Source organism: Leptosomus discolor, chromosome 1 (assembly GCF_034619465.1).
Source record: "Leptosomus discolor isolate bLepDis1 chromosome 1, bLepDis1.hap2, whole genome shotgun sequence".
NCBI lineage: Eukaryota > Metazoa > Chordata > Aves > Leptosomiformes > Leptosomidae > Leptosomus > Leptosomus discolor.
The window spans coordinates 144,982,320-145,054,408 of record NC_141391.1 but is presented as its reverse complement, the minus strand read 5'-3'; the positions used below and the strand labels follow the sequence as shown (position 1 = coordinate 145,054,408).

The 72,089-nt window shown below is 39.3% G+C and overlaps 1 protein-coding gene across 1 annotated transcript; it reads right to left on the bottom strand.

The window, feature by feature from the left end:
* Positions 1 to 26,105: 26,105 nt before the first annotated feature.
* ETNK1 (ethanolamine kinase 1) lies at positions 26,106 to 54,339 on the bottom strand. Its single transcript, XM_086479289.1, has 8 exons — positions 54,184 to 54,339; positions 42,052 to 42,311; positions 41,066 to 41,206; positions 39,377 to 39,519; positions 32,545 to 32,628; positions 30,672 to 30,832; positions 28,071 to 28,144; positions 26,106 to 26,721 (listed from the first exon to the last, which is right to left on the bottom strand). The coding sequence occupies exons 1-8, from the start codon at positions 54,337 to 54,339 to the stop codon at positions 26,649 to 26,651; spliced, it is 1,092 nt and encodes a 363-aa protein (XP_086335415.1). The 3' UTR covers positions 26,106 to 26,648.
* Between the last annotated feature and the right edge of the window lie 17,750 nt (positions 54,340 to 72,089).

Genomic DNA, 72,089 nt, shown 5'->3' with positions numbered 1-72,089 from the left:
AAGCAAATACAAAACAAACAGCCATGCTTTTTTGAAGGGGACAATACAGAAGTCTGTGAAAGAGTCTTCTTACTAGAGCAGGAGGAGAGCAGGGAGGGAGGAAGCAGCAGGGAGGCACACACAAGAGCTCACTTGGTATCGAAGAGTTTTAAGAAACATTTGAGAATCATTTCAAAACTAAGAGGGAAAACAGAGCAGAAACTTCTTGTAGGGCAGTGGTAGCCAAGTTGAGCTCCCAAATATCTCAAGTGCAGCTCCCACGCTGGGACTGTGACACAAGCCAGCAGCACAACTATTTGGCACGGGCAGTGTCTCGGAAATCCAAAGGACCATCTGTGGGAGAAAGTTATTGGGTGAGTAGGTGATAAAGTAGCCAGGAAAAGCACATAAACACCAAGAAAAGCAAAGAGCTGCACTCAGGCATGGAGTCACTAATTATCACTCAGGAAAGAGCTTGGCGTCACTGCGGATAGTGCTGTAAGAACGTCGAGCCCATGCTTCATGATGATCGAAAAGGCAAATAGGATAGTGGGAACAGTGAGGGAAGGAAGAGCAAACAGAACAGAAAGGAGAATCGCACACTGTGCCTGAGTCTGCTTCAACTCCCTGTTGTTCCTCTCAAAAATGATACAAGGGATATAGAAATGACAGGGCAACAGCCCTGATCACAGTTACAGAGAACTATCTGTGTGGGGAGCAGTGAGGTACCCTGGGATCCTCCAGCCTGGAGAAGGTGTAACTGGGTCTTCAACGTGCTGGTGACTGCAGCGAAGGGCAGGAGGGGAAGATTTGTGGCTCCTTCTCAGCATCTAAGACCTAAGAACATGAAACAAATTATCTGCACCAGAACTGGAATGAGTGGAGGAAGCACTTTTCCACATGGCACATAATTAAGCTCAAGTACAGACAACTCTGGAAACCAAAAGCATAAATTGGTTTAAAACACGATTTGACAAATTCATGGGGGAAAATCTATCAAGGGCTGTTGAACACAAAGCCACAAGTCTCCAGCTCAGAAAGTCCCTGAGCAACGGAGGAGAGGAAAGTTTCACGACACACTAGAGCCCTTCCTGCACTCCCTTTTTAAACTTCCACAGGAGGCAGAAAGCATCATCTGGTCTGACACCGTACTGCTATCCCAGTGTTCCTAGATTAGCCTGCCCAGGCTGCTGACAGTGGACTGTCCTAAGACCCAGCTGTATGGCTGGCTGTACCCTGCAGGACTTGTTGGGAAAAACTTCCTATCTCCTATTTGCAACCCACTCCCAAAACTACCTCTCCCCATTGCTCTTTAGGGTATGCTGTCTGTCTTATGTCTCAGCTATACAAAGATTTTTTTATTTCATGAGGAGGGCTGCTCACACTGTTACAGGGAATAGCAAACAAGAAATTACTGTGAGAAAAAGAGGTGCTTTGCAATAAAAACAAATTAAAATTCCTATTGAAAACTCTGACTCATGGTCTGAAGTAACACAAGGGAAAACACAGGAAAAATCATGTCTGTAAAGCCCATAAACGTAGTCACATGAAGTTCAAGAGTAAAGGCTACTGGGAATGTGCCTGTCAGAGCAAAGGAACTGGGGAGATTGATCAAACAATGCTGAGTGAGTTGCACTTCTTAAGACCTGAGTCCAAAGAAAAAGCATCACAGCAGAGCTGATGGTTACATAGAATGAATACATCCAAGAAAATTCCAGTAGTTTTATATGTCTTCAGAAACAAATCATAGTTGTTCTGGTATTCTCCAAATCAATTGTTTCATTTCAATGTGTTAAGCTGATTTATAACGTGTCATTCTGAAACAGATCAAGGTATTCAGTACTTGCCTTCTTTGGCACAGTGTTTCCACAAGAGTCTTTCAGCAGCCCAGTCCCTCCGTTTTCCTTGTGGGATTTACCTGCTTGTCGTGCACCAGCTGGCTTGGTCACAGGAAAGTGTTCATTATGTTGTGGGAGATGGGGTCCTCTAGGGAGCCTTGCTCACAGAATAGAAAAGAGCCCAAACATCTTAATAAAAAAATGCTGAAAGAGAAATGTAGTTTAGTGTTTTATTGCAGGATAAAAAACTAAATGTTCTTTGTAATGTTATGCATTAACTGTTTCCACTTGGATCAAATCAGCTAAAATCATATTTTGATTTTTTCAAACTCTTTTGCAATATTAATATTTTCCGAGTGTTTTAAGGTTGTATTTTTCATCAGAAAATAATTTTTCAGAAACTTCGCAATAAACTTTAATAATCAGACTTAGGCAGTTAATTTTTAATTTACCAATCTGAATAAATAGATTTTTGCCATAGATACCTAAAGGACTTAGGTAGACTAGGTCTAAAGGTTTTAGATTTAGAAAAGCAAACTTCAGCTTGCTCAGGGCTCAATTGGAAGGAATTGCATGGCAAGTTTCCATGGAGGATAAAGGAGTTAGTGCTGAGAGTCTTTCAAGAACTCTTTGCTAGATGTACAAAACCAGTTCATCCCCTCTAAAGGCAAGGGAAGTAGGCAGAGCAAGAGGCTCCCTTGGCTTAACCGTGAGCTTCTGGGTCTGCTCAGAACCAAAAGGGAAAAGTATCAGAGGCGGAAAAGTGGAACGTTACCTGTTGAAAATTACAAGGGCACTGCCAGGGTATGCAGAGATGCAGCTAGGAAAGCAAAAGCTCAGCTTGAACTGAAATTGGCCAGAGATGTCAGAAACTTCAAGAAAGGGTTCTTCAGATTGGGTAACAACAAGCAGAAACAAGAGAGTATTGGCCGACTATTAAACAGGAAAGGTGAACTAGTCACCAACAATGCTGAAAAGGCAGAGGTCCTCAACATCTTCTTCACCTCTGTGTTTACCAGTGCTGTTGGGTCCCAGGCCACGGGAACAAATATCCAGATTGATGCAGACACAGACCCACCATCAGTGAAGGAAGAGTTGGTGTGTCAACAGTTACAGGATCTTGACCTGTACAAATCAATGGGCCTGGATGCCATCCACTCGACACTGTTGGGAGAGCTGGCTGACGTTGCTGTGAGGCCGCTCTCCATAATCTTTGAGAAGTCGTGGAGATCGGGAGATGTGCCTGAAGACTGGAGGAGAGCTAAAGTCACCCCTATCTATAAGGGGTTCCAAGGAGGACCCAAGTAATTATAGACCCATTAGCCTCACATCAATCTGTGTGAAAGTTATGGAGCAAATCCTCCTAGGGACTATCACAAGTAAACCAAATCATGTGTTTGGGAAAAGCCAACATGATTCATCAGGGGCAAATCGTGCTTAACAAACCTAATCGCTTTCTATGACAAAGTAACCTGCTTGGTTGATGCAGGGCAAGTAGTGGACATTGTCTACCTGGACTTCTCCAAGACTTTCAACATGGTCCCCCACAGCCCCCTCCCTGAAAAACTGACATGTTGCGACCTAGACAAGTGGTCTGTGTGGTGGGTGGGGAACTGGCTAACAGGCCATACCCAGAGGGTGGCGGTAAATAGTTCATTCTCAAACTGGTGACCAGTCACAAGTGCGATCCCCCAGGGATCAATATTGGGCCCAGTGCTGTTTAATATCTTCATAAGTGATTTGGATGTTGGGATCAAGAGCACCCTGATGAAGTTTGCAGATGACACCAAAATGAGTGGGGTAGTTGACACTCCGGAAGGGAGAGCCACCTTCCAGGAAGACCTGAAGGCTGGAGGAGTGCGCTAGCAGGAACCTTATGAAGTTCAACGTGGACAAGTGTAAGGTCTTCCACCTGGGAATACATAACCCAGGAATGCAGCTCAGACTGGTATCCACCTGGCTGGAGAGCAGCCCTGTGGAAAGGGACCTGAAGGTCTTGGTGGACGACAAGCTCAACATGAGTGAACAGTGCGCTGCAGCGGCAAAGAAAGCCAACAGGACGCTGGGTTGCATTAACAACCAGCAGAGATAGTGAAGTCATTATCCCACTCTACTCAGCGCTGGTCAGACCACACCTTGAGTACTGTGTTCAGTTCTGGTCCCCGCTATATAAAAAAGATGAGGACAAGCTGGAAAGGGTCCAGAGAAGGGCCACAAAGATGATCTGAGGACTGCAAGACCTACTATATGAAGAAAGGCTAAGAAAACTGGGTTTGTTCAGCCTTGAGAAGAGAAGGCTTAGGGGAGAACTTATTAACATGTACCAATACATAAAGGGTGGCTACCAAGAAGACGGAGACTCCGTTTTTACGAGGAGTCACATGGAAAAGACAAGGGGTACAGGACACAAGTTACTCCTGAGGAGATTCTGATTGGACTCCAGAAGAAACTTTTCCACCATGAGGACAATTAGACATTGGAATAATCTCCCAAGGAAAGTGGTGGATTCCCCTACACTGGACAGTTTTAAGACTCAACTTGACAGGGTGCTGGGCCATATCATTTAAACTATATTTTTACCCTGAAAGGTTGGACTAGATGATCCTTGAGGTCCCTTCCAACCTCGTATTCTATGATTCTATGACTTTCTAAAAAAAAAAAAAAAATAATTGGCCCCACTCTGAAGCAATCTAGCACAGACCTTGGTACCTCTGAAGAAGAACAAAGTCTATTAAAAAACAAAGTAATCAAAGAGGAGGGGCTACACATTTGACACCTGTGTCATGAGCAAATCTGCTATCAATATTGTGACATCGGTCAAAAAGCCACTGAGGAGGCTGCAGTCAAACTCACAGAGAAAATGGACTTACCAAAAAAAGCATATGTGACAAGAGCATCTAGTTAACACTTAGCACAAGGTACTATGGAAAGACATCAGACCATTATATTTCTGGTTGTGTTTGCATATAACTTTCAACCACAATGGCTAAGATGCAAAAGAATAATTGGAAAGGGACCTCGCTGTGCAGCTTGCTATACATACATAAGGTCAGCCCGCCCTGGAGGCTTCCATTTAAAAGGTATGAGGATGATAGGTAAGAAATGCAAATAAGCCACATGAGGAAATGAAGACGGTGGAGTATTAGCCCGGCACAGTCCTCCTACATGCTGTTCAAGACACATTATCAGATTACATGTAGAGCAGAATCCAAGATTAGTTTGAAAAGTACGTTCAGGGTCACATCCTAAATTAGTTAGAAAGATTCCTTTCTAAATATTGCAGAAGTTTGGGGGTGGCAGCCAGTCTGCCTCAGGTTTTAGTCCTATTTTCTCCTAGAGCACATTGAACTCATCGTCTCATTGAACAAGCTCTAGCAGAGAGCAACTGTGATAAACCTAACTCTGGAAAAGTCTGTATGGAGAGGAGGGAAAACACAGTGTTCTCCTCCAGTAAGCAGAGCTATCCACTCAAAAAGTAAAAGTTATCTAATCTCTCTAAAAAAACCCCCGCAACAACAACAAAACAAACAACAAACAAACAAAAAACAAACAGGAAAATCTCCTACTTTCTTTGATTCTAGCAGTCTCTATATAATCACCTTTGAATGCAGAGCTGGCGTGGAAAATGCCAGTCCAAATGGTGAAAGTTTGAGAAAATTAGAAACATTTGAAACAAGGGGGGTTATAGATGAAACCAGGTTTGCAACCCTACCTCAGGCAGATGCAACCAGTCTTCTCATTCAAGGGTGGCAAACACATTTTCTCTGGTGGACACCAAGCAGCATGTCGCCAAGCCATGTTTGGTGGAGGCTAACAAGAGAGGTGGACGTACTGTGTACTGTACAGTAAATTAATATTTCCTTTGTTGAGATTGCTGCTCACTGATCTCTCTCATACCTGGCAAGTATTGCTGGAACCAGGTGAGGTCAGCACAATGTTAGTAATGCAGCATAAAACACATCGTACCCAAGCTGAAAAGCCCCAATTCTTGTGTGCAGCCCTTGGTGAATGCAAGCACACTGTTTCTGAAATGGGCTGCTGTGTTCACCCACCTCCCCATGCGTATTCATGTCTCACACAATCACAGGGTTCTGTGTACGGACGTAGTCAACAGTTCAGATTGATTAAACTGAAAACATCTTCTGATTTGCAACTCCTCTCTTCTGTGTTCATCTGAAAATACTGGTTCCGCTCTTAAACTGCCCAGAGACCTTAGGGAACATCTGGCAGAGTTTCTGTTTAGAATTAATTTTTATTACTGTTTCACACTTTTTGCTTTCCTAGGACAGACTCAACAGGCTTAAAGGCTGCAGAAGCACTGTTTCTAAAAATAGAACTGGTAGATAACAGCGGTCACCACAGGCTGCCTGTTGGGTCTTCTCTAATGGAGTAATGAACTGAATAGTATTACGGGCACCCGTGAAGGCCTCACTATAGAACAACATCCTCTTTGGATGCTTTTCCTGGGTAAAAGAATAAAATTGTATCTACACGCTCTTGTTATAGTGAGGATTAAGCACAAACAGAGTAATGCACATGAGGTTCATATGTGTCATGCTTCCAGATATTAATGTTGCCTTGCTGTTTGTATTACTTTCCTTACTTCAGTATCTATTGTTACCTGAGTGGCTTGTTTTGTTTAGGTTGGATTTTTTTTTAATTCTCTGTCATTCTTTAGTTTTTTTAAATTTATACTAGGCATTGCTTTGTAGGACACAAATTAAGTAGAAAGTATTGTGAGGTATCTTTTTGTCTGTTTCTGTAAAATGTATCTTGAAAAGTAGAGATCGTGTCCTCTTCTGATATAGGATCTACTTGATAAAAAAATCCAAAATCCAGAGAATTCTGGGTACAAACTTCATTTGATCAGAGGAATGAAAAACTCACGGTCAACATTTTATTGAACCTGAATAAAAGCCAGAAAAATACTTCCAGACAGGACATAAAATACCAGAAAAATAAAAAATAACCAAAGATAAGTTGTGAAGATTTTATAGAGACTAATAATCTTATGGTTATACATACAAATTGTGGGAGAAGAGGCTGGAGAGCAGCAGGGTTGATAGCAAGTTGAATACGAGTCAACAATGTGCCCTGGCAGCCAAAAGGGCCAATCGTGTCCCGGGATGCATCAAGCACAGCAGAGCTAGCCAGTCGAGGGAGGTAATTGTCCCACTGTACACTGCACTGGTGCAGCCCCACCTCGAGAACTGTCTGAAGTTCTGGGCACCTCGGTATAAGAAGGACACCAAAGTACTATAGTGTGTCTAAAGGAGGGCAATCAAGACAGTGAAAGCCCTTGAGGGCAAGACTTAGGAGGAGAGGCTGAGGTCATTTGGCTTGTTCAGCTTGGAGAACAGAAGGCTGAGGAGTGACCTCAGCACAGCCTACAACTTCCTCAAGGTGAGCAGTGGAGGAGGAGCTGCTGATCTCCTCTTTCTGGTGACCAGCAATAGGAGGATATGGAATGAAGCTGCATCAGGGGAAGTTCAGATTAGATGTTATGAAAAGGTTCTTCACTGAGAGGGTGGTCAGTCACTGGAACAGGGTCCCCAGGGAAGTGGTCACAGCACCAAGCCTGTCAGAGTTCAAGGAGTGTCTGGACGACGGTCTTAGCCATGTGGTTTAGTTGTAGATAGTCATATGAGGAGCAGGGAGTTGGACTCAGTGATCCTTATGGGTCCCTTCCAACTCGACATATTCTATGATTCCATTTGAATATCATCCATTCTGTACATACTATAGCATACAAACATGAAAGTATATGTATACTACTTTTTCCATACATCCTGTATCTTTTTCTACATATGTACTGCACAAGAACATTTTAGCAAAATATTTTTCGCCTTTGTCTTTTTTATAATCTCTGCTAAAAATATATCTCTTATGTAAAGCAATCAAAGAAAGAAATAGTATTGTGTATTTATAAACTGTGCTAAGTTTGTCATTAAGCTCACATGTACTGCTAGCAGCCCTAAAGATGTTCACTTAAGTGCAAAGGACCAAGAATTTAGACACCTAGGTAAGCCAGGATCCCAGTCTGACTACTTATCCTCTCCTATCAGTGTTCTTTACTGTCCAGGTGCTGTAAGCAAAGCATCTTCCTTATGCATCACTAGCATTAAAGGTTCTTCAAGCAAAATTAGATTCTCTATTAAAAAATGTGCTTTACTGAATTTGCATGGGAGAAATAAAATTCAGTTTAGTAAAATTCTCTTCCTGTTGCAAAAGAGCATCTAGGTCAGTCATCGTTACTATTTCTCTGCAGTGTTAATGAGAGAAAAAGCAATACATTTTGCCACTCGGAATATGACTCAGAATAAGAGACTGAAGATCTAATGATTAGGAAAGGGGGTTTTTGTTCATTTAATTAAGTAGTTACTTAATGAAGTAAAATGGCACTTTAAATCTAAATATCTAAGCCTGCAAAGAGTTTAGGAACACTCTAAGCATTTGTCTTTCAAAAGTAGCCTGGGTTAAGATCATTTCTCCTTAAGAGGTGACATCTTGCTTTTACAGATGGAGAAAGGACTTTGAGTTCTAGCAAGATTAGTCATTGCCAGTAACATCACCACTGTACAGTAAGGAAAGTATATTTTTGGGTATAATGTTACTTCCTGCTAGACGAGGACTGCAGTTGCATAGATGCGGTAAAAGTGTTGGGGTTTTTTAATGAAAAATGTTGACAGGGAAGACAATCTTGTTTCATCATTTTTTATTAAGTTTTCTTTTGTCCAAAATCTCAAACCATAAAGGTTTGGACATGTGCAAAATGAAACATTGAAGCTGAAAATAGCATGTGTAATTTTGTGGCCACCAAACATTTCACCAGCTTGGATACTTAATGGCTATTATTAAAAAGCTTTAAAGTTTAGCTGTACTTTTTAAAAAAAATTCTCTCCAAAGCACTTTCTTATGAAAATATTTTTTATTGAGAAAACCAAAACAGTATCAGATTTAAGTCTTTGTGCATGATACAGAATTGAAAACAGACATTTCCCCTAGGAATGTCCGTTTCATCAAATTTTCCATTTTGACCAAGCAGTTGTTTTTCTATGCACAAGGTGGGGGAGGAGTTTTATGACCATTTTTCTATTAGCTCTATTATCTTTTCTTACTCTTTACATTATAGCCATCTCAGGCTGGGCTTACAGTGCTCCTAGCTGCCCCCACCCCACTGGGTTTAGGCACCTGCCTGCTAGTTGCTGGGATCAAAGAGGCTTCACTCGAAGCTTATTTATGACTCACTGGCTTAAAAACAAGCTCTCTCGCACTGCAGCTCCATAAAAACAATTGCTTCCTTCACACATTTATTAGTGAGCAGATGCCTTCAGCTCCTCTGCACAAGCAAAATCTTCATTCAATTCCTAATGCCACTCGGTCATTTAAAATGCTTTTGTCCAGAAAGACAAGTACTGGACTGCCTCTCCTCTCCTCCCTGTGCTTTTCCACAGCACTGGGGCCTTATGTGTAAAGCCAGCTATTCCGCAAGAGGCTTAACCTGATTTTTTCCAGTCATCCCTTGCAACATTGCATAGTGGCAGGAGAAGGGGCAGCTTGGGCTCCTTGGGCACCAACTGCACTGGGGAGGCTGTGGGATGGCTCCCTGCCAGCACCAGCTGCGTGGGGATGGATTCGGATTCAGATGCCGCTCTCCTACACGAACTGAACAATGGGATTATTCGCTTGCACACGCCATGCGGCAGCAGGGACAGGAGGAGGGGATCCAAAGAGAAAAGTCAGGGGGAAAGAGAGGTTGAAATATAGAACCTACACGCAAGCCAGAAACTGCAGGAAAAGGCAGGATTGTGCCTGACTGTCTATTTTTAAATTGGCTGAGAAGAATCCAATGTGTTGTTTGGGTAAGGATACTGTGCCGGCTTATAAGCGGAGCCAGTCATGGGATGGGGAGAACAGTGCAAATCCCCATTTTTTGCATCTGCTTGTCTGTTCTGCTTAGGCTCCCAACCAGCAGCACTGGTCTCCAGCTGCCGTAAGGAGCCCAGAGCACTGGGCCTGAAATGACAGGTACTGGAGATTCAGCTGGTATAAAGCCTGCCAGTCTCCAGTGATTTCCCCACAGCCTGGTGGCTGAACACAAGCCGAAGATCTGGCCCTTCATTATAAAAATTATTGTGCTCTGTTAGTTCTAAGAGAAGGGAAGACATCCAAAGAGGAGGGAGGGCTGCAAGGCAATGTCAGGCAAGCCAGACTGCCTAACGTCGTGTGGAGTCTTGCCATGGGCTCTCCATTGCACCAGAATTTGTCTTTTAATTTGTGTTCCTTCATGGAGTGAGCTTTGGCAAGCCACCTACCTTTTGTGACTTCCTTTGCCCGTGTATGAACTACAAAATGATAAATGCTATCTAACCTTCAGGTGAAGGGAAGCCCATAGCTTTTGGCATCCCGATTGATCTGGAAGACTTCCATTTGTTCCTTTGACACATACGCAGACATTTAGATAGGTGAGGTACTTTGAGATGTTGATGGCACTTCAGGATTTCTGTACCCTGCCCATGATGTGTGTGCAGTGGATCAGCCATAGCTACACACCTGGTTAGATGGACAGAGAGACAGCATCATCTTGGTTCTAGGTATTGATATCTACTATGCAAACAGAGGCTTTACTTGGAATATTTAAATATTTTTCAAAATAAGCCTCAGTAGTTCCCAGGAATATTGTCAACTTAAATGACTATCTACACTCCTTTCCATGGGACTTTCACTGAAAATTAGGTCCCTCTTGCTGACCTGAGCAAAGTGGGATAAATTGCAATGGGAATTTCTTCCATGGATGTCTTTGGCCCACTGTTTCACTACCTGTGTCCTAATCAGAAATTACCATCTATTTTTGAAGCCTGTAAAAATGAAAGATCTTCAACCTTTTTTGGAATATTTCTACCAATATCATTCAGACCAGCTTCATTTTGTCATGCCCAAAATGGAAATACACCTTGGAAGAGCTGGCAGATGGACAGAAGAGGAGCATAATGCACAACTTTATCGTGGCTCTCACCACATAAGCACCTCCCCAGAAGGCCAAGGGCTGCATCTTTGCTTACATAAACATACCTGATGGTCAGGTTCAATGCAAATCTCTGGCCTGCTTTCGCAATAAGTCTCAAATTAATTGTTTCTCTGCAAAGGAAAATACTAGCACTTTCTTATACTTTTATTCATATACATTTTTTCTGTCAGGTTTTTTTTTCTTTTTCTTGATGCCTTCACCTTTAATTTTTTTACTACTATTCCTTCCACTCACAACCCTATTTCAAACTCCACTTCCCAGCCATTCAATTTATTATCTCTTTTTCATTCTTCTCCTCCACTCCAGCCATGGGCAACTTGGAAAAGTCATTCTTGGATAAGTCATTCTTACACCGTGCCCTTCCTGTGTGTTCACTCCCACAGCCACACCACAAGCTGGGTCAAGAAAATGCCCTGGCTGAAAATTAAGCACTTCCAAAAGTTGACTTTTGGGGGTCAGGCTGCTCCTGCCCAGGCTCCTTCCTCAGGCACCCAGCTGCACGCTTGGGGCTGAATCGAGACTGGGATCTCCCCCCTTTTCTCTGCAAACAGCTTTTTGCTGTTGGGCTCCTGTTGGTGCAGAAATTGTGAATGGCACAGCTCTAGCCTTTGCTGCGTGTTGTTCATACACTAGCCAGGAGAGAACTCCCTGGTCTTATCACTGTGTTTCATTGAAATGGCTCCAAATTTGCAACATTTCATCTACAGTACTACTGTGTGAGGCCGCAGCTCCAACCTCTTAAACCATGACCCTCACAGACCAAGAACTGTAAGAAGACATCTTGCATAGCTAAAACTCAAAAAAAAACCCTTTAAAATACATATTTTTCCATTTAGAAAGTGACAAAATGGGCTCACATTAGCAGGTGGAACAATGATACTACCATTATAATTAAAACACTGTTACGGTTTATAATTTGTAAAGTGGATGTTAAATGGACCCAGAATGCAAACTTACCTTGCAGAAAATTCAAAGCTATGGAGAGGGGTTGAAAAGGTTTCCAAATCAGAGCAAAATTTTGTGACTTCAAAATCGACAATGGATTAAAAATCACCTCCAATTTGGTTTAGAACAACCAACGTATTTCCAATAAATACTTTGGACAATGTTTATCCATCTCATTTGAGCTTCTCTTATGTTAAATTTGATATTTTAGCATGTTAAAGATATTTTAATATAGAAAGAAAATGAAAACACGATAAAGTCAAAACAATTTTATCTTATATCAAAACAAAATGGTTTGATATTATTAAAATAAATCAAGAAAGTAAAAATGAAATGTTTTGACTTTTTCTTGTTAAAAATATTTGTCAGAATTGACAAGTTCTTGCAAAACATTTGGATTTTGACAAACAGAATTCTTTTTTACGGAAGAATTGTTTCACTGAGCTCTAATTAAAAACTGGCTAACTCAAAGATTTGAAAAAATAGTTGTCAGTGGTGAATTATTACTGTGCATCAGATATATGGTGAAAGGGATCAGTTCATGGCCCAGTGCTATTTAATATTACCATCTGTGATCCTGAAATTAATATAAAAACACTTTTGACAAATTTTGAGGTAATAAGGAGTTTGGCAGAGTGGCCAGGGCCATCATAGTGTGATGGGGATCATCCTCAGAGACTGGTGACTCAAACATCACCTGTTTCAAATCAGGAAAATATAGACCTTGCCCCCATGAACGAAGATGTTGACTCTGCTGCCTGACGGCAACTCTGCCTTGGCAGGAAGGGATCAATGAGTTTTAATTGATAAATAACTAATCAGTAAATGAAAGCTGGGCAGAAACAAGAAAGGTGGTGAGAGGGGACCAATAGTGGAATATGGTGTCCTGCTCTGGTATCAGCAGCATAAAACTGTAAGCATGGAAGTGTGCAATGAGGAAAGTATTTACAACCTGAGTTAGTGTGCTTCATTCGGTTTTGCCCGTCAGAGAGAAAACTGAAAGGTGACGAGAGGAAAATGAGATATAAAGGTTGCTTCTTTTTTAGGCGGAGTTATAAAAAGTATTTTAAGGCAGACAAATTCAGAAGAAAAATTAAGCAACTGTTTTCACTGGTGAGTCTGACTGACCATAGGAATATGGTACCTGTCAAAGCTGCAAACTCAGCATTTCAGGCTCTCCTTAAATCAAGATTGGCTGGTTTACTGAAAGCAGAAGTTATTTTGGTTCAGCCTACAAGTAGGGGGGAAATATTTATATGACCTGAGTTACAGAAAATATCAGAGTAAGTATTCTATTAATATACAGTACATTAAAAATAGAAGTGAATTTACACCTTAGTTATTTTCACATGGTAGATAATCTGAAGATAGCTGGGAAATGGTCAGTGAATCTGAAATTATGCTGAAATTCATTAATTTATCATCAACGTTGTCAACAGTTGTTGAAGGTGGATGTTTGGATTTAAAATGCTGTCTTAGACATCATTTCACAAAAGCGTTTCCAACTTCCAAAATCTTGGTACTAACTCCAACAAGATTGAGTCTTCAATCTTCATTTTAAGGAAGGAAGGAAGACAGCCGACATAGAATCACTGCCCTGATGGCAGGGAGACTTACACAGACGGAAGAGAGATACCTGTTTTCCTTCACAATTCAAAGCTTCATCAGTGCCTCATACATTGCCCAAGATCTCAGGAAATTTTCAGCAAACACAACGTAATTGTAGAAACATTTCAGTCTCAGTGAGCACCATTTTCTCACAAAAAAAAAAAAAAAGATGTATTTGAAAAGCTTGATCAATTTAGTATCTGTATTTAATTCCTGTTCATGCTACAAAACTCACTGTGTGAAGCTAGGTTTGTAATTTATATTTCTATTATGTTCTTCTCTACTTGTGAAATAGGAATATGACCTTCTTCTGCTTTTATTTCTATTGTAAGGTCCTTGGGCAGAGGACTGTCTGTTTCCCTGTGTATGTGTATTTACACACAAAGTAAAAAGCAAAACAGCTTTGGGTATCTAAGCTCATTTGTAGCATACATAATGTTTGTTCTTCTACTGCTCTATTTAAAAAATATAGTCAACAGTTAGGAAGTGCAACTCAGAGGTATTATCTGCCATCCATGACTTGAATATTATATATTTAAATAAATATTGAATTATCTGTAGTAATGGAGTTATTTTATGCCATGTGTTTCTTTGCAGAACAATATGACAGTAAGATAACATTTTGCAATTTCAGATCATTTCCCAGGGCAAGGAAACAATATTTGCCAGCCAGATGGGTTTTTTTGCTCCATTTAATGTACGTATGATAGAGATTGGTTAGGAGCGATGTTTTTAGTAGAACATTATTCACAACTAAGTCTAATAACTGATACAATGATAGAAAACTTCTGGTATTTTCAGCTCTCAAAATCTAATCACGCTTTTCAGTTTTAGAAGTGTTTGATCATTGGGGTTTTAGAGTAGGATGGCTTTTAATGAATTTATTTAATTACATGCTATTATAATACACATCATTATACAATATATAATGCATAGTAATAGTGTAACATACAGAATAATATATATTCTATGCTATATATTAATAGGTTTAATATTTAATAATTTATAGGTCTATTATGTTTACATTGTTCATATTAATTTTATGTGTCATATTTGTATACAGAATTACATATTAAAAAGGGATTTGCTTGTTTTAATTGTGACAGTAGTAGCTGTTTGTATCTCTGACACAGGGGACTCTAGCCGCTGTTTATCAGTATGTAGGACAAATCTAGGACTTTGGCAATCTAAATACGTAAAATACAGCAGGAAAAGAGAAATAGAGAAAACAAGATTGGCCCAAATCAGGTTAGTTAACAGGTTAGGAGGAGAGCAAGGTATTAAACTGAATCAGTTGCTCAGACAGGTACACATTCCTGCTAGTAAACCCCACTGTTAATATGTATACTTATTCACTGCCCAAAGGAAGATTCGAAGCAGCAGTAATACCCTATTTGGTCCAGCATTATGAAAGATAACATAGCAACAATAACATTACTCAGTAGCAAAATTTAAAATATCATTTATTTTTGCCACTCAAAGTAATTCTCCACCTGCTATATCTTAACATAAGCATGTACTTAAGCGAAGCAGCCATAAATCAGGATGCTGAATGGCACCACTTACAAGGCCTTGGCATGAAGAAGCAATCTCAGTAGCCTCCATCTCCACTAGTTCATTGATGCACAATCCACGTATTATTTCTTATAAGCTGAATTTCCCAGCCATCTCCCCCTGCCAGTTTTCTCCGGCCTCCCTTGCTGAGGGCCAGGTTATACAAAGCAAGAGGTAATATTTACAGCTTTTTCACCGTGCGCACATACATTAGAACAGGTATTAACCAACAATTTATTAAAATCTCAGTCTTTCTGATTCACAACACATAAATCCAACCGCAGCAGGTTTTGCAAATCTCAGCCATAGAAACAGGCTAAGAGGAATTCTGCAATGCTAGCACTTCAAGCCAAAACCGGCTAAACATTGAGAGAAACACTTTAATCCCAAATAGTTTTATCTGTGGTGACCTACAAGGTTACTTTTTGGCTTTCTATTTCCTCCTCAAACTTTTACATAATCTGCTGGGCTAGGTAAAGGTTGGGCACAGATCTTCAGATTCATGTTAGCACAACATAAATAGCAGCTGTTAAATTTTATTCAAAGACTAGTTCTGAGACTAAATGCATACTCACACTGGAAAATTATCTCCTGCATGCATTTCTATTTTTTTCTCTGAATTTTTTGGCCTATAGACTCCTAAGCAGTTGAAATGAACCCTACGTCTAATGAATAAATACACTTCCAAAACAAGAAGCTCAAAACTTCCAAGTAGACCTGGTGGTGGGACACAGCAAGCTGCCCTGAACACTGCTGGATTTTTTTAGACAAATATCCAAAATCACTACTGCTTTTGATGACATATGACACCTTCATAAGGACATCTCCATTTTTTTCTCAGCTCCAAACTGATTATTTGCAGCAAACCTGATTTATTCTTGCTGCTCTATTCAATAGCTTCTCCTCACCTTGGGTGCTCACTTTATTTCATGTCCCTGTTTTTTACCCTCCACTGTCCCGTATATCAGTACACCTTTTCATTAATCACTCTTTTTTCCATTCTCTTTTCCCATAATCCTTTCTTCATTGTTCTCCTCAATGGTGCTAGCTCCTCCTCCTCTTCCTCCTCCTCCCCTCATCATAAGGCATACTCTTCTTTCTGACCCTTGCAAATGAAGATCACTTCTGTACTCTTCCCCCTATGTACCACCACCTTAGATAACTCCCCTATTTTAACCATATCCATTAGTATTCACATAGGTTAAGACTAGAGTAAAACATTTTCTTGGTCTAGTGCATAAGATACAGAAAATAACTTTTTCATCATTGTGCTTTATTATTAGACAAAATTTGATTAGTTTGTTTTAACCTGCTTCTGAAATCTTGGTACTAATCAGCACCTGCAGTGAGAGACTGCACTCTTTGGGCCAGAGTTACAAGTAGTCATGCACCTCACACACAAAACAGGGAAAAACTTTTGTTTGTTGTAAAGCTCTACCAGTCTGACACCTGCATTACAAATTAATTCCCCCACCTCTCCACTTTATATAGAGGAAGTATGAACGAGCTGCAAGACAGTTTGATGCAGATGAAACATCACCAATGACTTGTTACCAGAACTGCTAAATCTGGACCAGTGCACTGGGACAGTTGGGAACTTGACACCCCTCTAGCTTTTAGACACATCCAGTTGCACAATCCAAAGGAGTAAAGACTACCTGGTAGATCACTAGTCATAATTTTTCCAAGCCTGAAAATAAGTTTTCCCTTAAAAGCTTAACTAAATTTTGTAACGAGATCCAGAGGAGGCCCAGGGAGTCCGTCTTAAGAGGCCAGATGAACACCGTAGCTTGGAGAGACCCGGGTTTGGTAGGTGAGAGCAGTTTCAGTCCCCACCAGCTCTCACAGTATTAGCACAGCCCAGAGAAAAGTGGGACAGCAGCTGCTAACATGCTGAAGCTTCAGACCAGCTTTCAGAGAGCATCTTAAGTATTTAAAAGGTCAAACAAATGAGGTTTTTTGTCTCACTCCCTCCATGACCTTTTCTTGTTGTTATTTTACTGATAAAATCTGGGGAAAATATGCTGCTGTTTTTGTAGTGCAACACAACTGGCAAACCCCCACTTCAGAGAAGTGTAGGTTGTAGCACGCGTGACTAACGATTAACGATGCTCATTAAAAATGAAGTTCTGATGAAATTCATTAATGCTTGGCTTGAGTCTTGCTAACAGTTACGCAACATTAAGAGCAAGGCAATTACAGATCTTGGCTGCAACTCATTGAGAGATAAAAGAATACCCTTTTTCCTGTTTAACTCAATGTATGACATGCTGTACTACAAAAATAAGCTGTCTTGAAAAAGCTTCTTCAACAATGAGACACAGTCTGCAGCTCCATTGCCACCTGCGGGTAAGTGCTGGATCTGTCATCCCACTCTATTTCCCAGGGCACAGAGAAATAAAGGTATCAACAGCAATTAACTGCAATAAAGAGCCGTGCTTCTGACTTGCCTCAGTCAGTCATAGTCATTTGAAGTAGACATCACCTTTGGCCTCTCAGGTGACTGCTATTATTTGACCAATTTTATGTGTTGCTCCTTTCACGCTCCTAAAAATTTAAAAACCAGATGAGCAGCTTTGTTCCAAATAGCATGGCAAGAGACCAGGATGAGGATGAACTGCAGATTAATTGTAGGGAATATTAGCACGGAACGGGAAAGAAACAAGTCATGGTTAACAGCTTAAGTCTGGAGCCTGAAGGAAGGCTTCCAAGAGCGTGCAACAAGAGGTTCGCACTCCTGTCTCAAAGCCAGTTCCTGATGAAAGCATGTTTTTGCTGCTACATGTCAGCAATCAAAGCACACTGTGAGGCTTTAAAAGAAAAGCCTTCTCTACCTGTTCAGTAGTAACAAGTGTCGATTCTGAAAGGGGACTGTCAGCAGTGCACACCCGTGGATGTGCATAAGGCAGATTCCAGTGCACTCTTGCACAGCTTGACTCTGCAGTGTTAATGGGAACAAAGCCTTCTGTTTAATATATTTATTAACATTTAAAGCTATATACATCCTATACAACGCAAAACAGCTTTCCATTGTCAGTAAGCCTAAATGAGGTATTTTGAATTCACTCAGGGAAACTCCTAGGAACGCACATTTTATATAGTTGACATTTAAATACATTACATATCGGAGTCCACTACACATGCCATTGATTTCCCCTCCTATTTTATGCCTGTAGTTTGGTCTTGAGGAAAATAAATAACATACTCAGGACTGTATTTTTTGTGGTGGCCTCAAAAAAAGCCTCTTCATTACTTTCCCAGAGACAACTTGTAGCTCAACAAGAGCTTACTCTGCATTTTCTGGTCAAGTTGTGAATGAAGGATTTTTACCTGGGAAACAAAAGAAAGGTTCCATGTTGGAATGGATTTGTTCATCAGCACAGGAGATCTTTTCACTGCAATTATGACAGTGAACAAAGACTAGCCACAACTTAGCCCTGTGGAAAGTTTTGAGGATTTGGGCAGCAGATGCCAGAGAAACACCTCTCTTGGCTCTAAGCAGCAATTCAGTAGGGACAAGTAACCCTAGATACCCAGTCATAGTCTGAGTATTTTCTATCAAATTGGAAAAACAATTCAACTCACCCATTCTATAGCAGTACTTCAGCAGCAAAAAAACCAATGGAAACAGGCCACATGTCAGGTCAGTGAGAGCCAGCAACGCTTGGAGTGTTTGAGAATCCTAGGCTGCATAAGTTGTGCTTATAGACTATTACACTGTGACCATTACATTTCCAGAGAACAGAGTTAAAAGGTGGAGGCCTCATAAAGGAAGAATTGTTACATACAAAAACCTACTTAAGAAAAGACACATGGGGCTGAAGTCCCCTATAATCCTGGGTCAATGCTTTTTCATAGCCTAAAGGTTATTTTTTTGCACTCAGCAGAACTTGGGGGGGGGGGGGTGTTTTTTGTTTTGTTTTGTTTGTTTGTTTTGTTGTGGGTTTTTTAAGGTTTTGCTTTACTTCCTTGTTCTCTCTGATAACACCCTAATCAAGCCCACTACATAACACCACCAAAATTTTGTATTCAGTGTATGCAGGAAATGCCCATTCTCAGTGACAAGGACAGCAAGAACATAACAGAGCACAAACTTTGCCCCAAGGAATGTTTTCCTTCATAAATCACTGCAGGCAACTCAACTCCCAAGTAAAATCTGTATCTTGGTGAAATCGCAGAATCACTCTCTTTAGGGCGCACAACCAAGATGGAGGAAGCAGAGGTTTGTTGTTGTACACTAAAACATCCCAGCTAACCCCCAAGCAAGTATCTAACATTGTGGCACTAGCACAGGATGCAGAGCCTTTCTTCAGCATCATGGATCAGTCCGTAAAATGGGTTCCCTGTAGTTAACACTACCCTTGCGTTGCATAAATTAAACTTCAGAGCAGCCCAAACTTTGCGTGCTCTCCTCCATTTCCTCAATGGTAGCAATCTCTCCTGACAGCCATGTTCCACCTAATTCCTGCCTCACAGATTGTGAGGTTTTAGTGGTCAATGACCAAGCCTATTTAATATGTAAAACTGTCAGAAGAATTAACTTTGTGCAAGCCGAATATTGGTGCAAAGTATTTATTTTTAGCTGGGTCGTTAATCCCAGAAAGAGGTATGCATTTGAATACAAGTCAAAAGCCTTTAAGAACTCCTAAGTATTCCGTATCAAGTGCTTTCAAAGCTGGGAAAAGCTAAATCATCACAATATATGCTAACAGTGCAGTTAGAAACAAACTTTATTGTCGCAGTTTGAAATTATTTACACAATATAAATCTCTTTGAAAGGTACATTACTTCATTTAATCAGTGGTAGAAGGCCTTATAATAGTTTCAATAACACTTAGTTCAAAAGAAATACAATTCACTCCAATGGATAAATGATGCATCTAAACTCCACAACATACAAGAAGGGTCATGGGGACTTTTGGGGGGATGACAGTGCTGGAAGGTGACAAAGGCTTATTTGTAAATTGAGCTTATTCACAGGACATAAGTGGACTCATGTTTAAAAGAACACTGAAAAATATGCAGTAACAAAAAATGACACGAAATGGAATATATCCCTAATATGCTATGGCCCTGTTTCTGCAAGTATTTAAAGGGTTTTAGATAGCTGGATTAAGAGGCTTCAGACAGAACCAAAGAATCTAACTTTAAGTAATATTTAAGAAAGATTGGATACATTCTCAGTGCTGAGACTATTCAAAGCACTTGTGTACAAAGCAGCATTATTAACTACCACAGACTGCATCTGAGATACAAAATGTTAAAAGGAACATTTCTACCAAAAAAAAAGCTTCACACACTTAAGACTTGACACCTATCATTTTTTGCTAACACTTAAGAATAACTACTACCAAAAGCTTAGAATCATATACTTTTTCCAGTTCACACTGCATTTTATGGCATTGTATACAACATTTTTCATGTTTTTCTTCCATGGTCTCTTTCACCTTATGTTTTGAATAGATCTTGGGGGGCAGGGGGGAGACAGACACTTAACATAGGAAAAATGCAGTTGCAACACCACAAAAAACAGGCTGGTGTGACACCTGAAGCTATTTCAGCATTTATTTATTTTAGTAGTTCATTAGATGTCAAATAACTTGTTTGCTTTCCAAAAGCTCACACAACTTTTCTTTCCACCAAGTTTTCTCTGTGTCAACTCTCTACAAACATCAAGTCACACATATTTGGGAAGCCTATGACTTAAGTTCCACACTACAGGGAACCTGAGACAGCAGCTCAACAATTTGAGAAATCTATAGAAACAGTCAATGTAAAGTCGTGAACCAGAAGTTTGGTAATCTGGAGAAGTCTGACCACCTGTTCTAAGATCACAATGGGCTTCAGGGCCATTTCAGTCTGTTTTCTGACATTTCACAACAATAAAACAGTTTAAAGAACCTGGTGCAGACCACCACCTGTATTATTAAATACACAGAAAGGCCAGCACACACTTAAGTGTTGCAAATTAATCAACTGCATAGGTGCTGTTGTTTTGTTGGGTTGTTTTTTTTTTTTTAATAATCTTTTGAAATGTTTCTTCCCCCTCTCCCCAGGTTGACTGGTTCCCTAACCACAGGAACTTAATCTCTACAGATCAGGCAACTAGAAAAGTCACTTAAAAAAAAAAAATGCCTTTTCCAGGGTCTCACCGCATCACTTAGATGGAGCACCTCCACACAACTGGCACGTGCCAACGTCTTGCACGTTTTCCTTTCCAGTCCAGAGGTCTACAAGACACAAAGTTTGGTTTCTTCTGACACATCCCATCTGGATTTTCTCACTGCTGAGGGCCCCTTTCTTAAAAGTTGTGTGGTTGGGCTAACAGAATACCTACCTTGCACAAGACCACAGCTTGTGGCTTTGTATCTTTCACAACTAATGAAAACCAGCAGCTTGCAGCCCACAGTAATAAAAAGGGGAGAAAGAATCAGCTCAACATCAGCCTTGCATTACCTCAAGGTCTGATCAAATGCTTTCTGTTCTACCACTATAATTGCAACCTGCCTGGTGTGGAAGAGATGGTAGGAGACAGTAGCTAATTCCAGAAGTTTAGTAATCTAGCACACCTTTGAAGGCATCCAAGAACACAGTAAACAATACCAAAAAAAACATTAAATCAAGAATAAACAACCACCTCAAACACAGACAGGTAAGATGCGGTCAACCTCCTCTGCAAACTACATGAAGGACCACCCCAAGCAAGAGATTATATTCCACTGGGTTATAGAACAAAGTTTTGTTTAAATCAGAAAGTTACTCAAATTTTTCTTTAAGATTTCTTTTGGTAGGAGTAACAAAAGAATATTTTGCAAGCTTTAGTTAGCTACCAGAGGCTTTAAAAAAAAAATCTGAACTTCACTTTGAAACAAACTTTACCCTTTACAATTAGCTCATGTCCTTAAACCATGCAAGTAAATAAGCATATCCAATACCTCGCTACAGCAAAAGCTTCAGCTTGAGTTTCCATGTGAATTATTTCCTTTTACTTATTTACTGAGCCCATCCCTCCTCTTGACTTATTCGATAAACTCACTTCCCAGGACCCTAGTAACTTAAAGTGTCAACACTGATAAGCATGCATGCCTTTCATCCGGTGCAGGTAAAGCTGACGGGACGTACAAACTGCATCAAGATCCATTTGTCAGACGGACGATGAGATTTGCACACCAGTGTTCCCCAGCAGAGGTATTAAATGCAGTAGTGACAAGAATAAAGTAACAGCTTGAAGGACACTATGGAGCTCAGACAGTGAAAGGCAAGAGTAACAAAATATAGTTGGGCATTTAGGGAAAACTATGCTTCATTATGTAGATGCTTCCAAGATTAAAGGCCTCTTCAGAAAGGGACTTCCTACACAAAGAAATCCTGATGAGAAGCCACATACTGACAAAACAGAACGCAGTTTCAGTCAAAAAGCAAATAGTGATGATTAAGTATGGAAAGGAAGCTTTTATATTTATATTTCCCCTAACAAAGCAGGGTTGTGGGCACAGGGAGGAGGGGGAGGGAACAGCACACAGGGAAAATACCTCAGGTAAGTTTCAAATAGTCTAAAGGGGCTGCCAATAGTTCTAGTGTTGAGGAAAATGACTGGCAGAACTATTTCAGTGACTTGGGCATTTGTTATAAGCATTTACAAGTTAGCAACTAATCCTATTGTAAGGCTATATCCACCGAAAACATTTAAGTTGGGGGAACTTCTATCACAACTAACTCAACTGCTGTCACCATGGGAGCGCACACTTTTAAGAGTACTTCAATTCAACATGCTTATATTTAGAAGTCACCAGCATTCATGAATGTACAGGAAATTTTTGGAAGTAAACAATTTTAACAGCTTTCCCTATACCACAGGTACTATTACATGTACCTCTGACAGATAATTTGCCCTACTGTTAGAATAGACTTTCTCTTCATCTTAGGACTGTATAAATTCCTTTATTCCCAGAATCACTCTCAAGAGCAAGATGTCAAAAAAGCTAACGGGGAAAAAGACACTGGATGCCCAAGGCTATAAATGGATACCTTAACATAAAACCGTTATGCTCTGTTACAGGCCAATTTAACAAAAGACGTCCGCATACAGAGTTAGATTTCTTCTTTACATCAAAATTTCTACAAAATAGGAGAGAATACAATGCAATACACAAGTCCATAAATGCAAGATACAGTACAATTCACACTAATTTACAAATGGTTATTTACACTGTTGTATATACACATACAGTCAGACCTGGTTAATGCAAATTTGCTAAGTCCTTTTAAAATGCAAATCAAGAAGTGTAAATGAAGGCATTTAAAATTATGTGACAGGAGACCAGTTATCATTCAGGAATCTTTAATGCTTAGGTGACCTAAGAAATTACGCAGGATTAGCCAGATCTGACTGCAGAAATGAGAAGAAAAAAATTCACACTATTCTGCTTTACAAAAGCAATCAGGCCACTATGGTCTATTGACTTGATGCTATTTCTGCAAGAATGCCATTACTAATAATCCTCTTTATATTTACAATATAGGTTTAACTACAGTAAGAATTATTAATTTTGGCATTCATGCCCTTAGCTTAACATAAAGGCAACAGAGTATCTTCTTGGCAAGTCACAGTCAAAACTACTACAGGATGTTTCTAGAGCTCAGTAATTTTTTGTCCTCCTTCAAATATCTTAATCTTGCTATTAAAGAGACTGAGATAAATTAATTGAAACAAGCACATGTTCTCTAGTTCGGTGCTCTAGTACCTAAAGTACATTCAGAATGTCCTGTATTCACAGTTTCAAGCTACCTTATACTCTGCAATGCTATCGCAAACTACTGCTTCAAACTTAACACATCTGCAGATATTCCTTAGCAAGTGAGAATATCTGAGTGCTACTGGCTCAAACAGATGTGGAACAAGGCTCAAGGTAACTGGCATTTCATTTTGGAAAATGCTTTACAGTATTTCCTCAGAACTTATCACAAACTGTTTTAATCTGCACTTGTCTTGAAAGAAGGCTGATGCAAAGCAGCATTTAAGTGTGTAAAATGAATTTCAACATGCAAAATGAAAGCCTCTACCAGTACTGCAAAGTCAACCACTGTAACCTATGATAATCCTTGTGCTTCTTCGAAGTGGCTCAGGAAAAGCTTGCAGTATTTACTATCTGCTTCAAAGTGCTTTTACGGGATTCGGTGAAACTTCACTCCACAAGAATGACATTGAGCTGCACTCATGAAGAGCTTTGGTTCTGCAGAAGCAAGCTTCCACTCCTACAGTTATTGCTACTTGAGCTATACAAACAAGAATACTACTGAAAAAAAAAGATTACACTAACTCCAAACTTAAAATAGTATTGGTACCTGAAAAGGGAATGAGTTTTTCCAACTGTTGGGAAAGTTGGGAAATCCAGCACTTGACAGACCCTAAGACCAAGTGAACTTCACAGCCTTTTTCAAACATTTCACAAATACAAAGCAACTCTGCCAGAAATAAAGCCACCACTTTAAGAAAAGAGTAAAAAGAGTTCAAAAATCTTTGTCAATCTTACTTCCAAGCAAATCTTGCTGAACTTAAAGAGACTACTAAGACAGCAGGGTATTATTCAACATATGTGAATAATGTCAACAGGGAGAAAGTACAGAAAATTAAAGTCTTCAGTGCTTTCATGAGCTCTAGCAACATCCTTGATAACTGCTACAAAGGAGACTATAAATGTCTATTTTAGCTATTTGTTCTTATTTAACTACCAAGAAAATGTGTCCAGTATAGTAGCCTCCAGCTAACAAATGCTAACAAAAAATGATTATCTAATTTCAAGTTACAAAAAAATCCCAGTTCTCCCATTTGTATTAGGACTTCTAAGGTTTTGACTGAAGGAAATAAATAAAAAAAAATTGAAAAGAGATGAACAAACACAAGTTGCGAGGAAAAAAAATCCCAAACCTTGCTTTTGTAAAATAACAGAACGCCATTCAAAATGGTCTTTCGAGGTGAAAATTTTTCATTCACATCAAATTTCTTTGTCCTGAATCAATCCAAGCTTTTGTAAAGCACATATGTATATATATGTGTACATACTCATACACATATACACACACAGCAGTGTGCCATAAAGCAATTTTGAATAAATATCTTTGCTGGAGTCTGTACAACAGACTCCCCATAATATTTACTCTTCAGGTAAGTTTGTGTTTGCACGTGTTATATGCACACACACAGACTTTGTACATGTGGGCACTTATGTGACCAAAGTGCAAAGTTTTTCAGAGTATAATCAGAGTTGAGTACATGCTTGCCCAACTCCACACTGCATTGTTGGGTTTTATTTTTCTGTTGTGGGTTTCTTTCCCCTCCCCCCACCCCACCCCACACCCCCCCGCCACCCCCTTCCAGATTTAAAGCCTCTTTTCCACACAAACTTATACATTGTTTTAAGTAAACATTTTCTTCTCAATTCACATTTTGTAATCCAGACCATTCTTGGTATAATAGCTTTAAGAAATAAGAAAACATGTGTGATAATCAAAGCCCCACTGTTCAAGTCATGCCTTTCCACATTATCCTTCAAACTGGAGACTTTGAAAAGTAACTTGCCACCACAGGAGGAAAAAAAAAAAAATGAACAAACCAGACATACCAGAATCTGTAACTACAGGACCAAGCATTTAAGACTAGAAGCCAATGTTGTTAGATGACAAAGCAGAAAGATGTCAACAATACATGAACTGTAAACCTAAGTGTCTTGCTCCCGAGTGCAACAGGATCTCTGTTCTCTACTCTTCAGTTCAATAGTCCATTCTGCTCGATACTGCTGAAGCACATCAAATACAGACACCAGAATAGTGTTCAAATCTAGAACCAAGTTTCAAAAAGGAATATAGATTTGGAATAGTGGTCTTTTGCTTTAAAAAGTAAACAAGCAGCTTTCCTACAGAAGTCAAGAGATGGTACGTTGTCCATCTAACACTGTGATGGTACATACCTTCAAGAAGGTCACAGAACTTCTACATTTCTACAGCTTAACACATCAACAAGAAAACCTCAAAATGCTATTTATGATTTCAGCAAGCTGGTTGATTCTTATACAAAATAAAAAGTACCATCATATGGAAAGCTACCTTTTTCTTTTTTTCTTTTTTTTCTTTTTTTTAAGAAAAAAAAAGGGGGGGGTGGAAATAAAAATCATCCTAAACTTTTTCTCTAGTTACACCACACTGGTGATCTCACAAGGCTATTATCACTTATTTTGCTTGTATACATCTAAAAGGTTAATATTCTCTGACCATGTTTTCTTTCATATAAGTTAATGCAACTTCAATAAAGTAAGTCGTTAAATGAATCCTTTGGAACAACTTCACCGTCTGCATCCAACTTTACCAAAACTGATGAAAGCAGCAATGGAATCATGTTAAACTTATAATAAATAATTCACATACAACATATGTTAAATTACAAAGAAGGATTAAATCGCCATTTCTACAACTTTTTATAGATTTAGCAAGTTTCTAATCCATTTTATATCAACAGCAGTATGTATGCTCTTCATATTAAATTTAACATTGAAGGACTGTTTAAGAGGCATTATTTATAAATCAAGAACTACCAAGTGAGCATTACAGAACTTCAACAAACGTTTAGCTTTTTTTCCAGTATCTGTTCTCAGAAAAGATTCAGGGGTTGTCTATCCACTTGGTAAGTTTCTTCCTCTTCATTACTCGGGAAGAGTCAATGTCATGACCTCCAGCTTCATTTTGAAATACTGGTTAAACCGAACAATTGCATATCTATTCAAAAGGAGAGAGATTTGAAGTTAAGAGCAGATAACCCTTTACAGGAAACCACCTACCCCAGTACCCTGCTTCCAACATCGACCCTTAGCAGCTGCCAAACTAAGAAATTAAGAACAGAACAACCATATTGTGGTACTCACCACCACCCCTGACTCCAGCTTGCTACAGTTTGCAAAACAAGACGCTGTTCCCAGATTATCAAAGGTGGTGTTTCTGTGTTTAATAGTTCTTAATAGACTGTCCAACAACTGACAACTCCAATTCCAAAGAAATCTGATCTTGATCATTGCAAGAATGACATTTTATTCAAAACTGACAAGTTGCTGGTTACTACCACCCGTGCTTTAACTTGGGGTTTTGTGCCATCTAGCGGTTACCAGCAAGTACTTCTACTTAATAATTGATAGTTAACAAGAAATTCACATTTGTCCAATTTACAAAATGATGCAACCAAGCTTAGCAAACTAGCTTAGTCAGTGCAAAAAAAAAAATTCTAAAGTGGGATCTTTTACCAAGCAAAATGATTAATTTTATCACCTCGCTCAGTCCACAGTGGAGTGGTGAAATCCTCTGCTTGTTGCCATAAAAGATCATTTAAGAAAATGCCAAAGACATAAATCTACCTGGAACAGAACTTAACATTCATTGGCATTACGAAGACTCTTTAAAAAATATTAGCAATTTTGAAGATCAACACTCCATGCCATAAGTAAACAAGCTCAGAATCACAAAATGACAGGGGTTGGAAGGGACCTCTGGGGATCACCTAGTCCAACCCCCCCGCCAAAGCAGGTTTGCCTACAGCAGGTCACACAGGAACATGTCTGGGTGGGTTTTGAATATCTCCAGAGAAGGAGACTCCACAGCCTCCCTGGGCAGCCTGTTCCAGTGCTCTGCCACCCTCAGAGTAAAGAAGTTTTTCCTTATGCTCTTTTATACAAGAGCCCTATTTCTTGACTCCTGCAGTTGGAAACGTAGGTTTTGCGCTTGACACAGTACACCACACTGACCAACTTGGCTTTTATGCCTTTGTCTCTCCAACAAAAAACACTCGATGCCCAAAAACATTTACTCCTCCAGTTATGTTCCTTGCCTTGTTATACCATGTGTTTTAGCCCAGTGGCATATACTAATTTAGAGAACTTTCAGCAACAAAAAGCACAGGCAGACAGCTTGTACTGCCTTGTTTTCTCTTAAAGGTTAAGAGTTATAGTATGATGACACAGACCAGGTCTGTTGCTCAGACGTCATAGTTCCAAATAGCTGGGATGTTGGACAAGATGGCACTGTAAGTCCCTTCCAGCCTCAAGTATTCTATAATTCTATGTAGCAAGCACACTTACCCCAGAAAATCAAAGTCAATGGTGGAATATTTGGCTTGAATTAGAGCCCACAATCCCCAAAAGAAGTGGGAAGCCTGAAAGAGAAAAAAATTTGTTAGTGAAAATTAGTAGTATATAAATCCAAGAAGTAAACATATTCTCATGTTGAGACAAAAAGCTATCTACAAGAGAACTCTCAAAACACGACCTTTCTGTAGTCATTTGGTATCTCTTCAGTAAAGGGATTGGTGAACAAATATTACAGAATTACTGACAGAGGAGTAAATCCATTGGCCTCCCGATTCTACATGTGTCATTTTCAAGAAAAATAATGTTACGTTTTTGAAACAGGTCATCTACTAAGTAGACTGTTATACAACTATGTACACCGTGTTTAAAAAATGCACAGGAATATGACACTCATTTCTACTGCTGCTAATTAAATATATATTGTTCTACATGTATTCAACTCTAGTGTAAATATGAAATTCCTTTTGAATCTTTGATTACAACCATTAGGGCATTACAACTATAATTCTCTTTCACTACTGACTTGGTAAAGAGGTAAAAGAACCTCTGACCCATCAGCATTTACACAAATTTCTCATCTGTTCCAAACTTACTTCCATTACAAATCCACATAAGTAGTCTGGAGACCTATGTTCAGTTTCAGACTGAAACTACAGATTACATTACTTATATGATTGTTAGTATAGTTTAAATTAACAAATACATGTAATGGTCATGAGTTTGACAGTCTCCTTGTGGAAGACATTTCTAGAACACCCAGGTTAAGTGATACACTTCAGACTTCTGTTCAGTAAATAACTGCTTAAAGTAATTACCTAAATTGCTTCCCAAATCTTGCATGTAACACTTCACCAGAAGCATAGAAGACACATGCACACACACTTGAAAACACCTTAAAATGGCAACTACTGTATGTACATATGAATCTTTTTTTGTACCTCTAGTTTAGATAGTTTGCCTGGTAGTGAGCAATTTGGCATTTTACACCAGCATCCATTAACTTTAGTTCCTATTTTCTCTTAACAAAGCTTCCCACATTAACCGACACAAGACTGTTTGGCAGTACTTGTGCCTCATGTGGTCTATAGGCACGTCTTGAGCTGTTCTCTGAATAGAACTCTCAAACATTAGTATGACCGTAGTTTAAGATTGACAAAACAATGTTATATATTTTAAAACAGACGACCAGCAGATCTAACTGTCCTACATGAATGGGACAGCTGAATTTAAGAGCGACAGTTGATAACAGAGATTTAAAAAGAATAACAGCAAATAAGCTGGTACTTTTAAGGGCTGGTTGAACAGTCACCTTCCTAGAAAGTGAACTGTATTTCCTCACTGCAACCATTAGCTTTTGCCAGAAAACTGAAGGTATTACAGAAACAGAGGTGTGCTTGGGTTAGACGAGGACTGAAATAAGGCCAAAATGGCTTCTTAGCCTTAGTCCTCCTACGAATACTTTAGCATGTTACTCCTCAGGAGAAAGCAAAATAAAGTTATCTAGCCATTGGGTAAAAGGCACTTTTGCTGTAATATTTCCTGTCACATCCTCTAGGCAAAACAAGATCAGGGTTAGTTGGAAAATGTAACAAAAATAATGTGAACCTGGATGCATCTTCAGAAACCACACAGAGATAAAGCTTGGAAAAAAAAGAAAAAGACATCTTCAAACTGATTCTAACAGTATACATAATCAGGACATTCAAAGACTCAATGCCACACCTATTTGACTTCTTATTCTACCTCCACAAATTACACTTGATGTGTGTTTTTTTTTCCTGAAGGACAAGGCAGCAGAACCAGATCAAAATGGAACACACACCACCCTTTCAAAGGGAAAGAAAAATGGAGTGAAGCTTTTACATCTGAAGCCTGTGAAAGACAGACTGACAGACAGCAGACAGCTTATAATGCACAAGATACAGGAGGAGCAGGGAGCAGACTCACACAATCAGCCCTCACATTCAACAGAAAGGCAGAATTTCTGGGGAAACCACAGGAGACTACATGTGCACTTAGCTACAAATTAAAGCACTAAGGTGACCAAAAACAAATCTGAAAGCAACTCCCTGCTTGCCAAGACACTGCAGGCAAGGAAAGAGTTATGGTAGTACTGAAAGACTCTAGAGTGACCTAATTATTGGGGGGGGAGGTTAAAAAAAAAAATCCTAGCTTTACTCTAACAAAATTTTATTATTTTAAAAAGGCTTTTAAAGTCAGAAGATTTATAGTTCTTTATGAAGAACTGCCTTGCTCTTCTGTCTTCTTACCATTACGAGAAAAAGTTCAACACAGACCCACCATAAGCTCTAGCCAGCTCAGGAACTTGCCAGACCAGTAAACACCCAATAGGAATATTCGATAAAAGCTCATCTCAATTTTCTGAGTTCTCACTACCTCTTTCACTAGGAATAATCTACAGAGAATTTTTCACACACAACGTAGCAGAAAGTTTCCACAGGAACAGGCTAAGGAAGTTTTCCTTTACATGCCACAGCACTCAGAATAAGAAACTAGCAACTACACTTGTCCGTACAGTAGCAGGGTTCTCTATAGCATTTAATATATTCTAATCAAGTGTTGTTTGTTTACCAGTGCAAACTGATTGACTTGGACATATAGAACTTCAACTTCTTTTTCACTGACTTCTGTGCCAAATCCTTTATATTCTTTGTAGGCCTCAAGGTAAGATCTCAGCCATTGTTCCTGTAATTTTCTGTTAGGATAAAGGCTGTAGTCTACCTCATTTACTCCTAGAAAAAGAAAAAAAAAAACCACCAGTTAGAAACTTAACATCTAAAAAGACCATCAGAATCACATTACTGGACTACTTACCCCCTCCCCACCCCCAATACTCACACACAAATTGATGTGGACAAACATCACCATTTTCACTTTGACCTGACTTGATCAGTTACACATTGGCAAGAATTTCTCACACATGAATTAAGAGTGCTCAACGTGTACAGCATAATCATTCTGCTATGTTTTCAGCCACGTACACATTCTACTTGTATGCTGAGATTCAATAAGTTTGGTTTTGAGAAGCCTCAAGAAGTATTTGCATTATGAAACAAAAGCCTTCCCAAATGTATAAAATATTACACATTTATTTTGTAGGAAAAGGGACTTTTGCATGCAACAATATCCAAAGCTGAATCCAGATACATATACACAGCTAAGCTCATATTGGAGAAAAATTTTTTAGAAGTCTACCTCTCTCCTCCACAGGGTATTGGCAGAATTAGAAGTCTTATCTCCAAAACCACTCTTTTTGACCTATTTTTCTTCCTATACTGGAGATGCTTAGTCACAGACCATACAGAGTCTAACAGGTGTCCTAAACTTGGATCTCTGTTCACTCCCACTAGCTACCATCCCCAGAGGATTTGGGAATTCTACCTAAGTCTTATTTTATGAACAGTGCAATCCCCTATCACCTAAACTATTTCTTGTGTCAGATCCACTCAAATTTAGCCTAAACAACAAAACCTCACCCCAAAAAAAAAACCCACACAAAAACCACACAACAGCTTTCTACCGGGTGGACAGGGGATGGCAGAAGTGAAAAAATGTATTTTGTGTGTTATCTTCTTATTGGACTTAGCTCCTTAAAGATTTATTCAGACTCTCAGAAGTCCCAGATGAAAAATCAAAAGCTCTCAAATACATTTTTGTAGAGAATTTAACTTGCTTTCCAAGCACTTAAATTACCAAGTATACACTCTGAATTTTTTTTAAGTTATCTAGACTTAACATTCAGTTTGTGAAACGACTGGTAAACTAAGGCTCCTAATTTCACCATACTGTGCTTTCCACCCATACTAATCATTATGTAGGTTTTCCCTGTTGCCCCGACTTCTGAAATAACACAGCATACACTCAAGGTTATTTCTCCCTAATGGAATAAATGGAACAGGCATTCGCTGAAAAAAACAGAACTAGTTAATGAATAAATCTACCCAAACCTTATTCCTAAAATCCCACCTTTTTCCAATCACAATCCTAGGCTCTACTTCTCATTTTATGACATAACTCAAGGGCAAGTACTTAGCACACATTCAAAGTCATCAAAAACCCACATAAGCCTGCCATTTGGAACTGCAGAACCACACAGCGTATTCTCAATATATACCTATGCTGTAGAAGATACACCTGCAGTATTTCATTACAGTGGGCTGTTTCTGCTGCATAATTTCACAGAAGGACACTGTGAAAGCTGTGAGTTCTGTATTTATCTGACTCTACCAAAACTTAGGACATGATGTTCCCATTTCTGGGTTAGCAGAGCTGCAAAGGAAAGGCATGACTGGCCTGCAAGATGAGACATTGACACATTCTGATGCCATCAGATAAACAGCTATATACACGTATCTAGCTAAACAGACAGAGAAAATGCGAATGTGCAAGAGTGCGTTTTATTTATAAAATCCGTTTACCTTTACCTCAGAAATACAATTTTTACCTGCAAATTCATTGAAGTGATTTCCAATGTCATAAGCCAGGTAGTTGTACCCAGAGTACTCGTAGTCTATGAACTGCACATCACCTATGTGAGACACAACAGCAGCAACATCAGAGTCCATATCAAATGAAGTCACAGCCCTAACCCTTTGGTATCCTTTGAAGTTTTGGGGGAAAAACAAAACCAAACCACACACCCATCTTAGTTGTGCCCACTTGTGTGCACTTGGACATTCCAGGGTATGGCTGTCATTTTTATGATAAGAGATTTCCTTGAATATTCATTCAAAGCAGCTCTTAAATAGTTACTTAGAGCTTACGATTCTCTATCTTTTAAACTCTGAATAGCAGAATTTCAATTTTAACTTCTACCACATGAGGGCATCCCTTATCTTCAAAATAAGAAATACAGTAGGTGAACCTTTATTTAAGCTTTATGTAGAAATAGCAGATCCATTTTTCCCTGACTTAAAGAACAGTCCTGTTTATTCTCACACAAGTGTGCAACCACCATGGACTAACACATGGCAACATGTTGATACTTCCTTTAACATGTTGGTATTTCCTGCTTCCTCCAACCACACTTACAAAGCAAGACTATTCTTAATTGTTGCTTTTTTTAGCTGGCTTAAACTAGTCTCAAGAAACCACCAGACAATCCTCAGGTCCTCAAAACTATGAAACTATGTAGTGTTATGTAAACAAGGGCTGATAAAGCAGCAAACAGCCTCAAATGTTTCCAAATTATGTTTACCTACAGTGAAGCTGAAGAAAATGCTTCACTCGGGGTTATACAGCACTGAAGCTACTCAAGAACTTCTACACCACACTGAACAGTCAAAACATTAACAAAATGGATTAGGCAAAACTAGAGCTCTTGTATTTTAAGGGAAACCAGCAAAATTACTAAAGACATCAGAAAAGGAAGCAATGGGTTAACTTAAGAGCTGTTTGCACTAGAACATTAAAATGTAAAACCTTACATTTCCCACTGCTATGTTGATACGGGTGATTTTCACAGTTGCACCCTTCTCCCTCTCTATACCCATTCTTTTGATGACTATCTGCATATTTACTCAATAAAAACATATTCCTTCTATCACAATGAACAATCATCTTAGCACAACTTAAAACATCTTACAGATACTAATGCTAACTATTAGAACTCCAGGTCAAAAAAAAAAGTAAATCAAGAACAAGGTTAGAGTTAAGTATGTTACATATTTCCTAGACTAAGGATTTTAAGTGTCTAATACACTGCCTCCTTAAGATTTACAGGTATCACACATTTCAAATACAACAGTTTTGCCAGATAAATGTCCTGATCAAGTTATCACAGAACAACTTTGTTACAAGCGTTCCTTCCTATGCAGTTCATCTTTACCACATTTGAAATACTAACACATTAATGTTTTCCAGATGGATAAATCTTTCTTGTCTAACCACTTATAATGGAAGCTAAACCCCAAAACACAATGAGTTAGTCACAATCCTCCAAGTTAAGAGTTTATCCTTACTTCCACAGAAAGAGAGGATTGCTTACCAAGGTTATGAGGTTAAACCTTTTAGGCTCTAACAAATCAACATGAAAATGGCCTGGCAAAGCGGCAAGTTCCTCCCAGGAAAAATCTTGTTGCAACGGAAAATTGAGGTTCTCTAGAGCTCTGAAGGGACAAGAAATTTTACAGCAGCTGCAGCCAAGATCTTATAATATTGTCACAGATTAACCTGCCACTGCTTGACTGGCAGATTCATAAGCTTGCACTTCCCACTGGTCCTTTAGTACAGCTTTTAAGAGTTACAAGCCAGTCAAAATGCACAGCCCAACCCTGTTAATATTCTGCTACACAACTGATCTCCTGAAGCCCCCCACCCCCTAAACATTTAATATTGCTTGTATTTACACATCTTTCTTCTTTCCTCCCTCACATAAAATATGGCAGGTAAAAGTCTGCTTGCAAAATACCGACATAAAAGAAATACTTTTTCATGTGCAAATTTCATCTTGAACATACCTATGTGCTCTTCTGCATTTTTAAGTACAGCTAACATTTAAAACCTACTTCCAGATATAAATAATAATACATACAACAAGAAAATTAATCTAAAAGATACCAATGAGGCTGTTACTAGGCACTTTCCTATGGGGCAATGCACACGAACGAGTAAGGAGAAAATCCTCCTGTCAGTGCACAAGTAGCACGGTGCACGGCACCACAAGGCAGCAACAATGGCATACCTAGTCTGTGGCAGACGAAGAAAATTTGGCAAACTCACATTAGAGAAGACAAAAGTTCAAAGTGAAAAAGTCCTGCATTTTTACTGATCTCTTTCAAGACTCATGCTACTATGGAACTCAACCTTAAATTTAATTCTTGCATGAAGTCTCAAAAAATAAAGATGCACAGTTCTTTCTGTCAAACTGAAAGAAAGCAAAAAACAAGTTTGCCACTTCATAAATGCATAACTCATACATGTCCCAGCTACCTTGTTTTAGAAGAAGCAGAAGAAACTTCACATTAATCATTTAAATGTCCATCAGATTAGAAGTTACTATTAAGATTTACTGCAGTTCAGTTTGCATCTGCAGTCCAACTGCTCCGGTTGCCCAAAGAAGCTATGGCTGCCCCTTCCCTGGCAGTGTTCAAGGCCAGGCTGGATGGGGCTTTGAGCAACCTGGTCTGGTGGGAGGTGTCCCTGCCCATGGCAGAGGGGTTGGAACCAGGTGAGCTTTAAGCTCCCTTCCAACCCAAACCATTCTGTGACTCTATATGGGAAAGCCACTTACAAAAGACACTGCTTACGCAGTTAAGCATCTAGCTTTTGTTTTGAGGTTTCTAATAAGAACAAAGAATTTGTACATCCCACTGATATCACTGGGAGCAGGCAAATCAACAAAAGACACTAGTCTAAGTGCATTTGTATTTTATTGAAGTGAGATATGATTTAAAACTAAGCTCTATCATCTCTCTAGAGAAGCTATTGTTATCAACAGGAACAGAGACATCAAGAGTATTGAATATTTAGAGTTGAAACATACTGCTTTCTTTCAGAGGTCTCCTAGTATAGACAACATGCAATGTAAGCTACAAAAACCACATCAAGATACAAAATGGAATATATGTCGTGTTCCATACACCAGAAATTAATTTTTTTTGATAGATCAAGTAGTAGTCAACAGAGCATCTGCTAAATCTCCAGGGAACTGAAAGGTAGGAGGGTGATGACACCTCTCCTTCTAGCTGTGCTGCACTTTTAAAGGTTTAATAAGGTAAGCACTTTTGACCTGCAAGTCCTAGCTGTAGTTACCACAGCAGAACGATGTATCCCAAGTTCCGTCCCATGCTGCTCATCAGGTGAGCCACTGAGGCCCTAGAAGACAGCTTCAGTAAAGACAATGATCTATGCTATGAACGTACTTGAAAATTCACAAACGGGTCATATACCCAAAGAATAATTTTAGCTATAAATACCCCATATAGCTTTGCAAAACAAAAAAGGTTTTTAGATCAAAACCAGAAGCCTTAAACATACCTCAGTCTTCAGAAGCACTGAGCACCCACAGACTCCTACCAAAGATCATAGAAAACATTGGGTAGGCAGAGGGAATACACAGAACAAAACTAGCCATCTACCTGCACACTTAACCTCCTGGCAGGTGATTTTATTACATTCAGAAAGAGCACATATAGGTACAGACAAAAGAACACTGATACTTGGTCTTATTGAATAGCAAGTATTTGAATACTACGTAAACATCAGGTCCTTTTAGAAATTTCCAGGTCACGTTGGAGGGGAAAAAAAACCCACACCAAACTTTAAGAGCTTCAGAACAAAAGGTCTATAAATAAGCAGTACCAAGCATATTTTTACTATCTTGATGTCCAAATTGTAATTAAAAGCAACATGAAGCTCTGAGTTATATCCTTCAAAGAGTTGACAACACTGATAATTATAAGTTATGTAAATTACACTTGCAAATTTTCATATCCGGTGTGACTGAAAACGGACATTAACAAAACAGCAAGGGGCAGAGTTCTCTCAGTCACAGCATGAACTAATTCAAATCAGATGAGTGAAACTCCATTAAATGAAGCTAGCACTCAACATGGTATTTCAGTCTCATAAATAATATTTAAGGACATGAGACTGATTGTTCTTAAAAGCAGCCTGTGGCATAACTAGGATTTTTCTTCAAAGTCTGAAAACATTAACTTAATGCAGAGGACAAGTCTAAAGCAAAGCACTGGGACAAGCCATAATCATTCTAACTGTATTGGACAGAAATCCTAGGATCTGTTGATAATCTGTAGCTTAAACACTTACACACACATCCCCCATACCTAGCAAGTGTGCAAATTAAGCATTCACAAATATACTGTTGCTAAAACCAATGAGTTATTTTGTTTGTGCCAGCTTCTGAAAAGCAGATAAACACTACCAGCTTTGTGCAAACTTTACTGAGAGAAGACAACAAAAAGACCAATTTTCTCTTTTAATTCCAGTTTAGGGTCATCAAGGTCTTTTTGATATACAAAAGGCTTTCTAGATGAAAGAGTAAATTTTGTACGAGTACAGCATCATCAACTACCTTCATATAGTTTGATGCCATTCCTTATGAAGCACATCTTTAAAGATTCTCTTTTGTGTTCTTGCAAAATCATTTATACTCCAATAAAAGCTTTCGCTCTGCTAAACAGAATTCCACCAACACATGTTTATTTACAGTTAAAGCTTAGCTTCCAGTATTAAAATCAAGTTCCTCATCTTAAGGTTGTACTAACAGAGATTGTTATTTTTTGCTCTGTAAGTACACTATAAGAAATAGCTTTCAAGTAACAAATAGTCTTTCTACAGATGGCATTGAGGTTTGGTTACTATCAAAATGGTACCTGTTGTACCCAGATTGCAGAAGTTTTAACACATGTGCAACATTCAAACATAAGTTTAATATATTTATTTCACATATCCAAGTCTTTTTCCCCGCCAGCTGTTTACAGCTAGTTTGAAGCCAAAGGACTTTACATACCTCCCTCCTTCCCACCCTGTCCCCAAACACTAAGCACTCACACACTCGTTATTGTAGGATTGCTCATAAGTGATGCACTGCTGGCATTGCTTTTTTCCTCCATTCTGTTTACGAAAAGAAAAGCACATAGCATTTGTTTTAAAAGTAGGAACGTCAAGCCTATTGACCGTGACAGTGAACCTTTTAAAGGAATTCCTCCGATTTCTTTTGCAGCATGGTTCTACTATGAAAAGTGACTATAAAAGTTACTTTCACCTCAATGGGTCTGTTCTGGAATGTCAAAACTCAAAGCAGTTTCAGCACTGAAAAAACCCATGCAGTAAAAATAGATTTACTTTTGGTACTACAATATCACTACTCCAATGTGTGGAAGACCATAAGCCAATTTTTTCCATACCTTCCACGCTTTTTTTTTTCCTCTTCCTCTTTTTAAGCAGAACTATAACCCATCAGTGAAACTAAGTAAAACCACTGAAGTTGGGTACTGAATTATTAGAATCTAAAATTTATGTTAATAGCATTGTACAAGTGCATATATATATATATACACACCTATATAACTAGAAGTACTAGCAATTCCCTTCAAAATTGTATTACTCAGAAGGAAACTTGCATACAAACCACTAAAAGACGTTATTTTCTCAATTCACGTGCATTCGGTGCACATCTGATGCAGAAACTGGTTATACATATACAGCAGTTTTCATACTAGAACCAACTCCAGCATGTTTTTGTTAGTTTTTATTTAGAACTTAAGGCACATAAGCTTAAGAGGTCAAAGATGACCAATGACAGCCAATGGAGAAGACTTCAGTTCTATTCACAGTTATTTACTTCACACACTTTTGGCTTACATACCAACAATCTTATTAAACTGTCACAAACAAATATGAAGCTACTAGAAGGAATAAGTTATCGTCACTTCAAAAGAAAATCTTGATCTGATTAATTTGTTGCACTCAGCTCAGCTATTTGAAATGGGAGGAAAGTTGTGCCTTTTACTGCATGATGATCATTTTAGTATTACAAGTTTGCCTTTTTTGCTTGTTTTAATATCCTGTTTAATTGATTTATTTAGTAACCGAACCTCAAACCACTAAAAATCAAGCAATAAAAGAAACTGTGGGTTTATACAGAAGCTTTGTAGATTCTAATAAAGGCATTTTTAATAACATGAATTATGAGTTAAATGTATTACAATAAAAACAAAACTAATTAATCTTTGCTAAGACAAGTACTGTCTACAATTATTTAAATGTATTTACATTTACAGTATGTATTTATGAAAGAAATCTTTAAGATGCCTATGTACCTCATGCAGAAAATAAATTGAGTCACTGAATGTAGTATGTATCACTAAGATACTTCACCATGAAAGGGTCTTCCCACAATCACAAACCAGAACAACACACATATTATAGAACATAATGTCTTCAGTTATTTTCTATGCTTGTATGTTGGGTTTTTTCTTCCTAAAAGCTTTATACGACTGGAACAGAATTAACATGAACAATTACATAATTTGAAGTCTAGTCATACAGGTAGGCTAGGGATTAACAAATTCATTAATTCATTAAAGAAAAGCAAGGAACACCAACATTCTTCCTCTGTACAGTAACAAAGATGAGAATTGGCTGATTAAGCAACTTAATATTTACACATATATCACTGCCATTACATTGTATCTTAAAAGCTCAAACTGAATTCGCTTCAACAAGTCAGTTAAATGACACCACTGACGTAGCAAATGCAATTACAGCATAAACAAAGTCACTCACTACTTACTGCTTAGTTCAATACCTACCTCGTTTCTTGTTGTAAATAATATTCTTACACAACAGGTCATTGTGACAGAGTACCACCGGTGATCCTAAGTTTGACAGTCTTTCCTTCATCCAGGCCATCTCTTCCTGAAGAACTTGAGGACTCGGAATGTCACTTAAAAACCTTTTCAGGTGTAAGAAATTTGAGGGTTAATATTTAGTACTGTGTGTTCCATACTAAGCATTTGTAATGAAGTAACTTATTTTTCTCTACATTCTTATTGTAAATAATTCAGTAGACCTTCTCTCAAACCAGGGCACTCTTCCCCCGGCACAACAGCAGTCAAATTATGACAATTATTTCCCTCTGTCCTCCCCAAAAACCATTCTCTGAAGACTTGTACTGTAAACATGACAGTAGTCCAAAAATCAGAACTTGAATACAATCTTGCACATTTTAAAGCAGTAAAGACTAAAAGGGTTATAGTGTGAATTTCAGTCACTTTTTGCTCACATTACTTCTTTGAAGAATACACAACAGTAACTACTAAGTACTATATGTATCTATAGAGGAAGTGAAACATTCATTTTTAATTCTAGTCAAAATAAATATGCTTAAATAGCCATTCTATCTTGTAGATTTTCAATTAACTGCTCAAGTTTTATCAGTTTTCCTAAGAATTTTATGTTGTAGAAGAAAAAAATTCAAACATTCTTTAATTACAACGTAAGCAGGAGCAACTAGTACCAGTGATTTCAAAGTTCCATGAGAAATGCTTTTAAGCTGGAATCTGCTTCCCAAGGGATACAAAGTTTGATGATATTGCACAAACACTTCCAAATTACAGCTTAAAAGTTTGACCTCCACTCCCCCCAAAAGTATTTGTCTTCAACTCAACCTTTAGATTACAGCACACGACATTACTCCTAGTTTTGCTGTTCCTCTCATCCCAATCTTTCAGTGACTGAAACTAGAACCCTTTGGAAATATTTTCTTATTCTGTAAGCTCCTAAGGAAAAATAAAACCCACAGTTTGATTTACAAATCAAGAGCTATACTGGGATGCTAAAAACAAAATATAATTAAACCCAGGGGACACCATTATCTATACTCCATGACAGCACAGGTCTAAAATGACGGTGGATACCTTCTCCTCCTCTGGAAAACACTTCAGGAGCTCATCCCATCATCCAAACCAGCCTTTCATTACCTTTACTTTTACCTCATCCAGTTTTGGACAAATTTATAAACTGAACAAATACAAGACAGCTAAGAGGTGCAGGTTAGATCGAACAACAAGCCGTATTCTTGCAACCCCAGGAAATATGCTTTTAGTATTCACCCAGAACATAGGTCTTTCAGACTGACTGTTCTCTTAAAAACTGTTGAAACAACTACCAGAAGAAGTGTGACTTGACCTTGGTTCTTTAAAAGAGAGTAAAGAAATCTGCCATCATTTAAGAGTCCAATCAAACCGAGAGTTATATGTGTGTATATGTGTGTATATGTATATATACACACACACAGAGAGCATACCAAGTGAATTAAAAGACTCACCTTACATTTGACATATAGACTATATATAGCTACTTCAGTATACAAGAGTATGACCAAACTCAATTTTACTAACTTAACAACATGTGGCAACACAAATCTATTTTTTAAATATTCTTCTACCTCTCAATCAAACAGAATGGGAAGTCAGGAAAGCACATAATGAAATACCTACCTTTTGTTTACTTCCTCATCTGCAAATTCTGTGGGTATGAGAGAGAAGTATTTCCCCATCTTCAGCCACAAATTAGACTTAGGGATCCATCCATTGTGTGCATGAATAGTATGGATTTTAGCAAGCTGTCTGGCAATGAGTCTAAAAAAACCAAAAAAATAAAAGTTTGAATTGTTATATTTAATGCGTATCTGACACTTTATTGTATTTTTCCTAGCAACAAGAGAAGACAATTACAATATATTTAACAGAAAAAAAAAAGTAAAAAGAATGCAGCAGGGGAATCCAAAGAGAGTTTAAACAAGAGCAACACAGCTATAGTGGCATCTTTAAAGACTCAAAAGGTCATTCGCAGCACTGCTTGAGGAAGGGGAGGCAGGAGGGATCGGAGTTCAGTTACAGCAGGCCATACTTCACCTGTACTTACAGTCTACCCTCCAACTTGCTTATCTTTAGAAGAGTTGACAAACTAGCTACCATTGTTAGGCAAATACATTTCAGTGCATACATGAAAAACTAAAATCTTAAGACATCAGCACTTTCTGTTCACTGCTAACAGTTTAAAAATTTATGTCTCAATGGAAGACTATCTTGAACCTATTCACAAAAGGAATGTACTGCAAACAGAGCTAGGAGTATTGGCTTTAATCAAGCCCAGCCCCCTACAACTCCATCACGTTAAATGATCTCCCTAACGGTAATGTGCAGGTGTTAAATACTCACAACAAGTAGACCTCTAATGTGTATATATCTTCTGGGGAGGCAGCAAGGATCATTTGTTCAGCACTGAAATACCATGATAACTAAGAGAGAGGATAGTGAGCTGTCAAGAGTGCAAGCAGAACTTAGTTCACGCTTATAAAAATACTTCTTTTCTGCCTGCTCATAAACTAAGCTTGAGATCCTTTGGGCCTGACAGAACATCAGAAACGCATCATAGAACTTTAACAATGAAATAATAATACTAACAACGATAATAAGCTTACCTGAAAATATCTGGATTGCATACATGCTCTGGATCCAGTGCTTCTCCCTGCATGAACTCGTAGCACAGGCCATTATTGAAAGTACAGTATAGTTGAGGTGCACAGCCATGGGCCTGCAACACGCGGAAACTCTTCACTTCCTCATCTCGATCTACTAAAAGCTCGGTCTTATTTCCATAGATCCTAACCAGAACAACATCGTCTGTTATGTCGCCCACATAGCAGCCAATTAATTTATTGGTGATTCCATCGGTGAACAGCTGAAAAGTAAAAATAACGCATAAGAACTCAATCCGCATTTTCAGTGAGCAAGGAACGAATGCTGGGTTATTCTTTAGTTCACAAAACACAAGTGCTTACTAGATCGAGTATTAACAAAAGAAATCTCTAAGATACAGGAAAATTGTGAAGAAAATTGCAAGATTTTTTACCAGTAACACAAGAGGAGGAAAACTGAAAACACGTTACAGTGAACTACAGAAATACTACACGTAAAAGGCAATACCTGAAAGCTCAATATTGTAAAATGAGCTTCCACATAACCACTCAAACTGATGGATTAAAATGGCTGAAATCAAAGCCCCAACAAGGCAGCAATCCTAAACCAGTACAAAACCAGCTATGAGTACAGCCAGCACGAAAACAAACAAAAAACCCCCCACAACTCTGATGCACTTCAGAATTGCAGTATTTGCTGATCAGTGCACAACTAGTAAAAGGTACTCCTGGAGTTCTGAACTACTCCTTTTTAAAAAGCAAAATTCAGGTTAGAAACACTTGAAGCTCAGTGGTTATCTTCCCACTAGCCTTGAGGTTTTACTGACTGAGAACCATTCCTAAAGTCATTTTGGCTCCTCTGCAAATTTGAGACAGTACTTAAAATTCAAGACCCTAGCCTTCAGCCTCAAGAACCATTCCAAATCTAAAAGCTTCTGACAAGACTCACTATCCTCCCATTTTACTTCATAACTGGTATACGCCACTTAATTAAAAATCCATTTTAAATCCTTATCATTAATATGTATATAAACACAAGTAACTTTCCACAAAAAAATCAGTAAGACCATTATTTGAGCATTAAGGTTACAGCTAACAACAACCTACTCACTGCCTTTCTAGTAACAATGGAGATATGGATACTACAAGCTCTCCCAGTTGGGGGGGGGTGTGGGGTGTGGTGAGGAGCCAAAAAAAATCCACTCCTTAACTGCTGCTTCTCCTTTCACATTGGATAAGGCCTAAAATAGTTATTATACAGGCTGAACTCTTGCAGATGCTACCTTACAAGCAGACCAGATCCTGAGTTACTGGACTGTGTGCACCCAGTTGCATGTAGTCATGCATCTGAAATCCCACTTAGTGCCTGCAAGAGTGACACAGCAGTTCTTAATCTCCTCCCATAATCTGGGACAGTTTTACAGCTCAGAAAACAGATGTTTGGCACTTTCAAACTCTTTGCACTCTGTCAACTCCAACTGAATGCTTAAGAATTTGCTAGATGAGCACTACCCATATTAACTCTAGCTGTTAGGCAAGAAACTGAAGAACAAGCCTTTAACATCTTCAGGTGACAAGAAACATCAAAGCAAGAACATCAATGGGTTTTTTATAACTACTGAACAGTCTCCTGCAGCCTTAAACTCTTAAGTAGTAAACAATTTAAAGTCAAGGTTCTCACAGCAACTATAATTTATATTCAAGTATAATATTCTTTAGTGTTTACAGTCATGCCTCTTCTCCCACTCAGTTGCCCTCAAAACCCTCATTAAAACTTAATTAAAAACGAACAAACCATCCCACAAAGCACAAAACCTCCTGTCAAGACCTTGCACTAATACAAGTGAGAAGCAAGAAGTAGCTTCAAGTTGGTTAACATAAACAGTTTTCCCGTGGGTGGACATCCTGCAATTTTACCTTAAGACCTTTCTTTAGGAAGTGCTTTCACCCTTAATTCTCATTTAGTTAACTCCTCTGGCATATGCACAAGAGACAAATGGCAATACAGTCTGATCACCTTTATTAGAACTATTATTCAGGTCCTTGAAGCTGCAAGCAGCTTTTATTTAAAGGCTACCTGAAGACCCTGGATAGATTTGAGTTGGTGTTTTGTGTTTTGGGGTTTGTTTGTTTGTTTTAATTCCTAATTGTAATAGAAGTCAAAAAATCAGCTGAAAAATTAGATCTATTTATCAGAATACTAACTGTTCAGTGACAATAGTTTTAATTCCTTATTTACTGACATCCATTCACACATCCTCCCACATATCTTCTCCCTCAAGTCCTAAGTCAGGCCCAGAATAAAAATACTGACAAATGGAGCAGTCTGTTGCATTTCAGACCTTACACTAAACCTTAATATTTAACAAAATAATACTTTTATTAAAAATACATATCAGCGACAGGCAAATTCTCTTCAGGTATCATCATTCCTTGGACCCTTGGACAGTTTGGGAGAGGTATTTTTATCGTTTTTTTTGTCGTTGGTGGGTTTTTTTTTGTTTTTAAAGCAAAACACAATTCAGAAACCAACTTTTTTTTTCCCCCTCCAAGAGGTAGCCTTTGTTTTGAAAAGTGGTATCATTCAAACACAGTGACAGGTTATTTCCAAATCTCAAGGGTTTAGAGAAATGAAGCATTAGGAATTTAAAAAATTGTTGTCATAGAAAAAATTCTGAAGTTGGGTCAAGTCTCCCCATTTAGGAAAAGACAAGACTTTATAGCGGAAGATGCTGTGGTTTAGCTATTGTGCCTTGCTTTCCTCAGCACCCTTATGTGATAAGGTGAACAGACTCATCAATAATTGCAGAAGAGGACTGGGGAAGCTTTAGTTGTTATCACAAACAAGAAATAGCTCAGGTTCCTCAGGAAAGTGGCAGAAGAGCAGAGGATATGAAGTTACTCCATTTTCTTAAACGTTTAAGAACACTCAATCTTGCAGAAGTAGGTTCGGCAAATCATGTACCTTTCAGCTACACGGTATAACCATTTAATCACAGAAAACCGCTTACAAAGCCTCCTTGACTGACTCAAAATTAAGGCTTTACAGTTTATGGACACATTTTATTACTAGTTATTATTTTAATAACCCAGAATAGGAGATGAGTAATGAAGAACCTTGTCTTAAACACTCTTCATAGCAACTGAATGTTACAATGTTAATCAGTGCAACTAAAAAAAAAAAATAGACCGTTTAGCAACATAGATGCTGGTTTTCACTTAAAAAAAGAGCACAGCTGGACTCTTAACACTATCATTCTTTTGCTTAACACTTGCATAGAGGTTTTAAGTTTTTTCTGTATACATAAGCACAGTTGCAACAACGCACACGCTATATATTAACAGAAGTATGATATGCTTAAGCAGTGTCACCTAATTTGAACAGGCAGTAGTTAAATGTGTTTCAAGTATGGCTTGTAAATCACAAATTACACCTTTGTATTATAATGTATTCGCTCATAATGTTCCCCCTTGTAAGTGTATTGTCACAGAACTATTTAGATCAGAAGGGACCTCCTGTGATCATTTAGTTCAACCTCCCTGCTCAAGCAGGGCCAACTAGAGCTAGTTGCCCAGGACTGTGTCCAGGGAAATCTCCAGGAATTCTGGAGACTCTACAACATGTCTGGACAACCTGTTCCAGTGTTTCACCACCCACGCGGTTAAAAAAAAAAAAAAGGTGTTTTTTTGTTTAGGGTTTGGGTTTTGTTGTTGTTTTTTTAATTTCACATGTGTTATTTTGTGCCCATTCCCTTGTCTGTCACTGGGCACTAAGCAGAGTCTGGCTCCCCCTTCTTCATTACCTCCCATCAGGTATTTATATATATTGATAAGATTCCTGCAAGCCCTCTTTTTTTCCAGGCCGAACAGTCCCAGCCTCTCCTTATATGAAAGATGCTCCAGCCCCTGAGTCATCTTCATGGCCCTCTGCTGAACTTGCTCCAGTAAGCCTGCATCTTTTTCACACTGGGCAGCCGAACTACAGGACACAGCACTCTAACACAGCAAATCAATGTAGAAATAATGACTCTCATACATTTTAGCATAAAACCAGAACTCATTAAAAAGTTTAAAGAGTACTTTTCAGAAGCTATTTGTGTTGAGCTGTCAAGTTAAAAAGTATCATCTGCCATACTCAAAGGAAAACTTCTGAAATATAGCATTAGAAAAAGCCCTTATCCTGCCATTGCATGGCGGAAAGAAAAGTGAGAAAGTTCTGTCAAAATAAGGACCAAAAACAGTACGTATAAAATTCCCTACCTCCTCTGAAGAAAAAGAAGTCTATTGTCTTTATTAAACGGTAAGAGAGGCAAACAAAATGGGCAACGATTCCCCAGGTACAACAGCACTATTTCAAATCACTGGAACTTGTCCTACAGGTTTCTACTTCTTATAAAACAATCCTCTAATGAAGCTTGCCTTTCTCTCCATACAAACTTGTACTATGAAGACAAGGCTCTAAGGTCATCAGAAATAGTGATACCACAAAAAACACCAGACCTTAAGTAGAGCTGATGCAAAGAAACAGTTAGAATTTGACTTGCTTATGCTGTTAAACAGAAACTTTTCGCCACTGTACAGCTTTTATCACACTGCACAGGTCTATTATCCCATTAAAACAAGTCTCATTAGTGTTAATGAAAAGAAATCTACAACAAGGAAATTGGACTCCCTCAACTGATAATTTAGAAACTCCACTTCTTATTAGCATGTTATTTGTAACATGCTGCTATAAGTAATTATTTAAACCCAGGAGCACTTTAGTTACTGCTTCTTAAAAAGGCAGAAGGGTTTGCTTATTTTTCTAATAACATTACTCAGAGTAGACAATTTCCATATTCCGTTGTAAGAAAACACCTTGTGTTTTCTACCAGTAAAAGAATGTAACACTTTATTCTTTTATTCGGAACGTCTTTACTGTAGCATTTAAAGAATCAGCTTAGAGTGTCTTGCCTGAAACATAACCCAAGATACAGCAAAGCAAAAGATAAGTTCTGCAACAACCACATCGGTTGAGCAGCATAAACAGAGAACAGACTCTGATGATGTGGAAAAGATGTAAACTCTTACGGTCATGTGGAAGATGGAAGAGTCCACAGAATGTTATGAATAGCAGGCAGAAAATTCTGGAAATAAATCAAAAAACAGAGAGCCAATAGAAGTCAAGAACACAATGCAATACATAAAAAAACCCAGCAGCAACATTCTGGCACTCTTGTAATCTGCAAAAATTTAATTACTGTGATACGTATGTACCACATTGTAATAAGAACCTTCGGGTGAGGTGACACAAAGCTAAAACTAGATTTTGAAAACATTTCTGGAAATTGCATTTATACTGGCCCACAATCCAGTCAAAGATCTAGCTTGAGGCTTTCTAGCTCTTGGGAACAAACAGCAGCTGCTTACTGAAATGCAGAGAAAGCTACAGATAAGCTTGAGTTACTCAAATGCAGTCTCAGAAAGCAGCACACAGTAGAAACAAGACAGGCCAAGTGAGTCCAGGAAGAGCAGAAAACACTCAACCAAGACATGACGCATCTTTGAGACAGAGTTTACCGCAGAAGCACTCTTATCAGCAACAACCAGGTTATTAGATTCCTGGAAAGGGCATGTGATAGATACCATCCCACCTCATAAGCAGGTGGTTCAAGAAAAGCTTATATCTGATCCTATCATTCCAGGTGTAAAAGAACGAAAACAAAGTTACAATCACATGTAACACACATGAACAGTCAGAAATAAAGTATCATGGGGCAAAGTAGAAAGCATTTTGCACTCATGGAAGAGATGTAAAACCAAGTCGATTTTTTTCCTTCTAGACTGTTACTACATCGACAAGAGGAGAAATATAGAAAGCAATATTGTGCTGCTATAGAAACAGAACAGTCATGTGAAGTTTCAGCATAAATAAGTAGGGATTCCCTCGATTCTGCTGCTGAACCCCAGACTGCACATTAAGATCTCCAGAAAGGAACAGACTTTCAATACATGCTTCTTTAATGCTCACAAAACCTTAAGTTTGTACTGTAAGGTATAACCTCATTTTTTCTGGAAAAGTATAGTCTATACAGGCACATCTACAAGCATATGTTCCTCCAGAGTTTAATTTTTTGAAACAAGGCTAGTTGTTTCCATCTCTTCTTTCTGCAGCTATTCATAAAAGAACGGCAAAGTACAACTACCAGAAAATGTGCACCTTGGGTAAAGTTATATTCAGCAGGGCTTACGAGGAACATCATTCAAAGTTCTCCAGGCTCTGGAGCTGTATCCCCTACACAGTTATGCTCAGCAGTGAAAGCCACTGTCTTATGATTTTGATGGTCAGATGATCACAAACACGACCACTTGGTGTTAAAAACATCTGGCTAGCAGTGAGCCAGTATGTTAACGGCACCACCCCACGGTAAATTTGGCCATAGGCTGAACTAGGGGGTTTCTGCTGAACTCTTGGGGTGCTCTGCCATGACAGCAGCATGGAAAAAGCAGTAACAGCACTACCTATGCTACACAGTATCACTTAAAACATTGTTTTGGCTACAAAACCATCAATCCTGCAGCTTCAAGGAAGAACTTGGGGGCAGGGTGTTTCACAGTGGGTAGTTTTGGTTTGGGGTCTTTTTTGTTGGTTTTTTGTTTGTTTTTTTCTTAAGGTCTTAACTGAAGTTTCACATCCTCCATATTCTCAATATAGATACCATTTAAAATTACATTCAACAGTCTATTATCAAATGCTGCAGATGTATCACCGCTTGCAAGAACTAGTTCTATCTAAATGCGTGACAATACAAGAAAGCTTTTTTTATGTCAGAAGAAAACCCCAAAGAGAAACTACATGTTTTTCACCTTTCTGAAGGTTTCTGAAGAATATTCTCCTACCTGAAAACAGCTAACGTCAAGTAACTAATTAAGCTTTTAAAGTGCTGAATTGTTGCAATCTTTTTACAGATTTTGTGATACTGATGACAAGTTACAGATAAATCAAAAAAAAAGCTAATAGAAAAATAGTCTAAGATTTTATTTTAAGTCAAAGAATTAATTTTCTGCTCCTCCCCCTGGAAGATTGACATGAAATGGCCACGTAACAGTGGGGAGAAAAAAACAGGAACTAAAGCATCTTAGCTAGCTACCTTCCTTTCCAATGTTACGAGTGTATAGCGTTAAGTCTTACACCATTACATAGCCAGATCCAAGCTGTGCCTGAGCAAATATCGATTCTCTGTAAGCAGAACTAAAGTCATCAATACAAACACACCTATATCACGCAATCAACTGGATTACATCATGCACTGATGTGGCACATCACTTACATAGTCACCACATGCACAATTGCTGCCCCACCCACTGATATCACAAAAACCCCTTTACAACAAGTGATTGAGATTATCAAGCTTCGTAAGAATGGAGAAAACAGCCCAGCCTCAAATGACATCTAATACTGCCTACATTTCCTGCTTACTGTGACATTGCATTCAAGGCACACCTCAAATTACAGTTTTTCCACAACACATCAGCAATGCAGCCCATTCTGCAACTCCAACTTTTCTTACTCTCTCCTTTGCCCACCACTTCTCCATTTAGAGATATTATCACTTCAGGATGTTAATCTGTGAACTCAGTCCTTCCTCTTTACATGGTAACTACTTTCACAACTGCTGAAGAGCATGATGTCCTACAAACAGCTAAGCAACAAAACTCTCTCTTGAAAAATGTAATGATACTGAGATAAAAAATTACAAGTTAACTTTGTTTCCCAGAGACTAACATCATGTTTCCATTCAAATACTTCAATGCTTTAAATCCCACACTCAGTCTGTTTAAATAAACTATGAAATATTTTGACTAGTTCAGAAATCCAAATCTAATCATAAGTTTGTTATAAAGAAAACACAAAAGTCACCACTAGCAAAGAAATTAGAGCAGCCACCAGAAAATACTGCCTGAAGAAAAGCTATTGGGCACAAGTCAGGAAGAAAAAGCAGACAGGGACAAAAGGCAACCTGGTATTTAAAAAAAAGGAGGGGTGTTGTTTTGCTAGTGAAAGTACAATTCTTTATAAGCATGGCTCTGTCTTGCATGTTCATATTTCACAGCTACAGGACCAAATTTTTTGCAATTAATTATAAAATGCTGCAGTCATAAAGTCACACAACGTGGTGATAAATGCAAAGGCATGTACATTTTGCCAACAAAGACACAGTACCAGAAAACAAGCAAGGTCCAATTATTTCAGACAACAAAAAAGCAAACTTAATGTTACACTTCGGAGATGATAGGAGCTTGCAGGATTCGGGGCAGGGCAAACTCTTATCAAAGAATTTGATCCCCTTTGCAAAACTGATCTTACACACACATACCCCATCAGGTTTGGGCTAGGACAAGAGCACTGTTTGCTAGCATATAATTTTAGATCTCTGAATGATTTTGCATCTTATTTTTTGCACACATAAGAGATTATGCTGGTCTATCCAAATAACAGTGTAAATTAACACTACTAATATTAACCCTTTTCACCAAAAAAAAAAAAAAAAAAAAATCAGCCTTTATTCTCAATGTTAAAGACTACTTCAGAATGGAAAGAAATAGACTTTGTTTTTCCTGCACCATAGCATTACACCAGAGAGAAGAAATTACCTATTAACCTACTGAACTTCACTAAGACCAGACCTACAAGATGTAGAATAGGTCACGGGATAAATGAATCCTGAATCTGCACTTACAGAAACGGTAACTAACCTTCCTATACTGTGACCAAACACTGTTCCTTCTTCAAATATTAACACAAATGGAATTCCATAAAAGAGGAAAACAAAAAAAATTCTTAAAGTGGGCAAAAGATTCCAAACTGTGACTATATTTTCACATTAGGAAGGGTGATACAAGCTCTTTAAGACAGTAAACAGTTAAAACAGTTACATTTTTATATTTCTTTATTAAAGAACTGTCCAGAATATAAAAATTGGAATGTTCAGTGTCACAATTCAAGCTGTTTCCTAACTCAAAACAGGGTTTGACTGAGTTTCGAAGTGCGTTTTGTTTATGAAATAGAAAAAAAAAAAAGTTTCTCATGTTCACCACAGCCAATTTCTGAATTTAGCAAACAGCGAGCTTTTCAGCAGGAGGTTGGAAGAGAGGCCTCCAGAGATCCCTTCCAACCTGAACGACTCTATAATTTTATTACTAAAATCAGCTGTTACAGAATCAACAGTGACTACTGCAAAAAAGCACAGATTTCTTCAATTATACTGCTCTGTATTACTGTAAAGCAGAGAAAGCAAACCTCAAGAATTTAAGTTAGAAAAATATAACATCTAGTTATATGCAGCTCCTAGTACATCCTCAGATGACAACTGCACAAAGTATCTACAATAATGATAAGCATTTAGACAGGAAAACTTTGTTTCTCCTTACCAATGTAAAAGAACTTGCATATCTGTACTGTTCTGTAGTGGTAATATTCAGAGATACATTACAGTAGAGATGCTCGCGATTCAGGCAATGCTTATGGGTTCTATAGAGTTTCTGATAAATAATGCAACAAAAGAATAATTTAAGCACTGAAGACTAATTATTTTCATCCTCTTTCCTATGCTTACGTTCTATGTTAGGATGCAAAAAAAAAAAATGCTAAAATATATTCACTATTTTAGATTCTTATGAATCTTACAGAAAGTGAGGATTAAGCACTAAAATTTTTTAACTACACTGTTTCAAAATTGTTTAGCTGACTAAATTTGACACACAACAGTAATTTCTGCATGAGAATTAACTTTTTTAAGTCAAACTCTGGACTTTTCAACTTCTTACTAATTGTTTTGACTCAAGAAGTACTAAGAGCAAAGGTAGCTAACAGAGCATTCAAAGGAAGCAGGAGTTCATTCCATGTATCAATGTTCTCTGTCCATTTTGCTATGATGCTGCTGTTTCAGATTAGTCAAGCCTATTTTTCCATGCAATGCATTATTCTCATTTTCATCTCCCTCCTAAACACACGTCCCCTCTAATGAGAGGACTCCAAGGCAGACCCTTCTCTGGAGGGTTCACTCCACCCTCTTTAACAAAAACAGTCATCTTTCCTTTCAGCACCTTACCGTGTGTGATGCATGTATAACAAGTGTGTGTCACAGATTGCGGCAGCAATGGTGGCAATACAACTAGTTTCAAGCCACATGCGCTCTTGCTTGTTAGGTACGCGCAGCAGTTTAAACACAGACTAATGAGTTAAAAATAAAAGGTCACTGAAGAGCTTCATGAATAGGATGTTCAGCTGCTGTTCTGCTGTTTTTTCAAAAGGACAAAAAGTGAGTTGAAAAGTTTTGGTCTCAAAGTAACTTGGTTGAAAGAAGACTCAGACAGTTTTAGACAGAAATCTCTAACAGACAGCAGCCTATTACTTTATTATTGCATGACCAGTCAAATGAGTCCCTGTTCCACATCAACGGTACCGGTGATTTCTATTCTGTTAATTGCTTCTTCCAAAGAGGGTGATGGAAGGAGGACGCAGCATTTGGGGTTTTTTGGGGGTTTTTTTGTTGTTTTTTTTTTTTCCCCTTAAACCTATTAGAACTTTCCCAAAAGGTTACAGTCATCCCTCCTTAATAATAAAATGTTCCTGCTTCATTTATTAGCATTCCTGTATGAAAAAAAAAAAAAAAGAAAAATATTCTGTTGAGAAGTACCCTCATCAGAGAACTAAAAGAACAAAAACATGTTTAACTTTAGGTAGTCCTGCAAGGAGCAGGGAATCGGACTTGAGGATCCCTATGGATCCCTTCCAACTCCAGATATTCTATGAGTCTATGAACTCTAACAAGCCTGTTTAGTATTATATGTTGTAAAGCTATTTTCATTGCACCTCAAGATGTTGGGACTGTGCTAAACTTATGGCCACAGCCCTTAAAGACATTACTTAGAAAAACCTTATTAGCTTTATTTTCATACTAACTGACATGTATCAAGTTTCTTTCCCTACCAAGAAACTTCAGAAAATTTCCGTTGGTTCACGTGCTGTCGCCTCGACGTGCTTCGTTTTTCGATACAAATTAGTTGCAGCAGCTCTCTTCAGAGGAACTTCGCTAAAATAAGACACTTCCACATACTAATAACTGCTGAATAACACACCTTAGGAGCATATAATAGAACGCTCAACTACACACAGGCTGCAACTGAACTGCTATTTTACCCGGATAAATTGACTCAAGACTTTGTATGGGGCCAGGTTGAGTATATTCTAGAAGCACAAAGGCAGCCAATCCTCAAGCAGATGACTCGTCATAAATATGAATGATCGCTCACCTAGAGAATACCAGAGACTAAGCGGCGATACTTCTGCGTACGGTCAGGACTAAGAGATGAAAGCAAGGACGTTAGCGCGCCCGATACTTACCGAGGCACCGGCAGCCTAAAACCAAACCCCGTAGCGACTCCAAGGCGCGTATTTGTATTTATTTGTTACACGCGACGGCGTGGGGAGAGCCCGCCAAGAGCTCCGTCACCGGCGGCGCCCAGGCGGCCGTTACCTCGGCGGCCGCCCCCCCCCTCGGCACAACGGCAGCCAGCCGCCCCCTGCCTTTCCCCTCCTCCGCCCCAGGGCGGCGGGAAGTCCCGCACCGCTTTACGAACCCGCCCTGCTCGGCAGGGACCCGGCGGGGGTGAAGCTCACGGGGCCCTCCCCTTCCCCCCTCTCGCCGGCAGCGGGGGTCGTGCGGGCGATCGAGGTCTCCCCGCCACTACGGCGCGGGGGGGGGGGAAGCCAAGTTTCAGCGGGGAGGGCACGAAAGGAGGAAGAGGAAAGCGAGCGATGGGGAAGGAGGAAGGCGGGGAGGGGGCAGGGGATGCTGCCGCGCCGACACGCCCCGCCGCCGGGCTGCCTAGCAAATGGGGCTCAGCGCAGGGGGCTGCATTCGGAGAGCGGGGAGGGAGGGGGAGGGGAAGGAAGAGAGGCGGCAGCTCCCCTGCACAATGGCCGCCCGCCCTCCCCCCTTCCTTCCTTCCTTCCTTCCTTCCTTCCTTCCTCTCTCTCTCTCTCTCTCTCTCTCTCTCTCTCTCCCTTCCCTCCCTACCCAAGCTCCGGCCGCCGCATCCCCGCCGGGAAGCGGGGCGCAGGCCCCGCGACGCGCCCGGCCTCCCCCGTACCTGCAGCGTCACCTCCTCCGGTCTCCAGTGGGGCCGCAGGCGGCGCAGGAGCTGCAGGGCGCCCTGGCGGTAACCGGGCCCCTCCCGCTCGCTGACAGTGATGTCCAGCTTGGGCACCTCCGGGGAGCCGGGCGGGACGTGGATGTAGTTGGACATGGCGGCGGTCGGTCGCAGGGGACGCGGCACCGGGGCGACAAGGGCGGACGGCTCTCGACAGCGTCTCCTCCGCGGCGAAGCCGGCAACTGAGGGGGAAATTTCCACTTCGGCTCTCGATAAAGCGGCTCCACCTCCCCCGGCTGCGGCGCGGAGCAGCCTGGGAGAGCGGGCGGGGCCTGGCGGCGCCCTGGCCTCCGCCTCCCCCGCGCCCCTCACCTGCCCGCCGCCGCCTCCTCCTCCTCTCCCTCTCCCTCAGCACCCTCCCGCCGGCGGAGCACGCGGCCGTGCGGCAGCCACCCGAGGGGATTTATAAAAGCTCCCGGGGGCTGCGGCGTGGAGGCCGTGAAGGCGGCCGGTGCGGGAGAGCGGTCTCCAGCCGCCGCCCGCTCCCCGGGCGAGCGGGGCGTGAAGGAATGCGGCCGGCAGCTGCCGCGGCGCCGCCCAGTCAATCACCGGGCAAATGACTGATTTTAATCAGGCTTTGAGTTATCTGCTAACGTTATTTTTTTGCCTTTAATTTCTGTGCCAGCCTTCGTAACACCCCCTCGCCTTTGTTTCCGCCGCTCCCCTGCAGGGCGTATACCTGCCAACCACCTTGCTCCGCTTCCCAGTTACAGCCAGTTGTAGTTTGATGCCATTTGTGGCCCCTTAGGGCAATGAGAAAGTATCTCCGTAAAGATCAGAAAGTATCTCCATAAAGATCATCCTTTTCTTGAGCAGTGCAGAACAACTACGTTCTTTCCCCCCCCCCCCCCCCCGTTTTAATCTGAAAACCTTGCTGCCTTGAAGTTATTTTCAGCCCGCCCCCCTCCAAAAAAAAAAAAAAGAGGCCAGACTATACCACAGAATTTTTACCAATCAAGGAAAAAAAAAAAAAAAAAAAAAAGGAAGAAATGATCCTGCCTTTTTTAGAAATATTTTGATTCTGCCTCTAATATTTCTACAAGTACTTGCCTCCTGTCACATTCTGTGATCTTCCCAAGTAGGAAACACTAAGGACGCCAGAAGTTCCTCTGTTACAAAGGAAGTTTTTTAAGCCAGCCTAAGACACAAGAACTACACAAACGGAATAATGCCTGGTCTCTTCCCTGAAGAGTTGTTACTCTAAATAGACCCAGGTCAGAGGAAGGGGGCATAATTTATGCTGAAAATGAACAATGCCATGAGGGAAAGAGTTCTACAGGTTTGGTTCTCATTCATTTCATAGCTTCCTCCCTGAATGCAGCGCATTAGTAACCTTTCCACTGTGTCATCCGCGGCCATCCACTTTGTGAATGTCTGGTCTTTTACCAAGAATTGCTGTCTTCTTGTCACCAAAGGGTTTTGCATGACCTCATTCTGTAAGTGCATCACAGCTTCTATTCCTATTATTTCTGTTGAACATTGCACATTATCCCAATATGTCTTCTTCATTCACTCGCCTGTATGCCTTTCCCTTCAGACAGGATTAAACACTTGGTATAGTCTGTCAACAATTTTTCAAGTAATTTCCTTCTTAAATCTTTTTCTCTCGTTCCTCATGATCATTAACCTTAGTACTCTTTTCTGTCTAAAATTTGGTTCAGACCAAGGTTTAAAATCTTTAGAGCCGGGAATCTATCTTTGTGAGAGTTCAATAAACAAAATTTCCTTCTGTTGTATTTTAAATGAAACCCTAATGTTTATGGGTCAGTCTTATTAGTGTAAATATTATATATTGATAGCATTTTTCTATCAAGGACTAAAGGGTAAGAATATAGGGGTTTGAATCAAATTTCAAATGTCATAACATTTCCAGATCTAAAAGTTATATCTTCGGTACATTTCTGGTGGTAATATGCTTCTGGCTTGCCTTTTTTTAAATGGGTACTCTAAAAAAAAATTGTTTCAAGTTTTACAACCCACTTTCCTGTGACTTTGCATCTGTCTTTTACATACACAACTCACCACTTAAAATCTTCTTTCTCCATCTCCCCGATTGGACCTACACATTTCTTCCATTAGCCCACTCTACTATTTTTTTCTTTAAAAGGAAGGACATTTTGAAAGTTAACCTCTTTTTTTTATTTGAAAGAAAAAAAGTTCTTTAAACACACCCTTATACATTGTTCAGTCCTATAAATTAGTATTACCACAGTAGCATGATATGACTCTTATCTGATCAAGCATGTGATATACATGGTGCCCTCTGCTTCTACCCAGGCAGTTTGGTAGATGATAAACTAAGATTTATTTGTGGATTAAGGGCAAAGTGACATTTTTGTTGAAACAAAATATCACAGGTCGAATGCTCCAGCTTCCGTGTGTTAATTTCAACAAGAACTGGTCTATACAGAGATTCAATCTTGCGAATGCTGAACATAATACTCCTACCAGAAGCTTTCAGTTGTTAACTCTGAGAAGCCTTGCTAACCTACCCAAGCCTGACTAAATTTCCAGAAGTTGGCTATGAGTACATTTTAAACATAAAAGGGAAAGTTGGAGCAGTCATGGTGCTTACATTGTTTATGAATTAAGGGAATTGAACTAAATATTTATCAAATAGATGAAAGAACCATGACCACTTAGGCAGTAGCACCTTCATCTTTCTGGTCATGGTATAAAGACACACTCTTTTTGCTTGTCCTCATGGTACACTGGAAATTCTTAATTTCTGTTTTAAAACAGCTCAATAAAAGTTATAGCTATCTACCCACCCTGTTTCCTTTCCTTTTTACCTTTTGTTTCCTGCAAATATTTGCTGTGTCCAAATCAAACCCCAGAAAACATCTTCTAAATACTGGGACTCTTTCTCAAGTTTCCAGGAATAATACATTTTTCCTTTTAGAAAAATTTATTTCACTATCTATTTTCCCCCCTCCTGACACCTGTACCCTACAAACTGTGAAATTCATTAATAAGAACTCTGGTGGGTTCCTCACAGGCTATAGAGTGTTCAGGTCAGCTGTAGACTTGTTCTTAGAAAGACCTGATGTTACATGAAGTAAGGGCTCAGGAGTAAAAAGAATGTGTTTTCTCTTAATGACTGATATTTTTGTAGGTACACCGTAGGTACACCACACTGAATTAAAGTCATTCTAAGGCTGACCATAGATGTAAACAACACGGAACTGAAGAAAACAGGGTGCTTTAGTTCTTTCCCAGGCCTCTGCTCTACCAGGCCATCTGGGTGCTGACTACATACAGCCTGTCTGACCTGCTTATCCTCACTGTTCTGCCATTTTCTTTTCCTTCTTTTGCTAATCAGAAACCAGGTTATGCCATTTCATTTATTCCTACATTTTTCACCTTGCCTTTAGGTCACTGCTGGATGCTTTATAAGATCTTTAAATAATAATAAAAAAAAAGCACAAAGGAAAGAGCAACATCAGGCTCAAACCAGTTTTAACTTCCCAGGTGCAGTTCTCCTGGCTGCTTTCCAAACCCAGTAATTCAGTAATTGCTTCAGAAGAACTCAGTGCATAAATGTGACTATAAACGGGAAATGTACCCCTTCTAGCCATAATTAATTTTAATAATATTTTGCGTAGCAGAGAGTCTCAAAATACTTTCTGTTGTGCTAATCTCACAAATACAAAGATTGGGTCATCAGAAGGTTAAACCTGCCATTAGACTAGTCAGTCAGCGGGCCTGGAAATCATTTTTGACTTCGAGTCCAGCCCTTTGATAGCAGGTGTTCTTCAGTGCTTTAAAGAATGTCATCTCTGCTGATGTGTCAAGATGAATCACATCTCTGTACACACAGTGGTAAACTGTAGTTCAACTCTCATATTTATTTATTTATTTATGATATCGATTTTTTTTTAAGTGCCTGGAGGCCTAGCATCCATATCGATCTACCAGCAACACTCTCAACATGCAAAGTTGCTAGTTCTGTCATACATTTATTGTACTCTATAAACAGATTTCATTTTAATTTTGGTGAAGACTAGCTTGGAATAGATTATTTTATAAGAATCTTGACAGTTTACAAATTTCTCTGAGACGGATACTGCTTGGTATGTCATTGAAATGGTAAAAACCCTTCTCTTGTGCAGGATGCTTGTCAGGATAATGGGTTATAGCTTTTTCAAGTATATTTTGAAAGCTACATATGATAGCAGAGTAAAAGCCTCAATGCTCACTGCAGTTTTGTGGCTTCATTTTCTAGTAGGCTAACAATTAGTGGCACACATTTGACCCGTTCCATGTGATAACCTAGTTCCTGACTATCTAACCTCTACTTTTTCCAACATGGGAGTGGTGTGGTGCATAATGTAATGGTGATGTGGTAGCTAATGTGATTACATATGAAACAGCTTAGTGGTTTGCAGCTGTTTCAGCTTTTCAGGGTTTCACCTGGAAACCTCAGGAGTTTCTAGTGGAAATCTGGACATCTGTGCCAACAGGCTTGCTTACCTCCAAGGCTCCTTCAGATGAATGCACAGGCGTCTTCCCTCTGTGCTGCCCCTGGCTCTAAGTCCACGAACTGTAGGTTGAGGTGCCATGGGTAGTTATCCAGTTACATGTCCTGCAGGAAACCTAAGCAAACAAAGCAAAATGCTTAAACATGCATGTTAATTAATCTCAGCCCAGTGAAGATACAAAACCTGACAAAACCTGCTTAAGTCAGTAGGACCAAATACATGCTTAAGCAGGTGCTGAATCAAAATGAGCGCCTTAGCAAAGAATTCTGCAATTTCTCCATGCTGGTGCAGCTAAACTGTACATTTGTTGAGGGCTATTTACAAAAACTTATAGCCACCAGGTATAAAGAAAGAAGAGGAAATCTTCATATTAATCACGCTATTCAAAAATACAGGTTAAATAAAGCAGCATGAAATCATAATTAAGGCCAGCATTTGTATTCATTTTAATAGACATATCTGTATTTTAAAATATGAAGAATAATTACAAGTTGACTGATCCTTGACTAAACTTGTACTGTAGATGCGTCCAATGATTTACCATATCCTGGTGTTTTTCTCAAGGGCAGCGAACACACATACTGTGTGAATACCCAAAAAAGTCTACTTCGGCAGATTTAGGGTGCCTTGCATGCAAGAATAAATTCACCCGCAGCAATATAAGAGGAGAAGTTGAAGGGCTTTTGTATCTTTCAGAAATTTTACCTTTTCTAATATTTTATTGACTAATCAAACATCCTCCTATGAGGAAAAGCTATAAACCTCAGCAATTTGAAACACTCTCTGTGAACAAAGACAATATCAAATGTGAATTTAAATGTTATGCAAGCTTCTAAAAGAAGCCTAGACTACTTTTTCCTATTTTTAAGGTACTATCAGAATGCCATTCACTATTCTCTAGTGAAATCTCTAATCAATTTTATAGCACAAAAAGTGTGAGGGGAGTTTGCTGAACTAAATTAAAACAATTAAAAAATGTGTACAGAATTATCCTGAGAGACTGAGAATATGGTTATCACATACAAATGATTGCCAATTCACATTCAACCTGAATCAATAATAAAGAAGGAAAGGCAAAGAAGGTGGCAAAGAGGGGAGATGAGAGGGAGAAAGGGAAGGAAAGAGCAGGAAATTGTTGCAATTCTGTGCCAATGAGAAGGAATTGGTAAACTGGCTTAAGGGTCTTCCTCACAAAAACACCATTCCCAGCAACTTTCTTGGTAGTTTCAAGAAGTCAAGGACTGAAAAAATCATAGAAATTACAAACAATGGTGCTGCTTTCTCTAATTCCTTTTCATCAAGCTGATAGATAACCAGGAGGAGTCTGGGGCAACACCACTTCATCCTTTCCATAAATAATCAAGCTTACAAATCAAGGCCTGCATGCCCAGTAGACTCCAAGTTGGATGCACTTTTGTTGCCCCTGTGTGCATCTTTTCTCTAAGTCCTACTTACATCCTTGTTTATGGCCTATTTCCTACAGAATTAAAGTTAATGTGACCAGACTTCGTGTCTGTCCTCACTTAACTCGAGGAGGACAGACTTTAGAATTTCACTGGGACTGGCAATCCCAAAGATATAGTTTTAAATTCTGTAACTGAGAATTACTGAACAGGTGGAAAGAACCACTATTATTTCTCACTGAAAGAAAGGACAGTCAAGCTAAGCTTTTATCCATTCTCTTGCTGCTGATGAAGTAACTTGTTTGGATTTTGTCCTTATATTTGCCACTAATCAACTGGGTAGGAGACAGAGGTCCCTTCACTTTTGAAAGGTGCATAATCCCAGTTTCTCTGGATTAAAATTGACTGGCATAACCTAGTTTAGTATCCCCTGCTCAGATTTTGCCTCTTTTTTCTTTCTTTTGATCCCCCTGCCTTGTTTTTCGTGTAGGGTTCTCATGCTTTGGTCCTTTCCTGCTGGTAGAGCAGAAGTACACAGCTCCTTAATGCAGGACTTGCACTGTGTCCAAGGAACAAGCAATGGCATGCCAAATTAGTCCATGGCTCTACAGTCATTTTCCTTTTCCAGAGCACTTCCTTTTGCTCTATAATATACACGCTTCTTTTCGCCTTCCGCCCCCCCTCCTCTTTTTCCCCCCCACTGTCTTTTGGGTTTTTTTGATTTTAGCCCATTCCTGTTTCCTTGTGGTCTTCTCCTTTTGTGTATGGAAGCCTGGCCAAAATCAGTCACGCCGGAGGAGCAGACCTTTGAGCAGCTCGTTCAGCTTCCATTGCCGTCATCAGGAAAACCACCGGTTACTTCATTAGGAGCCAAATGAAGTGAAACAGGCTACGTACATCTGTACCGTCACATGGGCTCGGATTAAAGTTCAAAGCGGAGTGCTCCTCCCTTGCTGCCATCACCCCTCACCCTGTGACAGTGCAAATTCCACGCACCTCTTGGGGTGCAGTGCCCTGTGGGGTGGGGGCTACGGGGGCTCCCCCCGGGGCGGCAGGGCAGGGCTCATCTCACCACCCCAGCCAAGGAGCAGCGCAGGTGGGGCTGAAGTGGGGTCTTGGAGAGACTAGGCAGGGCCATTAATGCCCACGAGCGTCCCCAGGGCCTGGCAGCACCCCCCTGGCTACACCCTGGAGCAGAACCACCCACCCTCAAGGGAATCGGTGAGAAGGAAATCTGGCTTTCAGAGGGGCAGACGTATTTCCATTCTGAACCTATAAGCTGTAGGTCACCACCTCAGGCTGCTTTTGAAAGTCATACAGATTTTATAGTTTTCAGTATTGTTTATTTCATTATTTATCCTACAGATTTTATTTACTCCTGAAGCGTTGAATCTTAGGGGGCTTGCCAAAGAAGTACAGGGGGCATAAGAAAAGAACGGCTCAGAACAGCCTGATATTTAATCATAGGCTGTAAATACCTTTTACAGAGTTCTCTGTTTGCAACTGTTGCTAAGCATGGGAAATTACCGAATTAGTCAGCTTCATTTGTATTTTCGTTAAGGGAGAGCTTGGAGCATTAATGAAATTACATTGTAAGTTTAGGGATAATAAAGCTATGTGTTCCCATTGGAAAAGTAAAATGATAATACGATAAAAAATAAATACAATATAATAAAATGACAGCAAATATACCAAGGGTAAAGGGCCAAACTTTGCCAAAGTCTCTGTCTTCCCCTCCATAGGGTTGCGGAGCTCAACAACTGCAGAAGCCCAGAGGACTGCAGGAGAGAATTGCCTCCCTGACTCCCACCAGCTTGAACAACAAGGAGTAAGCGAGCAGGAGGATAATCAAGGAGAAAGGTAGCAAGGGTTGCTACCACAAGAACATCATGTCTTGCTGGGAGCTATCAAAACACCTTGAAAGAGAACTGGAAGCCTCACTGCAGAGTAAGCAAACACATATTCTTAATCATTACCAGCTTTCCTAAATTCTGTTTCTTTCTCATCTTCCCTGAAAAGATTTTGGTTTGTGCAGCAGATTCCACTATACAATCTTTACACCTGAAGACGTGACAACGTTTCTGGTTTGCTTGAATCCCGAAAGCTTTTAACATGTGAAAAGGAAAGAATATTCATTCCGGCTTCCCCGGCTCTCCAAAGCATCAGAGGTGCAGAGTAATGCCTCTGGGTTTTTTTTTCACACGCTGGAATTTTGCATTTCTATGTCAGCTGGGCCTCCCTGCCCACAGCCCCTAAAGGCTGAGGTTCACCCAGAGTACAGCAGAAAATCTTTTGCGAGCAGGTCGCAACCGCAGCACTTTTTTTCACTGTGATCCGTGTATCTTCTGCCTCAACGTTATTCTGAGATTTACATTTTTATCTTGACTTTAAATTTCTAAGTGAGCAGACTTTTTGTTTAGAAGATACTGTTTTCCCTGGTATTCACTACAATTGGCTGTGCTTCGAGTATGTCAGGAGCTTAGTCAGCTATTAGTGCAACCGAAGCTTGTTTTTCTTTTTTTTAATCCCTTTCATCCAGTGGAAAAAGTTTCCTGCTGCTCTCCCTACTGATATTTGATATCCTGTCTCCAACTGATGTACATCTTTAACTTCTAAAGAACAGAATGTCAATTAGCTCTGTTAATTTTCACTCATTTTGGTGGGTTTTTCTGGTGGTTTGGTTCGTTTTGGTTTGGGTTGTTTTTTGTTTGTTTGGGTTATTTTTGCATTGCATTGCAAGATTATTTTGGAGGTATTACTTCTCAGGGGAATGACTTTTTGCGATCCAACTCCTGCTGTAATCTTAATTAAAAAAAAAAAAATCACTTTCTCATGCTTTGCAACAATGTATTTCTTTAACCTACAGAAGTAAAGGAACGCTTAGAGTAAATAAAGCAGCTAGTCAGCAGCTTTTCTGAATATGTTACAAGTAACATTGTAATGCAAAAAAGTAGGGAACTTGAGAGATTTTTCGAGTTTCTTTTGAAGTGGTTTGCATTCTAATAGGTTTTCCTGATAATCATCTTTCCTCCTCTTTTTTAGCAGAAATAGTCTTTCTGGCACCAACAGCAACTACCTACATTGGAAAGAAACAGTGGGAAGCCATTACTATGCAGTTATTGATCATGTAATCAAATGAATCACTAAGAGCCATGTTAAAAGCTGTCCACTGGTCTTTTTATGATGAGTAAACAACAAAACCATTTCCAAAACCTTATTCATTGAACTTCCTGCTTTCTAGTACAAGTATTTGTTTCCCACTGTCTTTAGGAACAGGAAGCTTTAAGTGGTAGAAAACCTCAAGTATACAAAAGCAGTATACTTTGCTTTGCTAAGTTGCAGAAAGTCATTGGCTCAAGGTCAACTATGTGATTCCTAAAGTGTCCCCAAACCAGCTCTGCCACAGCCTCAACCAGATCCTATCTTACAAGGCAGTACCACACGTGGAGTTGTGATGAAGAAAGTAGAGTAAACCCAGACGTTTGAACCTTCAGAACATGTGAAAAATCACCTTTGATGAACTAAAGTTCATAACTTATTTGTAGTTCACTTTCTGCCAGTCAGGGATTTACTTTTCCTCCACCAAGGAGGAACACTTTTCCACCAAGAAAAGTTCTCCTTAATCATGTGTGTACATGAAAGTTGATGCCAGAAACCAAATCTCTGGCAGAAATTTTTTTTCCTACAACAACATCTCCCTTGCTTTCTCTTTTATAAACAAACTCTTTAATTGCTTCCAGAAATATTCAGGGTTTCTGCTTTTCTCTGGTGTATTTCAACTTTCGCTTTTTTCTTTTTGTGGTGCTTTTCAGCATTCTTTCCTCAGCTAGCTGTTCAAATCTGATCCTCATAATTCAGTAGATGTTTTCATTTGGAAAAAAAAAAAAGAAAAGAAAAGAAGTGAGGCTTCTTTTAGAAAGAAAAGCTCACAAATAAGAGGTTATATCTGGCCAAAAGAATCTGGCAAAATCTGAATTTCATATGGGAAGGATAACAGAGCAGAACTCAAATTCAAGAACAAAGCACATTTCTGATGCAGCTGCTGAAAGCGTAAACAAGATCACAAAAAGGTTAGAAAATGAAATATAATTAGTACAGGCTTTGGATTTTTTTAATACTGTATTGGGAAATACAGTCTTAATTATAAAGAGGAAAAAAAAATAAAATGGTAGAAAAACTGCATGATATAGAACCTTAGGCTCAAAGTTCAAGAAGCAGCTGAAACAGGCACAGAACTAGCTGTGGAGATGCACTTCTTATATCTTTGACCCAATTTTACAAAACTGCAAAGTTAATTCCAGTTTTACATGAGCAAAAGATGTTTCCATGTGAACAAAAGGTGAGTGAAAGCAGTACAGGCATTTAAAAAAATAAGATAAGCTGACATAGCCTATGGAAACCTCATCCAAAAACTAATCACTACTTTTATGTCCCTTATCAACAAAACATGGAATTCACCCCAATAAAATTCATATCCAATGAATTTAGAATAAATTAAAGAAAAGCATTTTTAACTCAGATAGGTGTATGGAAAATAGTGCTCTGGGCAGTTTAGGTAAATTTTGTGGCTGAATAATTTTATGGCTGATAAAAATACCCGTAGTTACTGCACATACCAAGTTAAGGATAATTAAGATAAGGGTAATTAAATCTTATTCTTGTATGGTATAAATTAAATTGGCAAAAGTCAGGAGGGAATTTATTTCTTCCAAACTTTATTTATTATTGTACTCTGTATATTTTCAGGGAAGAGCAGAACATGTTCACCTACTTTTGGAAGCCTCTGGCTTTTGGATACTGCTGATAATAGAAGACTGGATCACTGATATCGTCTGGCATCAGGTTATTTCTGGTGTCCTTGGTGGAAACACACAAGGCCTGCAAACACAAGGAGAATTTCATGGTGAGAACAACATATTGCATTGTGTATATACTTAAAAGTGTGTTAAAAAATTTATGTAGCCAACTTCAGTACAATTTTAATTTCTTTGCTTGGTGCTCCATAAGAATTAAAACCTATTTCTACAACACGTGCTGCTGCATGTCGGCATGAGAATCTGAGAGAAAGAAGTTCTGCCACCAAGCCTTTCTGCTGCTTTAATGAGCTCCCCAGCCTGTCACCGACTGCTGAGGAAATCCAGGTCCTCAGAAGGTTCTGTGTAATTCTCAGTGGGTTTTTTTGTACACAAGCCCAGCTGCCTGTCAACTGGTGCTACATGCGTAGAACACACATAGATTAGCTTTTAGTTTCTATACCTCTATTTTTATAATTCTACTCTGATAGGGCATTATTCTGTTTTTATAAACTTGCCTGTCATACAAATATGATACGCTTGTCAAAATCCTAGGATGTATCAGGCAAGATAGTCCCAGCAGGAACTACCTACAAATACAGAGGTACATGGGATTATAGTACAAAGCACTGTTGAGGCATCATCTGAACTACCGTGTACAACTCTGGTCCTGTGTACTAAAAACCAAAACAGATATGGATAAAGGATAGTAACATGATTAGGTAAATGGAGACCCGCATTCTCTTGTAAGAGAAGTCTGGAGCTTGGCTAGTTCCATCCAGTACAAGAAAAACTATGTGTGGACAGAGCCACCCATCACAAAAGTTTCTGGACAGATGTATCCTAAAGGGAAAAGATCCATTTAGGCTAAAACCCAATATTGGTGTGTAGAAAATAGGCATAAACCCATACTGGAGTTCCAGTTGGATATTTCTAATCATGCCTGTACGTTCTGAAACAGCATTCAGATAAGCAACAGGGACAAGAAATGTCTTTTAATTTTTTTCAAAAAAGTATAGTTAAATCACAAGAAACTTGGTAAGTCTGTCCTCTTTGATACTGAATTAAAAATAATGGGCTTCTTAATGTTGGGTAGTATACTATCTCTAAGAAATACTAGACATTCCCACATGTTTATTCTCATCAGAGAGGGAAGTAGAGAATAAGAGCAAGTTAGCTGTACTTTAAATTCAGCATCCGACTGTTTTCAGTTGTGCCCGTTTGAAATGAGAAGGGTTATACATAGAAGCATAACCCTGTCTACATCCAACTACCCTTAGTTAAAGAGTTTTGATACTTCTCCATATCTGATCACGTGGTTATCTGATGTGGCTAAACCAGAATTATTCTTTTTCCAGATTACTTTTCAGCTGCATCAACTTCAATTACCTCATTTTGTTCATCACAATTTAGGTACTGCCAGTTAAGAAATCTGTGAGCAAGGATTGCATTTTTCCACATACTAAAAAGTACTTTTCAGTGACTGTGTGAAAAAAATTCGTACAGCCACCAAGAACAGAAAATGAAACTCTGATACCCGGTTTATGAGCTGAAGGTTCCTTTTCCTCTGGGAGCCATTCAATATCACAGATAGATTTGAAACGTAACTTCTGTGACAACAGCTTGCTCTGATAACAAAGCCCCAGTTTGACACTGGAAAAGATCATAGCTACAAAGGTTGCATTTGAAAGACCAAGCTGTCACTTCTTTGCTGCACACAGGTAACAAACATTGTTTGTGGATACACTTTTGTATGCTTATCTACCATAGATGAGCAAAAAAACCTTGCAAGATGTGAATTACAAAGGACGGGCAAATATCTAAAATTACAGGGGGAGTCATCATTCTTTCCACACTTTTCTATTAGTCTATTAGCTTGCTAGCATCACTCTCGAAAAGACTTTGCCTCGGCCTTTTAGTTCTCACCTATGCTCCGGTCTGTCTAAGGCACCAAGCTAAGAATTCCTGGATTAGAGGAATATTAGAGTACATGACAGTCAAACAAATCGTACATGTGCATCTCAAGCACTTAAGAACGCGTCCATTAGAATTACTGCCTGTGGAAGATAAGCAGTATGCTTCTAGCAGAGTTTCTCCCTAGGCCACCAACTCTGCTTATAGCCTATGAGTGGTCTGACCACACCAACTACCAACACCATATCAGTGGCGACAGACTAATTTGAATAGGTGGTCTGCAGTATAACTCATCCATTGTGATAGCTCAACTGTTACCTTATGTCAGCCATAAACTAAAAACCAAAACCAAATGCTACCTGCATGTTTTTATAATGCAAGATCTTGCACAGCAAATATCACAAGAAAAATGTTTCAAATATTACCCAAGACAGTTTGTGCTTTTTTAAACTTGAAAATCAACGCTATCAAGCTGTTTCCTCACACATGCAAACAATAACAAGGTTAAAATAATATTAGGTCAGTCTTAATTTCAAAACAATCCTCCAAAATGAAGTGAAGGCTGATGAAGTGATTAATCTGTTGATTTAAAGCACTGAAACTTGCACAGTGCATTGAGATAATCTCCAGCATAAACGGAAAATCACTGGAAAGGAAGGCCACGGATAAAATACGATACTACAGGTGACAGCAGTTAACACTTTGGAATCAGAAGCTCTGAGAGAATTAGGCCTTCAAAAATTCAAGGCCTTGTCTTCACACAGATCACAGCAATGCTTTGCAATACTCTTGAATCAGTTGACCTTTGCAAACATTACATGGAGGCCTTTGCAAACCAATTATATCAATCTTGCTTGCTTTTTTTTTGGTGGAGGGTTCAGGAGACACAGCAATAAAATCAGGAAAACCTGTTGGTTTTCATACTATTGAAAGTCTTTTGTGAGATATCTCAAGACTGGGAGTGTAAAATTAGTGAACATGTCTAAAAATGAGGATGGATGTACTGGAATATTCTTATTTCTCCTTGCCTTACTCAGGCTGTTAAAATCAGACAAGGCTGGTCCATTCTTAGTCCTTACATTTAGTAATGGCAACACAGCGGAAATCTTTCTTACTCCAAGAGCCTGAACTGTAGCATGCAGCTCTTATGGAATGGCAATCACACACATAAAAACTCCTCTTGGCTACTGTAGAGAGGAATTTTTTGTTACCCCTTCAAATTACAGTAGTGTGTCTCCTTATTTTGTGTTAAACATTAATTTATTTTTAACATTAGCAGAATTTTCCCAGCTGCTAGATGCTTTGGTGCTAGCTAGCAGCCCATTTACCTTAACTTCCAACGCTAACAGCACGCCCTGCTCAGGGCACTGAACACACCAACACGATTAGATCAGGCCCAATTGCTCTCACCAGCCTGTATCCACCTTCCTCCGTAGTTCTCCTTTGCAATCCCTTCCACCTCTCTCCTCAGTCTTCAGCTGTCAGCACCTAAGACAGGCACTAATATGCCACAGCCGTATAGCTTTTGTGAAAACAGGTAAGTGGTGAAAAAATTCTCACCTATGGCCTCTGCAGCTTCTGCCCTCCTCACTCTCTCCTCGGGCAAGAAGCTGGACATAAGTTCAGGTCCCTGCCCTTGCTCCTTCCTTAGTCCTTGCCCGAGAGCTCTGGTGGGTTGGCTGCATCCAGCCTTGCAGATCGTGGCCTTGCCTTCCTGCCTTGTCTCGGCTTTCAACCTGCCTCGTTACTATAGACCTGAATGCTAATTACCAGGCTGTTAACTGAGCTCTGTTATCATCACTGGACCCACTCAGCTCTTCTTGTTTGGGTGCTGTGCGATGGCACCCTGGTGGTTGATGTCATTGCCCCTGCCTGATGTCACCTTTAGCTCCTGGCTTGCCTAATTAAGGTCTGTACTTAACTTTCATGCCCTGGAAGATGCTCAGTCATTTTACAGAATTATTGTGTATAATTAAGCAATGTATTTAGCATATATTTCTCAAGTTGTGCTGTTCATGATAATCTTTGCTAATAAAATCAAAGTGGTACCTCCCTCAGCTGCTATCAAGACAGTCCAAGGTGATGATCTTGTACATAAAAGCAGAGAAAGGCAGAACAAGCCTGATGAATGAGAATTTTTGTACTTTGAAGGCAGTTTGAGCACACTGTCCTCGTATTTCAAAAGCCCTATAAATTGCCATTAACAGGGTCAAATGCAGCATTGAACACAACTCTGTCAGGAATGAATTAAGAGGGTACTCAAAGAACAACCACAGATGACAGGATTCTGCTTTAGTGAGATAGGTTTTACTCTACAAGAGTTGTTACTTAAGAAGTGAGGTAGTAAGTAGTAAATATAAAAAGTTTGTTTCAATCGCTAGTAATCAAGAAAGTGAATTGGATTAATTCCAGTTGGATAATAAAGAATGGGTCAGTACTGAGACCATCCATCTTCTCTCCTTTCCAATGTACATAATTCAGTTATATGTATCCATGGCTATATATAAATTAGGATTTTTTTTTTTTAAAAAAAAGTGTGTTTTGTGGGCCTTCAGTTTTCCTGCAGATCTTGAACTTTTATGCTTTCTTTGTGAATGGACACTTCCTTCTGACCTCAGGTGGGACTCAGGAATCATGATAGAAGTAAAAAAAAATATTTGGTTAGAAGTAGTCATCTTGATTGCTCCAATAACCCACCACCCACAAAAAAGACGATTCTTTTCTACTTCAGACTTCTGTGTGACATTAAGATTTTATCACTAAAACTCCCTAGTGCAGAGTCTCAAATCCTGTGGCAGCAGCAGCGCTGTTCTCTTGCCACACCACACAATGCACGTTCTCAGAAGAAAGCACAAATTGAACTTGGGACTTCTAGTTGGGGCTCCCCGCCCAGACCCTTCCCCTGAGAGTTCTGGATAAGGAGAGGGCAGTTTCTTCTATTCGTTCACCTTTTCCCCCCATCACTGTGCACCTGGAGGAAGAGCTTTTCTAACCTAGCTCCTGGAGTGCTTCATCTTGCAGCAATCACAGTTCCCTCTACTTTATTCACGTGACGTGCCGTGACCACTTTGCTAAGCTGAGCTTGACTGACATTTTCTGCAGCAGTAGCACATACTTTTCACAACAAATTGAATGGTGATGGAAAGTGAATTACAAGGATATTACTTTTGGTTTATAGTTTAAGCTTCCTAATTTACCAGCCTGAGTTAGGAGCCTAGTTTTTCTGCTTCCTATGTATGCCCTGAAGACAGAATTCAGATCATGAGTCTTTTCTCTCCTTTGGCTTGGCATGAGAGTTAAACTCTTAAAATAAACCATGTGAACCCCTCTGTATCAGACGTTCTGACAGCAAATGAGTATCACTGTGTAGACACGAGCCTGCATTCCACTTTTGTAAGAAGCTGAACACAAGGCAGTACATGCTGCTGAAAAACAAAACTCAGTGGTTTGCTTCATTAATGTTTTTATTGTTTATACATTAAAAACTTCAATACCTCACAAAATCGTGTCTATTCCAAACGGAACACAAGAAGCAAAATCATCACATGGTTATTAAGAATTGCATTCACTCCATGTTTTAGAATACAAAGATTCATTGTTTTGATTGTAATCCAATTTAATCTCTTTAATGCACCAGGAAATAACTTGCATATCTTGTGAAGGATCTTCAAGACTACTACTCTATAGATAGTTTATGCAGCGTTACTATACTTAAAATAGTCTCCTCCGAGACACAGACTGACTTGCTGAGCAGTATGTACATACTCTTGCTGCCTGTGCCATAGCTGTTGACGAGACAAACTACAAAGACCATAGCTTTAATAAGCATTAACCTACTTCAAAATTTCAGTATCATCATCTTTGATCCTGACAGCAATTTCAATATACAAATATACACATTGATTAATATTTCCATGCGTTTGGGATGGAACCTGAATAAATGATCTATTTATTACATTTATACAGGAAAAAGGAAAATACCAACAATATTAAGCAGAACAAAACCCCCAGCAAACATAACCATTTTAACAACTGTAAGTCTAACACATATTACAGTCACAGTTAAATATTTCACTTCTTTGTCTCAACCCTTAGAAGGAAGAAGGGCAGAAATGTTGAAAGTGTCATTGAAGGACCAATTATCTTCTAATGCTATAAATATAGCTGCTGATAATTACATTTAATTAAATTATTAACTAGGTGTTGACTAATTAACTAGGGCTTTATAAGCATGAAACACTCTGAATAGCTGTTATTATTGTACTGCTTGTAACTAAGTATCTTCGCTAGAGCATGTGTACGCGGGATTCTGCTGCAATCTCTGTGAACTGATATCCTAATTATGCCATTGCCACTCACCGCTCATAAAACACACAAAGTCACACGCAATGTTATTTCCCTCACAGAACTGTAAGAAAGATAAATGATGTCCAATCACTAGCTGAGAACATGACATCAGATCCAGTTGTTTGATTCCCCCAGTAGGTAATTGTGTACATTGCCATGTGAGAGAATATTTATTTTAAGTCTATATGAAAATTGAGACCTTCATACAGCAGTAACAGTATGAAATGGAATATTTTGGTGGCACTCTGTTCTCACGAACTGCTTGATATGGACCAAATCCCAAAGTGCTGAAATCAACAGAAGATTGACTTGTGTAGACTATTGGAAACGTCACATTCAAAAGAATACGAAGTGTTGAGATCTCATTTCCAAAGAAAATGCTTTCATTTGATATCCAGGAAATAAGTGTACATAAACAATTCAGAAATACAATTTCAGGACTGACACATACTGGGCCTTATTTTTACCCTTTTAGTGCATGCCTTGAGAATAATTCTTGGCTTCTGTCTTTCCTCAAAGCCCAACTGGGTTTTATTCAATTCACAAGATCTGCATGGGAATAATATTTTAGAATATAATTTGAATTAAAGAGTTTTCATTGGATAAGTTTTCATACATATTATAGGGTATTAGCACATCTATCTGGATCTGACTATCACCAGTAGAGTATTCGAATTTCCTGATAATGTTTAACTTAAACGATTACCTCCAAGATACTGTCTCCAAAGAAGTTCTGTATTCAGTTCCTATATAATATAAAAGAATAGACTATATTATCGTCTATCACCAATGTCAGCTCCACTTAATTCCCTTAGCTTGGGAACAGCTTTGAATAGATTCAGGACAACAGCTGTCTCCAGGTGCACGTGACCAGGGAGGGGGCGAGCTGCCCTAGCAGCGAGGTGAC

What these genes read in the sequence shown, in the direction of transcription:
- ETNK1 (XM_086479289.1), bottom strand. Translation starts at nt 54,339, where the DNA reads ATGTCCAACTACATCCACGTCCCGCCCGGCTCCCCGGAGGTGCCCAAG. An exon ending in TATTTACAACAAGAAACGAG is followed by an intron (nt 32,629 to 39,376) that starts GTAGGTATTGAA and finishes TGTCTCACATAG; the next exon opens with GTGATGTGCAGTTCATAGAC. An exon ending in TCACTTCAATGAATTTGCAG is followed by an intron (nt 30,833 to 32,544) that starts GTAAAAATTGTA and finishes TTCTTTTTCTAG; the next exon opens with GAGTAAATGAGGTAGACTAC.